This window comes from Myotis lucifugus, unplaced genomic scaffold (assembly GCF_000147115.1).
Source record: "Myotis lucifugus unplaced genomic scaffold, Myoluc2.0 scaffold_14, whole genome shotgun sequence".
NCBI lineage: Eukaryota > Metazoa > Chordata > Mammalia > Chiroptera > Vespertilionidae > Myotis > Myotis lucifugus.
This window is the reverse complement of record NW_005871062.1, coordinates 11,146,545-11,218,633: the sequence shown is the minus strand read 5'-3', so window position 1 is coordinate 11,218,633 and position 72,089 is coordinate 11,146,545. Positions and strand designations below refer to the sequence as shown.

Sequence of the window (72,089 nt, the reverse complement as noted above, 5' to 3'; positions counted from 1 at the left end):
CCTCCTTCCTGCCGGCCACAGGATCTGGGCAAGTGACCCACCTTCTCTACACCGCAGGCCATTCCTGCCTGGAAGGGTGCAGTGAGGACTGACTGCAATAACAATTACGTGCATGAAGGGCTGAGCTCGGCAATCCTCGGGCTGGGTGGACGCCATCACCCTCATGCCACCTCGGCTGCAGAAAGAGCCTCTCACTGGTGAGCTGGCAGAGGTGCCTTCATGCTGCACCCCATCATCATGGCTGCAGAAGGACCTGCTGTGTGTCACGTCTCTGTTAATACAGCATCGCCCCTTCACATAATGCACCATCTCTGGCTGCCTCTTCCTGTGCTGCCCGCCAGCCACTCCACCCACAGTCCTTGGGCTGGGCTTTCCTCCCCACACCTGCTCCCTGGTGGTCTCGTCCGCGGCCTTTATCCCTGACTTATTTTTCTATAGATTCTGAGCTCCACACGTGAATGTCTGCACTTACATGTGTCACACAAGCCCTAAGCTTGACACGTCTAAAATGCATGAACCAAACACGTGTTTGTGAAACGCTGACTGGATGGAACTTGACTGTCCCAAAGGCCAGAATCCTCTTCTCACCAGCGGGCCCCCAGCCCAGGGCATTGCGTGTCAGTAACAGTTGGCACTATGTAAATTGTCTCCGGATCTGTCCCTATTCTCTTGAGAGGCCTCAGACCTCTTGAGGGGGGAGCCCACGTCCACTCATCTCCAGTTCCCACGAAGAATCCCCACAGGCCCTGCACAGAGTGGATCCGCATGTATTGACCGTTGGTTGAGTTAAATGTGTGTGCTGAACGCTCCCCACATCCATCACATATTCAAACTTTCTTTCCAGGAAGCCCCGTCCGCAGGACAATGGCCCCAGTGTGCTCCTCCCTGATGCCAGCAGGCCCCAAAGCTGACACTGAGGCATTCGCTCCCCCACAGTCTTGCCTCTGCTCCTGTGGTTTGGCACATTCCACATCCTCCCTCCATTCCAGGGCTTGGCCGCTGGATGAAGACACACGAGGTACACCTGGAACGGGAAGATGCAGGGAGCCCAGGACACAGAGGCCCTCACCGGAGGCCATTCTCAGAACCCACTGCCTTCCTTTCTCTTCTCCTCTGCATGGGGCAGGGGCCTGCTGCACCCATCATCTCCTCCATCACACACAGGGCCTCTCTATGTGCGCATCTAACCTCAGCAGGGGCCCCGCACGCAGCCTCAGAGAGGCAGGTCCTGGAGGCTGGGACCCTCCTTGGTCCAGTAGAGCTGTGCTGTGGACGGGGCGGCCTCGCTGGGGGAGGGGTGGGAGAGAGGACTGGAGTGGAGTGAGGTGGCACAGGTCTCCCGCCAGGCTGCAAATGCCCAGACAGCCCCAGTGGCAGTGGCCTGGGCCCACTCCCTGACAGTGGTTCTGCCAGCATTTCTCTCCCCTCCCCAACTGCAGATCAGACACACACCTCACACTCCCAGGGCCATCAGGGTTCTGGGAAAGTTTCCGGGGGCTGCCTCTAACTCCATCTCCTGCCTCCTACTCAGGAGGACACGTCCAACTTGAGTGAATGATGACATCTGTGTAGGGACAATCTTGAATGTTGTCTGACTAACGCTTATATTTTCAAAGACAATTGGGCCCGGCCAGCATGGCTCAGTGGTTGAGCGTTGACCTATGAACCAGGAGGTCACGGTTCAATTCCGGTCAGGGCACGTGCCCGGGTTGTGGGCTTGATCCCCATTGGAGTGTGCAGGAGGCAGCCAACCAATTATTCTCTCTCATTATTGATGTTTCTATTCCTCATTTTCCCTTCCTCTCTGAAGTCAATAAAAATAAATAAAAGACAATTAGTACCATCCTTGCTACAGCTCTCTAAACTGCGTAAAACGATTTGGGTCCTGTGATGGGGCGGAACCAAGAAAAGAAAATTACAGGAGGTGCCCAGAAAATAGTTACTATGATAAGGAGACTGCAGGCCTGGCTCAGATGCAACCATTTGTGTTCAGAATTTTACACTTAAGTTTGGTTGTGCTGATTATAGTTTAAGGACAACTGAAATAGAAATCTCTATTTTTCTTATTAATAATTTATAAATGTTCATTGCCTGCTTCAGTTGTTCAGCTTAACAATTACTAATTTTGTAGTTAGTAATTACTAAGCTGGTTAACAATTGCTAAGTGCTTATTGCCTCCTTTACGGAGCATATGTGACTCAAATCCTACTCAAACCAATTTCAAAGGCAGTTATAAGCCTGCCTGGGATTCATAGTAAGCATTTTCCTTAAGTGGACTGTTGATTATTAGAAATATTTTTCCACATTGAGAATTTTCTTACGCTAAAACTTCCTAAAAGCCAATCACTAAAGCCCTTGTGACATGCAGGGGACGTGAAATAGTCCCCTGCATAAATCCTGGTTGGTCAAATGGTCTAAAGCAGTGGTCAGCAAACTCATTAGTCAACAGAGCCAAATATCAACAGTACAACGATTGAAATTTCTTTTGAGAGCCAAATTTTTTAAACTTAATCTATATAGGTAGGTACATTGTTATTAACTTAATTAGGGTATTCCTAAGGCTTAGGAAGAGCCACACATGTGGCTCGTGAGCCGCAGTTTGCCAACCACTGGTCTAAAGCACAATAATAACACCTTATTAACCCTGCAGATTTACAGGGAATGATTGTTAGGAAAGTTGAACAATATCCCACAGGGGTACACTCACATTGAGTTGAATACATTTCTCCTGGGAGGAGAGAGATTAGTATAATAATGGAATATCTGCGGGGCTGGTAAAGATGAAAACGAGCCTAGAGAAGGGGTGGGCTCTTCTGAACATTTTTGGCTCTTTGAATATTAAATACTCATGTTTTTCACCCTCTGGGCTTTTGTACTAGACCCGCCTGTATTTCCATGTAACCCAGGTGAAAGCACATCTGTCATTTCGGGATGTTTTCTTCATTGAGCATTATGTCGTTATTTGGATGCGCCTGCTAGAAATCTGGCCTGCACAGTTCTCCCCTCCTGTTGAAGCGGTTGTTTTCTCAGTCCTTTCCATCTGCAGTTTCCCAGGAACCTCCATGGCGCACCAGAAACCCTCACTCAGTCTTGCTGTGTTTGGGTGATGGTGTGCGCCACATCCTGGCTCTGTGGTGCAGGCCAGTTCCTTCAGTCCTACCCATAAACAGATGAGGGCTTGGGCAGCCTCTGGCCTCTAACCTGCTCACCTGTGTCCTTGCTGTGCAGGCTCAGTCACTCATGCAGCTATGAAGCAGAGTCATAAATACTCCCACCGTGGCCACTTTAAAGCTGACAAGGTGAAGTCATTTAAGGAAGTGGAGCTGGGAAGAAACGTGAGCTATTGGCTTCCTGACATGGTCCTCTGGACTCCACTGCTTCCTCTTCGGTGAAATGGGAATGATGGTGAGTACATCTTGCTCCCGGAATTGTTATTTCTGACCTACTTTGATCATTCATTCTTTCAATAAGCATTTGTGGAGAATCAGTGTGAGTCAAAGGCCAGGTACTGGGGATGAAAGAGCTCACTGTCAAGGGAGTTGTGACTCAAATAAAATAATACACATTAACCAAAAAAGCCCACCTTTTTAATTCTTAAAATGCAACATGTATGCAAATTAATTTGAATTAAGTTTAATAGGATGGGTGTACAAAGGACTTCGGGTCCTCTGTCCACAATGGCTGCACATATAAGCTTGTTGTGTCATTATTTAGTATAATGAGATATTGGAGAACATGTATCTAGCAGTGGTTCTCAACCTTTCTAATGCCACGACCCTTTAATACAGTTCCTCATGTTGTGGTGACCCCCAACCGTAAAATTATTTTTGTTGCTACTTCATAACTGTAATTTTGCTACTGTTATGAATCGTAATGTAAATATCTGATATGCAGGATATATTTTCATTATTCACGACCCACAGGTTGAGAACCACTGACTAGAGAAACTTTAATACTAATTTCTTTATATCCCATCCACTTCCAAAAAGCATTTGAAGTAGTTTATTGTTTGTTCTTTTTGTTTTGTTTTTAAATATATTTCTTTATTGATTTCAGAGAGGAAGGGAGGAGAGAGAGATAGAAACATCAATGATGAGAGAGAATCATTGATCGGCTGCCTCCTGCACGCCCCCCACTGGGGATCAAGCCCGCAACCCAGGTATGTGCCCTTGGCCAGAATCAAACCTGGGACCCTTCAGTCCGCAGGCTGATGCTCTATCCACTGAGCCAAGCCGGCCAGGGCTATTGTGTGTTTTTAAAAAAATAAATATAAGACCAAGTCCAATGATCACAAAGATAGAAACTGAGACACAAAAGGAGAGAGGAAGGAACAGATAGCAGAGGAGCTACTGAGAAGAAATCTCAACTGTTAGCCTCCTAAGAACTAAGGGAAGTGTTTATAGTTCTCAGATTTTAAGGCAATTCTTTAAAAAAAAATCACACATTGATTTCAACATGATCATTGGATGGATCTACCGTGTTTTGTGTTGTTACCGTGTACAGTTCTGGGAATTTATTATTTTTTTAAAATATATTGTATTGATTTTTTACAGAGAGGAAGGGAGAGGGATAGAGAGTTAGAAACATTGATCAGCTGCCTCCTGCACATCCCCCACTGGGGATATGCCGGCAACCGAGGTACATGCCCTTGACCGGAATCGAACCCGGGACCCTTGAGTCCGCAGGCCGACGCTCTATCCACTGAGCCAAACCGGTCAGGGCCAGTTCTGGGAATTTATTAATGTAATTACAGAACACCTACTTGAAACATAAGAAGGATGTAAATCTAAGATCATGTTTCCCTAAGTCTGAGCCCTCAGGACCTAGTCTGTGCTTAATGAAACAGGCTCTTGGAGAGACACCTGCCCTGCTGGCCAAATCAACCTCCTACACCTTCCCCTGAGCTCCTGCATCAAGTCTGCACGGTAGCCTGGCATGACAGCATCTCCTCCATCCAGGCTCCCCCTGCCTCTCATGCTCCCCCTCCAGACCCTGTCCCAGCAGCCTGGTTCCCACAAGGCCCCTGTGTAGCCAGGACTCCTTCTTCCTGTCTCTATGGCCAAGTCCTCACCTCTTACTGAGGACGGTTCAGATTCCCCTTCTCTGAGACCTCTCCAGCCAGGTTGATGGTCCTTGCTGTCCTGTTGCACGTTTCAGTTACACATTAACTATTTAGTTAATTAAGATTGTAAATGAATAGAAAGTCTTATAACCTGTTTCATTTTTTTAACCCTGTCTTTTAAAAAATATTTTTATTGATTTTTTAGAAAGAGGAAAGGAAAGGGAGAGAGAGAAACATCGATGTGAAAGCTAAACATCCATGGACTACCTCCTGCACTCCCCCTACTGGGGATTGAGCCCATAACCCAGGCATTTGCCCTGACTAGGAATTGAACAAACAACCCCTTGGTCCACTGGACAACATGCAACCAACCGAGCCATACGGCCAGGGCTGTTTCATTTCTTATGGAAATGAAAAGCAAAGTGCACCCTGGCTGGTTTGGCTCAGTGGGTAGAGCATCAGCCTGCGGACTGAAGGGTCCCAGGTTCAATTCCGGCTGGGGGCACATGCCCGGGTTGTGGGCTCGATCCCCAGTGGGGGGGGGGGGTGTGGGAGGCAGCTGATCAATGATTCTCTCTCATCATTGATGTTTCTGTCTCTCTCCCTCTCCCTTTCTCTCTGAAATCAATAAAAATATATTTTTTTAAAAAAGAAAACAAGGTGCTATTAAACCAAAGATCACCTTGTAACATTTTTTAGAAATAGAAATATATAGAGAGAATAATTACAGAGCAAGGAAGAGTAGTGAAGAGGATCTAGTCCAGCTCTTTTACACATAAAGAAACAGACCCTGAGAAAGGAAGTGACTTGCTCGAGACTTTCCAGCATTTAGTTGTAGAAGTCGACTTGGAACTGTAGTCTGTGGAATCCCAGTATTTTTATAACACCCTACTAGTTTCATTTTGGCTTTTCTTTCATAGCCAGCAAGTAAGATTTGAGATATTCACCAGTAGAACTATTCACCACCACAGAACTTACAAGTACCCGGAGAACATACATCTCTGATCCCTCCTCCACATCGTTCCCCTCCCCTGGGACTCATACACCACTCCTGTTCCGCTCGCTTGCTTTTTCCAAAACTTCAGTCACTAAGTATTTCCAGTGTCTTTCCCCACCCCGGGCTAAATTAGATGTCCCTCCAGTTTATGTCAAGTCTTGTGTAAATAGCACTATTACCTTCTCACTCTCTATTGTACTATTTTTTTGTTATCTTGTCTATTATTATGAATTCACGAAAGGCTGGGAGTGTATCTGGTTCATTTTTCTATCCAACTACCTATAATTATGCCTGGCTCATAGCAGGAATTCAATAAATATTTGGTGACTGCATTAATTATTTTGACAGGGAAACAAGACCAAAGCTGTGGTTCTGGTTTTGGCTGAATTCATGAGAGGTTTACCGAAGGGTGGGATTGGAACTGAACACCGGAGCATGATTAGAATATGATAGATATGGAAAACAGTGACATAACACTGGTCTGACTCAGAGCTTGTCAAACATTTTCTGGAAAGGGCCAGACAGCTGGTAGGTGCTGAATTCAGGGGCCCAGGGCTGACTTATTTGGGTCCTTGATCAGACTGGGAAGGAAGAAACCCCTTTGCTTCTGGTGATTGTAATCTCGGCTTCTCCGTCCCACAGCTTCTGCTTTTCATTTCTGGACCAGGCTTTGTGCTGATTCATTTATCCAGATGTTTCCTGCTTCTTTGTGCAAGAAGCGTATAGCTCTGTCACAATAGCCATCACAGCCAGGAATGAACACCTGGGCACCCCAAAGAGGTCTCTTTCTGGAGGTTAGCTTCCCTAGATTCTCTCTCAGCCAGATTCTTCCTTTGGCCCATGTGGTCACATGTGAAATTCACATATCAGAGCTCTTACCTACAAACTGTCCATGCAACAAAATGATAGCTTTTTTTTTCTAACAAAATTGGGAAAACAACCTCTAGTCTCCCTGTGCAGAATGAATAAGTTCCTAGCACAGCACCTGGCTCAGGCCGGCTTCCACTCATTACTAATTGGTACAGTCAACTGTTCCGGTAAGAGGAACACATCTGGGTTCATGCCTTCAGACAGGGAAATGGTGAGCTCCATTTATGTGCAAGAGAGGGTCCTTAAAAAGTTGTGCATAAATTGTTTACCTGTCTTTTCTGAACGAAAAATTAGATGGAACCAAAACAAAGATAGTGTCCTCAATTTAAATCTGTGTGGGAGGAGTTGCCGCTGAACTAGTGGGATCTAGAGTGGTCCCATCCCGCCGCCTAGTGGACAGCAAGGGGAAAAGCCAAATTTAGAGCAACAGTAGTGATGGTCAGGATTTGGTTTTCATAGTAATTCGTGGAAAATGTTTTCTAGTCAGCATAAATTAATTTCAAATTCCCTATTATAATTGCTAGTTAAAAGATTTCATTCTATTTGTAAAGCGAAAAGACAATACTAGTATTTAAACACCAAGCCCCGAAACTAAATTTCCTAAATCACATAGTGATGAAGAAGGTCGGCTGAGGGGAGGGGGAATGCTCCCCAGGTCATAGGAGCATGAATTTGCATGGTCCACATTCCCGGTCACATGGTCCTTCTCTATCAACACACTCTGTGTTTATTCTGGCCGTGGACAAGGACTGCTTCCGACAGTCCTTGTTGGACACTGTCTGGGACCAGAGTCATCCCGTTCATTTTCCAAGAATCCAACTCTCCTTTGTAGCCTGGTTGGATACTTGGCAAGGGCCTGTGTCCCTGGTTTTGTTGGGGGGGGGGGGTGTCGGGATGGGTGAGGGTGTGTTTTTCCTCTCCTTTTATTATTAAGGCTGCTAATGACTGTGGACAAAAAGGGGCCACATGCTAACCTGACAAGCTCAGGGAAGGCCTGCATGGTGGCCTTGCAAACTCAGGGGCCTAACATAACCACAAAGGATGGTCTGAAATGAAAACTTTAACTGAAAGCAGTTATGGTGGGTAGTCATGTCCCAGGCCGGTATCTTCCCTGACAAAGATCAACTTTGATCTTAACTGAGCCTACTGTCTTTTTGCATCTATGATAACACACCTTTGGAATGTCAGGGTAACCTCCCTTTTTCCAGGCCTCTCAGGGCACAACCAATGCACCAGACCACAAATTCCCTCACTGTTGTTGTTATCGTGTTAATTGTTGACTGTCAGTTATCCTGTACCCACCTATGTAAAAGAAGCATTTTATTTTTTATCCAATCCCAGAGGTTCCCCGCCTCCCTACTTTGCTTTCTCCTGCCTCCCTAACCTATCACCAATGGATTCCATGTAACCCACTCACATCTCCTCTTTTGATTGTAATGTTTAAAACAAGGTGAAAAACTGCCACTCTCTGGAACATTATCTCAGTGAGTTGAGATTCTGCTTCCCGGCCATTGTCGACAGTTCGGCTCAAATAAACTCAAAAATTCTTTACAGGTTTGAATGTTTCCTACATTAACATTCTTCCTCTGGGTGTTTCTGAGAATTTCCTTTTTTTGTCTAGAAAGAAAACAATCTTCCCCCGAGTTAAGTAATAGCAGCACACCTGAAGTACCCAGAGTTGCTCTTAGGTCCTCTAGTCTAGCTAATGTCATAATTACTACTATAACCACAGCATGTGCCCACTTTGAGTTTCCAGGCACTCTACATTACACACATTTTTCTAATTCTCACACCAACCCTGCAGAATAGAAACCATCATCCCCATTTTAGAGACAAGGAGCTGATGCTCAGAGAAGTGGCTTACCTGTGAGCACACAGTTGTGAGCACTTGGCAAAGTAGAACTGCTCTCAGGTCTGACTCCAAAGCCCCTGCTCCTCCCACTGGGCAGTGGGGGTCTCACCTGTTCAGTCACGTGCCTGGGACCTGGAGACCCTGGGCCCGAGATTCTGGGGTCCCCTCAGTGCTGCCACCTCCGCAGCACCGAAGGCTTAGTACCTAAGACTCTGCGTGCCACAGAGCCCATGGCCAGGGAGCCCAGGAGGAAGGGATTAAATGTGGACGTGACAGAGGTCCAGCAACGGCAGCCCTGAGCTGCACTTTCCTCCCTGTAAAACCAGGGGCTTTGACGGAGGGACTTTCTCCAAGGTTTGCCAGGTTCTGCCAAGTCTGGTTTCTCCCAGGAGGATACTGGGTGAATAGGGCTTTGTCTCTGCTGCCCGGACCCTAGGGCCCTTGGGGGAGACACCTGGGGGAACAAGCAGAGCATCTGCAGTTGGTCTCAGAAGAAACTATTGTCTGGCCGGTGTGGGTCAGTGGTTGAGCGTCAGCCTATGAACCAGGAGGTCACAGTTCGATTCCCGGTCAGGGCACATGTCCAGGTTGCGGGCTTCATCCCCAATAGGGGGTGAGCAGGAGGCAGCCGATCTCTCTCATCATTGATGTTTCCATCTCTCTCTCCCTCTTCCTTCCTCTCTCTGAAATCAATAAAAACATATTTTTAAAAAAATAAAAAATTAAACTCTCCTTCAAAAGGTCTTTCAAGGTGATTATGGGTGACCCACCCCCTAACACAGCCCCTTTCTTCCTCTATCTCCCAGAGTAGGGAAGAATAGTATAGAACAGAACAGAATAAAATAGTAGAATCGAATACATAAAGACATCACATACTGTGAGGGTAATTTGGCCTATAAACATGTTTTGTTTTAATATATCTTTATTGTTGAAAGTATTAAACTTGTGTTTTAATTTTATGAATGTATTTATGTGGGTACACTGTGTTGAGATGTAAAATTTGCATCTCTCTTTGGTTGCACTCTAAGGAGTATGGAAAATTCTGCTCTAGACCACACTGGGTGCCCTATGAGGCCCCAGGTGTTCCTCACCCTCACCTGTGACACCATGAGCCGAGGAAGCCATGGGCACTGACAGTCCCCAGCAGGGAGGTGGCATCTGAGTCTTGGCAGTGCTGGGAGGATCCTTTCTCTTTCCAGGCTCAGGAAATCCTCACCTGGAGGCAGGGAACGTCCCAGATGACCCTGAAATAATGCAGTCAGCCCCCTGTGCCAGCCCTGTGGAGGCTGCAGCCCCCTCCTCCTCCTGCAGGGCCCACAGGACAGAGGAGGAAGCAGCCTACAGCGCCAGGTCATCACTCTACCCCAGGTGCCACTTACCCTGCAGAGTAGCTAGAACTTGTCGGGTGGGTCCTTCATTTCAGAGCTGCCTGCAGTCCTGTCTACCCCAGGCCATGGGTGTTCTGTGAATGACTGAGGCCAGAGCCGGGTCATTCCCTCCTGGCAGTGGCTCTGGGGCCCCATGGCTTCAGACCCTGGAGACCCAACCCTTGCGTTCACTCAGGGAGGGGTGGATGGTCAAGGGCATGGCTGCTCCCATGCTCCCCTATGGCTTCCTGCAGAACCACTACTCATCCTCACTGTCTGCTCCTGGCATAGGGGTCCCAGGCTGAATGATCGCACTAAAAAGGCATCTCTGGGGGTCACAGCAGGTGCCCCCGAGTCACATCTGGAGGAGGGCTCAGTAAGTCTTTGTTTCACAAATACTCACCCCATTACTTTCTTCATTAGTGTCTATGACTCCGCAGAACAAAGTCAAACGCATGGTCTTTTTCTCCAGTGACCGTTTCTGGGAATGCAACAAGCTACCAGGAAGCACTTGTACCTAGACTGTTTTCATCGCTGTCCCAGGCTCTTTGACTATTTCCTGCTCTGGCCCACATTTCTGGGAAATTACTCAATACTAGTAGGACCATCTGCTCCTGTTACTATATCTTTATTATGAAAGAAGAGAATTTCATCCACACACACAAAAAATCAGTCTGTGATTTTTACCCTGGGTTTTCTGCTATGTTAGAAAACAACCTCCTCTCCCCTTCGCCCTGCTCTACCTTTGCCCAGATCTGTGGCCCCAAATTTCTGTTTTTCTGATGTGGACCGTGACTTGTGACCCAATGGCGGGTGATGAAATTAATATAATGGGTCGTGAACAGCATTTTAAGAAAAATAGAATAGAAAATATTGACAATCATTTTATTTTGAAATAGTGAGACATAATCCAAAATCTCTATAAAGGTTTTTAGTGTTATATTTCTCTTTAGCTGTCTTCAGAATATTCTAGAAGGTGGGGTGTTGGCACTCTTGATCTCACAGTGAGCTTGTGTTGGGTTGTAGAAAATTGTTGTTTCTCTATTAAGATATCCCCAGCAGCAGTGGGCACACCTGTCTCTTTAACAGCATCTGTCACATGGGGCACTGAGAGCTGCAAAAATTCTTTGTACAAACACTCCATCCAAGCCCCTGCACTAAGAAACTTGACCATGCCTAGCATGGCTGCTGGCAGCCCCAGGCCACATCCCTGGGACCCAGGCCCCCTTTGAGTTCCTGTCTGGAAAAGTTCAAGGCTGTCAAAAGAATTTACCATTTGTTCTGGGCAAGACCTGATGATAGGCCCCTGACTCCCTTTCTTCACGCATTTGCTAAGAAGGTCTGAGAATTGTAACACCCGCCTCTGCCCTTTGAGCTCTCTATGTACTTCTCTCCTACACTCCAGGAGTCTTTCTCAAGGTCCTGAAAGCCACTCCTTTGCAATGTCTTCATCAAGAAGGACAGGGCCTCTGCCGCCCAGTCTCTGTGGCAGGACAGAATCCCAACTTCATGATTGACAGCTAGCAGACACAGCTGGCCTAATCCCATTTACTGAGCAACGCTTTGTCATTTTGTCACTTCCCTGACTCTCCTTGAGCCCCAGCTCACTCCCTTCCCTTGTCCTTCATTTTCCCTTCCAAGCACCCTATCAGCGCTGCACAAATCAGAATGGGACTCAGCTTCCCCTACTGCCAGCAGTTCCCGAATAGAATCTGTTTTCACCACTTTAATGTCCAGCATTGCTTATCTGTGACAGCGCGCACACACACACACACACACACACACACACACACACACACTCCTCCTCAGGATAAATACTGCTTCTCAGAGATGGAGGAATCATGTCATCCTCATTGTCCAGAGCCTTGTTCCTTCCTGGGCTATTTCCCTGTATCATCTCTAAGTCCCCAGTAAAGTCTCACTTAGCTGATCCAGCCTGGTCTGTGACATCCGTTGGGAAATTAAGTGAAGAGTCATGTACAGGACTCCTTCCTTCCAGGGACAAGAGTTGGGACTATGAGATCCAACTCTGTCCGCATTGGGAGCTTCTCCTTCTACTGCCAAGCTTGGAAGAACTGGGCTAGTTTGACTAAAGGAGCAGGGCAATTTCCTTACACACAAACCTTCCTAAAGAATACATGACCAGGCCCAGATGGCATGGCTCAGTGGTTGAGCGTCGACCTATGAACCAGGAGATCATTGTTAGATTCCTGGTCAGGACACATTCCCGGGTTGTGGGCTCGATCCCCAGTGTGGGGTGTGTAGGAGGCAGCCAATCAATGATTCTCTCTCATCATTGATGTTTCTATCTCTTCCTCTCCCTTCCTCTCTGAAATCAAGCAATATATCTATATATATATATATATATATATATATATATATATATATATATACACATACACTAGAGGCCCAGTGCATGAATTCGTGCACCAGTGGGGTCCCTCAGCCTGGCCTGCAGGATTGGGCCAAAACCAGCTCTCCGACATCCCCCGAGGGGTCTCGGATTGCGAGAGGGCGCAGGCCAGGCCGAGAGACCCCATGGGTGCACGATTGGGCTGGGGAGGGACCTCAGGAGGACTCCAAAGCATGGCTGGCCCATCTCGCTCAGTCCTGATCAGCTGGACCCCAGCAGCAAGCTAACCTACCTGTCAGAGCATCTGCCCCCTGGTGGTCAGTGCATGTCATAGCAAGTGGTTGAGCGGCCTTAGCATATCATTAGCATATTACACTTTGATTGGTTGAGCAGATGACCACGTGTGTGTGTGTGTGTGTGTGTGTGTGTGTGTGTGTGTGTGTGTGTGTGTGTAGCCAGGAAGTCCTATATCTTTCTTTGTTCTTTCTCTAAACCTCAGAAATTAGGAGACATTAGAGACACTATGGTGCTAGAGGTCAAGACAAGGAGGGCAATGAGGTTTCTATGTTCAGAGACTCCAAGGGAGGCAGCAGGCAAGGGAACCAGGCAGATGACCAGAGATGGGGCAGGCATGGATATCAAGGTAGCCTGGCATGAGGAATCCATAAGATAGGCGACATCTGAGTGAACAGAAGAAAAGACAAATCCTTGGTGCTAGAAACAAACATGGAAGTGAAACCAGAGGGGTGGGTAAGCAGGCAGGCTGATACTGGGCCGCATGGGGGTGGGTGGGCCTGACCTGAATTAGTCTCCAGCACCAAGCGTCTTTAATTGTGGCGGCATACGGGAACAGAAAAGGAGGCATGGGCCCACAGGAAGTAGGAGAGGACTGAGATTCTACAGGAGGTCCAATCTCCAGTGAAAGGGAGGCTAGGCTGGTCTGGGACACCACACACCGGCAGAGAGCACCAGGAACAGGGAAGGAGCCAAAAAAACTGGGCAGGTGCCAGGCCCCAGCACAGCTAACCAGGCATCAGGTTACCACTTAGATCCAGCAGGGAAATTGGAGGATCTCAGCAGTGAAACTAGGTCAAAACTCCATTTGACTCACCACGGCGGGTACACTGGCTGTCTGATCTATGGCCCAGGATGAACTCCAGAATGCACCCACTGTGAGACGGGGCACTGCTTCCCAGGGGCTTCCACCCAGAAGGAGCAAGTAACCTCTATTTCTACGGAGGCCCCGGTGGAATGGTCTAAAGCTATTCCCGTGACCCCACATTTCCTTAAAGCCTCGGATTTTCTTTTTCAATTGCATAGGACCTTTTCATCATAATCCAAAACAAGGTAAATTGATGACAATTTCCAGTGGTTGAGAACCACAGTTCTGTCTCCTATGCCAAGTTCCAGGGCTCTGATCTGAGAAGCACAGGTCGGATAAGGCTGCAGAGACAACATGGTGATGCTGGTTGGCTGACACAAGGCTGAGAGGTCAGACCAGAAGTCAGAAAGCCAGAGGGGAGCCTCCTGTAACAAGAGCTAAGACCAGGCAGAGTGAGAATCACAGTTTGCATGGGTTGGTAAAGCTTGCTCAGAGAGGCAATCACGGGCTCAGGAGAGAAACGCTACTTGTTGCCATTCTATAGACCAAATCTTATGAGCTTATCCTATGAATTTATTTAAATCCTCTTGAACCAACTGAAATGTTTTAAATTTCCATCTCCTAAATTAATTTCTATTCAGATACCACTTACTCATGTCAACCAAAACAGGCCCAAAAAATCACCTAGTAATTGTGTACAACATAATCTTATTCATTCCACACACATTTTATTGAATAAATAAAAACTTTATTTGTGTATTTACCAAAAACAATATCCTTAATTTGATCATTTAAAAAAAATACAAATCTATGTAACCAAAATACTTAAAGGATTCAGTTAACTAAGTGTGGGCTATTTTTATCTATGAACATGAAAATTCATTCTTCAAAACTGGTTTTGCAGAGACATGTTTGAAATATCTGTGGGTTTCCATGAAGATTGACTGTTCATGTTATGAGATTTATTACAACATCTAGGTCAGATATTAAGGGACAAAATTATTTTGCAACCCCAAGTTAGAACTTTATACAAGAAATCCCAGTGGTGTTGAACCACTTTGAAAATTCTATTGAGTATTTTTCTTTTTCAAAATCAAGTAGGATAAGTAAATAACAACAGTACCTCGAAGACTTTTATAAATAGGAAAGCTACACTTTTCACAGCTATAAGCAAAGGGTATTTGTATTTCCCTGAGAGCATAGTTTGCTTTGGGTTCAAGGTGTGTGTGGGGGGAGGGGGGCGAGGGGAGCGGGGGTGAAGTCATTGACCGCAGAGTGTGATGAGAGCTAAGAGAACAGTTACCTGTTGATGAGCTTAGCTCCATGCCCATTTTAGACCAGCCTTGTCAACTGGGGTCCATTAACCTGCCCTTCAAGTCCCACCCGAGCCTCTGGGCCTCCTTCTCTCTAGGTCCAGTTAGGTAGGAGCCCCAGCCAAGCAGCTCAGAGGCCCCAGAGCCCATGGGTCTGATTGCTAGTCCTGCTTTAACTTGTGACTAATTTCTAAGAAGTGGATTCCTTCCTGGAACCCCCTTGGCTAGAACCCCCCTTATTCACCTCTTTCCCTTCTTGAGAATGGAGTCAGGCTCACAAACTCCAGGGATCCTGATATCATTTTTCTCAGACCTGACTCCTCCTGCCTCATCCTCTTCCTCCCCTCCAGAGGTGCTCTGTCCACACACAGGACCTGCCTCAAGAGCCAATCTGCTGTGGCTCACAGAGCACCAATCTGCCTCATTCCCCTGCTGGTGGTATGGATTATGACAGTTAACTTGCAACACACTAGATATTTGTTTACTTGAGAATGGAAATTAGATCTTAAGAGCTTCTATCCCTGGCTAGAGCCTAGACATTTATACTTATCAAGTTTCTAAAAAATAACTTGGACTTTTCCCTTTCCCTAAAAGCTACAGACTGGCAGCTCAAGTGCAGAACTCTGGGTCATCTTAATGGATATATCTGCCCACTAACCCATGCCATTATCAAGAATGCCTATTTCTTGAGAGCCAGGCACCTGAGAATTCTACCCCAAGTCACCTGCATACCTGATGATATAAACATTATATAAAATTCTTTCCTTGCCTTCATTTGTGTGTTCTGAACTCGTCCTGAAACTTGGGTCCTGCATTCAGAACCAAGTTTATAACACAGAGATCCTGAATCTTCTCTTTCCTAGCACTGGTAGGCTCAAAATTTGCTGGCTTCTCTCCTTAGAGGACTGCCATGGCAAGGACTGTTCTCTTTCTGAGGTGGCTCTTCATGTATGGCTGTGATGCTGCCATTGGATATCCTCTTTGGAAGTTCTTCCCTGAAACCATTTCTGGAATATGATTATAGCTCAGAAATAGTTTCCGAAGGCAATGTCAAAGACAGACAAACACGTAAGCAGTGGCCTCATCGTTGACCTAAGTGCACAGTTTTCCAGAGAGACCACTCGGAAAGACAATAAAGACGTGGATGCAGCCTCATAACTGTACATACATCTCTTTTTTCTTTTGCCAACTTATGAAAAGAAAAATTATAATATTTTCAAGTGGCCTATTTACCTGTTTATTCAGTGTCTTCATAGTGGGGATTTGTCTTATTCATTGGTGTCCTCAAGGCTTGACAAACATAAAGAACTCCTTGAGTGTTTGCTGAATTGGACTAGATTAAATTGAGAGCTTTGCTAAGGTTATTAGTGCTCATGAGCAAGTGATACATGTGTTCTAAATTTCCACAAATATGCTTGTATTTTCCCATCTTCCTTTCATACTAGAGAGCTGAACTATCACATGTGACCCTAAGGCACAGAGCTTTGCACACACCAACATGCACTTATATTTATCCTCAATAATCTAAGCAGAAACAAATCTTGTAATTTTCCAAGTCTTTTTTATCTGCTTTGAATTTTAGCTCTTCTAGCCATAACTTTTCTAAGAAAATTTAATCCACTATCAAATTTCAAACTGCTGATAAGTACAAGCACAATATGTATGCCACATCTGACATGAAATAAAACTCTATAAAGAGATTTGAAATCATATGATGAAAATAAAGCACATTGCGTAATGCAGTAGTTACTCTGTTGTTACCATTGTTGTTGCTTAAATACAGCATCTGAAACAGGATCTCTTAATCTGTTCCCCCAACTTGGGGATTAGAATGAATTTCCAGTGAGCTCATTTGCAAGTTCTAGTGCTTAGAGTGAAGGATTAACTCTGTTCTTTGAATCAAAATTGTGCCAAGCTGATCCAAAAAGCAAACAGAAGGGCTTAAAAGGACCCTGAAAACTAAGGTTCCAGGAGGGTGGGGTCTCAGGGACATGGACCCAAATCACTATCTAAAAAATGGAGTGTATATCATCAAGAAAAGTCGGTCAGTCCTGGCAGAGTTGCTCAGTTGGTTGGAGTGTCATCCAATATATCAAAAAGGTTGTTGATTCATATACAAAAGGTATAGGGCACATACTGAGGTTTCGGGTTCGATTCCGGATCGGGGTACATATGGGAGGCAACTGATTGATGTTTCTCTCTCCCTTCCTCTCTCTCTAAGATCAGTCAAAGCATACCCTCAGGTGAGGAAGAAGAAGGAGGAGGAGGAGGAGGAGGAGGAGGAGGAGGAGGAGGAGGAGGAGAACAAGTTGGTGATTCCTGCAGTGGCCAGCAGTCTATTAGGATATTCATGTCTTTTTAAAACAGAGCTCTGAGTCTCTGGGAACCTCTTTTCTCCATGGCAATACAACAGTTAGACATTCAGGGGCCAGGGCACTGGACTATGCTGAAGGTACAATTCTGTCTGGTGATGACAGTTCTAGTCCAAAATGGGCCTCCTGTGATCATAAAAAAAATAGAGGCTTTTGATGGGAGAACAGAACACATTTATATATATATATATATATATATATATATATATATATATATATATATATATATATATATATCTTTCAAAGCAAACAGGCCTTCCCAGACCCACCTCCCCAGACCTGTCAGATCAAACAACCTCTGTTGGAATCCCAAGGCTCCAACACCAGGGATTCCAGCTGGTTTCAGTATTGGGGGGAGGGGGGGGTATCGGGAGAAAAGGAAAGGAAAAAGAAAGGAAAAGAAAAGATAAATACCCTCATTTCCCTGCCTTGATTAGTGAATCCTTTAGCCAGTTTTGGGCACCTTGTTTTTGTTTCTGGTTTCCTGCTCTGAGAGAGCCAGTATGGCAGAAAGGGCACTGACTTTGACATTGAAAGACCTGGGTTTAGACTCCTGGTTTTGCTACTTGCAATTTGAGTGACCTGGGGCAAGTCACTTCGCCTCCCTGAAACTCGGTTTCCTCGCTTGTAAAACAGTGATTTAAAAAACAAAACAAAACAAAACAAAACAAACAAAAAAAAAAAACAAAAAAAAACAGCCGCCAGGTCTTTATGCTGGTTCAGTGACTTGTATACCAAAGCGCCGGCACGGCAGGTGTGTCCTGAATGTTACCTATGGCTCTTCTCTCCTGAGGTAGGTCACGCAAACATTGCTGGTTGCTCTCAAGTGTCCCAAAGCTGTGACTTCCAAGGAGCCCCCAGGGGGGGCCACGGGGATTCCCTGAGGTCCCACCTAAAACGCACGCCCCGCCTCCTGTCTGAGGTGGGCGGGGCCTGGGTGCGGGGTGCGGAGGGTCCCCGGGAGGCGCCGCCCAGCCCCCGCTGTGGCTCCGCCTCCCGCAGTCAGACCGACACGGCGCCGGGCACGATCCTCCGTATGTGGGTGTAGGACTTCCTGATGGTCACGCTGCCGTGGTGGGACACCCCCCGGGGCAGCACGCACTCCTCCGTCAGTTTCTGGGCCTCCGGGTCCCAGCACAGCACCGTGGCGATGACCTCGTTCTTCTCGTCGCGCCCGCCCGTGATGTAGAGCCGGTTGTTGCAGGGCGCGATGCCGCAGCTGGCCCTCTCGTGGCTGAGCTGGGTGACCAGGCTCCAGGTGTCCTCCAGGGGGCTGTAGGCGTACAGCGCTCTCATGGCCCCACCTGCAGACCAAGGGAAACACGGTGGGCCTCGCACCCTCTGCTCTGGTTTTCTTCTCCTTTCACCACAAACCATCCTTCTGATTCGGTAAGTCTACCGTCTCGCCTAGAGAAAGTAGATTTATGGCTTTCTAAAGACTTCCTAAGTGCTGGAGACAGACACTTCCCACCGTCCTTTAAAGGCTGCAGCCAGTGCTAATCGGGTTCCAAAATGCACCCCAAGACTGCTCCCTGGAAGAAATACCACGTGGTGCATCAGGCAGACTCTGCTCATAATCCCAGCTCTAATTCCAGCTCTGCCCCTTTTTGATCAGTAACCACAAGCACGTGATAATAAGACGTCAGAAGGACCAGGAGCACGAAGTAACTGGCAGAAGCCGTCAATCCGTGACAGTAACCACAGGCGGTAGCCCCTCTTTAAACCGAGCATGGCCTGGGACACCATTCAAGGTCCTTGTCTCCAGATTAGACCTTTAAGCAGAGTCATGAGCCTGACCATAAACACGCATGAAACCTCAACCAAGGAAGAGAGGGGTTTTTCCTTCATCTCTTTCCATATTTTACTTGTCTGATTGTCTCTTATTTGCTTACGTTATTTATTTTTGGCATCTCCTTTATCAGTAGTTCTCAATCCTTGCTGCACATTAAAGTCACCTGTACATTAAAAACACTTGCAACTGTTGGCCAACATCCTCTTTCCCATTCTGATTTCATTGGTCCGAAGTGAGGCCCAGCTGCCCATACTTTTGTAATAAGCTCCAAGGTGATTCTAATGAGTAGTCAAGATTGAGATCCATAGTCCTTAACATTACAGGCCAACTGTGGTCTGGCTGGCCAGGCTTTCCTTCGGGCAAACTGCAACGTTTCAGAGCCCCCAAAGCAAGTAGGGAGAGTAAAATTCCCATGAACACGAAAGAAGAAATAAGGAGAGCTACTATTTATTGGGCACTTATCATACTGTGCACGTTTCAGTATCTGCACATGTTCCTACAGCCACTTCTAACTCCTCCCTGAGTCCCAGGGATACGTCTCCTAAATGTGGGCCATTTTCTGCCTCGAGGACTGCAAGGGAAATCCCACCAAAGCCTGGTCCAATCCCATCTTCTCCTCCTTTTCAACCAGGACTTTGTGAGTTCCCAGGAGGGCTTCGTCTGATCTACCTGCATGGCTTCCTGGGTGGGGAACCTTGGGTACATACGAAGCCATTTGCTCACTTACCAACGACATAGATGCGGTCCCGGAAACTCACTGCATTGATGCATTTAGCCTCCACTGGCATGGGCGACTTTAAACTCCACTTGTTGGTGGAAGGGTCGTAACACTGAGTCTTGTCCGTGGCCAGTTTTCCATTGGGCCCTCCCCCAATCACATAGAGCTTCTTCTTGTGGCTGGTGGCTGCGAAGGAACTGACATGGACGAGGAGGGGCGCCACCTGTAGAGACGCAGGGCCCAGGAAAAGCTGTCAGTCACATTGTCCAGCTTGCTGCAGTGGCTCACAGGACACAGGCCAGGAGCCAGGGCACACGAGCCTGGGTATCCTTTGCCTGAAGTCACAAGGCCTGTAGCCTTGACTCCCCTTGAAACACAGAGAGGATCAAAGCACATATATCCCACCCTCCCTACGGACTCTAGCAGGCATTGGTGTTTCCAGCCTGTTTCTCCCAGAGTTCGGTTCTCAGGTGAAGAGGGGTAGTGACAGGAATAAGTGTTTCCACAGATGAAACCAGCCAGTATTGGAGAGAAATGCTTTTTCAAACATGCATATTCATATCAACTCATGTGTTTATTCACCTAAAATTATTCACTGTGTGCCAGGCATTGTCCTTGGTGTTTATAAAATCCAGGAAGAAAAATGGTAAAAGGATTCCAGGTGGCCACAGGTAGGCAGACTCTCCCACTCTGGGGCAACATGCAGATTTGGGGATTAAGCCAGACTGGTGCTTCCACCCTGTGAACCCCCGGGCACTAAAGGGGTCCTCCAAGAGCTTCTTGCCCATTGACATGATCCTCTTGGGCCAGGGAGCAACCCACAAGTGCCAAGTAATGGGGCTTACCGAACTGAGAAGATCTTAGTACACCCCCCCCCTCCCATTAAACATTAAGGGCTCCCTATTTGGCACTCTCCAGGTTGACAGGTCTGGATGCCAGGAGGACCTGGCTACCTGTGCTGTGCCCACAATGACCATGCTTTACACTCTCCACAACTGAAACATGCTCTGACATATGACATGACAAAGAGAAAAAAAATACGAAAGTGGGAATAACCTGGAAATACCAGGAAGTGAGATCACTTGACTTTTTAAAAAAAAATAACACTCAACACGAGGTCTACCCTCTTAACACATTTTTGAGTGTACAATAATTATTGTTATCTATAGCTATCTATAGCACAGTGTTGTCCAGAGCGTATCCATCTTTGCACCCATTGATTAGCAATGCCTTACCTTTGCCTGAGTGTGATATATACCTGAGTTTGCATTGTGAAACTTGTTAAACTCTTGCATGCAAGTATATAAAAGATGATTCACTAATAAGCAAATAAACAAGGGCTGATTTCTAAGCACTACCAAATGACTCTGCATTCAACAAACAGTGTGTTAAAGGGATCCTTGGGTGTCCCGTGTGGAGAAGACAAGGGCAGATGGCATCTGAAGACACGGAGACTATAGGCCAAGATATGCACCCAGAGTAGGATCCAGCCTCCCCCACACATCTGGGGTTCTGGCCAGGATAGGGCAGGTGTACACAGAGCGGTGACCTGATCAGCAATGCTAAAGCAATGGTTCCTCTGAGGAGGGAAGCTCACAGCCACCAAAAATGTTCTCAGTGGGAGCCGAGTGATCAGAAAGCCATATATCAACATTGACATATACCCTTTTTTAAACTTTGAAGTAATAATACAAACAGAGTTACCCATAGAAATAATCTCCAATACCTCTGACCAGCAGTTGTGGAAGGGGTCGTAGGTCTCCACGTTGTTGATCCTCTGCAAGCCATCAAAACCTCCGATCACATAGACCTTGCCACCCAACACCACCATCTTATGCCTCCAGCGGCCTATGTTCAAATACTCTATTTGGATCCATTTGTTGATCGAAGAATTATATTTCCAAACATCGTGCTGTGTTTCTTTGCCACCTAGAAGAGATGCAGAGCATTTAAGAAACCACCAGATGTATCAGAAATACAGCTTCTCCCATAATTTCCCACAGATCCAGAAGTGCTGAATCCCCAGGCCAGCCCTCCTAAGAAAGAGAAAAGAAATCCTGAAGGTGTGTGTGACCTATTTGAGGAGATAGAACCAACACAGAGGAACAAAAAGAGACAGTGTGAGGGTGGGGTGAATAATTCTCCAGACATGTCATGTGGCACCTCTGTGCCGTGAGAGCTCAGGGAAGAGGTGGGCTTCCGGGAGGCAGGACCACGTCCGCCTCCACCCACAGCAGGAACCTGGACTCCGTGTTTGTGAAGCTAAGAAACAAGCTGTAAGGCAGGACAGGTGAGGTTGGACTGTTTCAGGGCCTTCCTTGACCAGCAGGCAAATTAAAAAGCACCTTACGTTCTGTTTGCTTATTTATTTTTTTAAAATGCAAACCAATAAATATTTTAAAATCCCCGGGGTTGCCTAGATGGTTGGCTCAGTGGTTGACCGTCAACCAATGAACCAAGAAGTCACTGGTTCGATTCCTGATCAGGGCACACGCCTGGGTTGCAGTCTCGATCCCTGGTAAGGTGCATGCAGGAGGCAGCCTCCTGGACACACGGTTTAACTGCATTTCCCAGCCCACCTGCAATGTTTCTCTCTCATCCATTGCTGTTTCTATCTCTCTATCCCTCTCCTTCCCTCTCTAAACAAATCAATAAAAACATATTTTTAAAAATTATCTGGGTTTATAACTGTACAAAAAAATATAAGTGGGGTTGTCCTGTTTTTAAACAATATTTACTACAAAAGAATGAGATGCTCCTAATAGAAAATGTGAGAGTGAGCTGGTAAATAATTTTTTCAAAACAACTCTCTTATTAAGCAGAAAATATATAATTTAATTAGGAAGAGAGGACAAAACAAAGAAGAACTGTCTTTTTTGGTGACTTTAATCAAATATTTTAACAAATTTGTATTTCCAATTCCCCCTCAGCACAGAGTGCCAACTCAACTACTTGATGAAAAATATGTACTTTTCAGACTTATTAACCCGCCCTACTGCCCTGGTGCAGCAATGAATGTCACTGATGATGTTCCATGTCATGGGTAAGTGTTTCTCTAGGATGGAGCCCAAAAGTGGGTTTCCTAGGTCAAGGGTGTGCATTCCTTGAATTTTTATAGGTGCTGCCAAAGAGCCCTCTAAAGGGCTCCACCCACAGTGGGTGTAAGGAGGGGGTTTGGGGGTGTTTTCTTTGTTGTTGTTGTTTTATAGCCTAATGGAGAAGAATAATGCCAGGTTGGAAAGATTTCTAAGGAACTTGTGAAAAAGAAAAATGAAGAGGGGGCTTTCCGCAGCAAATATCAAACTATACTACACAGTTATTATACAAACAACGTGGTGCTGCATCAGACCACACACACTGATGAATAACAGCCAGAGTACAGAACAGGCTAAAGCAGCAGTTCTCAACCTGTGGGTCGCGACCCCTTTGGCGGTCGAACGACCCTTTCACAGGGGTCGCCTAAGACCATCCTGCATATCAGATATTTACATGACGATTCATAACAGTAGCAACATGACAGTTATGAAGTAGCAACGAAAATAATTTTATGGTTGGGTCACAACATGAGGAACTGTATTTAAAGGGCCAGAAGGTTGAGAACCACTGGACTAAAAGATGTAGAGATCACTCAATAAATGGTCTTAGAACACTTGGCCATTTACTTAGAGAAAAATTAAGCTAGATCCCTATTCCACATTACCCTTAAAATAAACCTCAAATGTAAATGCTTTAAAAGTAACTGAAGAAAATATAGAAGATATTAAGGATCTTCAAGTGGGAGGAACTTTCTAAGCAAGATTTGAAACCCAGAATCATGTAAGAAAGTTACTATATAAAATCTAAATCAATGTTAGAAGACAACACAGCCTGGGAGAAAGTACTTGCAATACAAATAGCAAAAGGTATATGATAAGAACTCCAAAAACTTAATTAAAAAAAAAAGATAAACCACCATTAGAAAAACAAAGAGTGTGATCAGATAATTTGTAAAATAAATACAGTTAGCTATTAAATGTACAAAAATATACTCGACCTCATTAATGACTCAAGTGTGTAAATTTAAGCATTCTAGACTATTAAAAGTGTAATTGACTGATAATAAAAAATAACATAAAATGGATGTTGAAAATGACACTGTTATTCATCATTGGTTGAACTATAAACTAGTACAAACTTTCTGGAGGACAATTTAGCAATATCTACAAGAATTCTAACTTCTCACATCTTATGACCACTTCTAGGAATCTCTCCAAATAGCAGCACACGTTCATAAACATATGTGCAGTATTTTTTTAGTAGAAAAATAAAAGCTGAAAAACAGTCATGGTTCATTTATTCAGTAAACTGTCCTGCAGCTGGTAAAAGGATAATGATAATGAAATGACGCTAATGATGGCTAACACTGTTGAGCTCTCACCGTGTGCTTGGGATTGTGCTGTGCTTTCCATGTATTATATCACTTAAAACATATGATAGACCCATTACACCAACTGCAATGAGGTGGAAAATGTATTGTGAATTGAAGTGCAAATCTCTGTTGATTTTATTGTGTTTAACAAGCATGCTTTCATGTATTGCTTGTATCATTTTTTAAAAAAGACAATGACACATTTAAGAGAAGAGAAGGACAAGTTGTAGAATAACATGCAGTGGATGTGGCCAAGACTGACTATAATTACAAACCCCGTCTTTTCCTCCTGGACACACAGTTAGACTATATTTCCCAGCCCACCTGCAGAGGGTGGGGGGAGGGCCAGGGAGGGCATGTGGCTCATTCTTGCCAATAGACTGTGAGTAGAATTGTGAATCCAGACTAAGGCTGTTCTCAACTCATTCACACTCAACTCATTCATTTTCTCTCTCCTCTCGAAATGAAGACCACATATAGAAAACAGCAGCACCACAAGATGGAAGGAGCCTAGGTCCCTGAGTGACTGAGCAGAGCAACCCCATATACTGTTATGGTAATTCACTGAGATTTAGAATGAGTTACTGAAGCTGGCATTATTTACTCTAAAGCAATATAAAACTATTTTTAATTTAAAATATAGGATTGTAATGACACAGAGAAACTGACATATTTTACTTCATACTCTATATTATTTGAATCTTCTACAACAATTAAAACATATTTCTACAAGATAAAAGAAAGCTATAGCCTCATCTATGATATTATATATCCAAAGAAGAACTGACCTGACCTTGATTTTGGAGGAAGCCAGCTCTGGGAAGCAGCTTTTCTCCAAGTAAGTACAGATTAGAGAACACCTTCTAGAGAAGAGAAGGGATACTTGTCTCCTCCCTTGGGGCCCCAAGAAGAGCTGGGTCGCTTTTGATGTCATGGGAAAAGCATGGGACTCAGAGAACCTGGGCACGAATCCTGCCTGACATCTACCAGCGTGTGGCCTTCGGTGCATTCCATAACCTTTCTGAGCTTCCGTTTTCTCCGTCTGTAACCTGGAGATTTGAGTCACCTATCTTACAGAGTTGAGGTGAGCGGCATGTGATTAAATGCTACCAAATTGTAAATTCATCTACTATGCTGCAAAGATGGCAGAAAACATGTCTTTCAATAAATATTCATTGCGCATTTACTATGGCGGGCAGGCACAGTGCTAGGTGTTGAGGATAGTACTGACTGTCAGGTAATTTAAGGATTAATGGTTGATAGGCATAAATCATTGTAAATAATTAAACTACTTAGAAGTAAGAAATGAAAAAAAAATACTGGATGCTTTGGGAGTGTCTAAAAGTAGGACCTAATAAACTTGAAGGATCAGGTCTTGGAGAAGAGCAGACATTTTTATTCATTACTGTATTCCCAGTGCCAAGCCTATAGCAGACACCGAATAAATTCTAGTATCACTTTCCTGTTTCTCTTCCTGCTCCCCAGATCCCAGCACAATATTGCTCCCAGGTTAGTGTTCATCAAGTAAAAATGTGCTTTCCAAGGTAAGACCACCTGAGCCTCTGGTTTCCATATCCTGACCCAGTCAGAGCTAGATCGTTGCCATTTACAGTAATTCTTCTAGGATGGCTGCCTGCCCTCGCTCAGGAAAATATGTAGTGCCGATGCAGACTTGCTTTGGCATCATGTGGCTCCTGCTTACCTGAAATGTAGACCTCATTTTTTAATGTCACGCATGCAAACTCCACCCACTTCTTATTCTCACTCTCCAGCTCATGCTCCGTCATCGGGAGCTTGGCCACCTCCAGGCGGCTGCGCCTCAGGGGGTCCAGGCAGGTTACCTCCGCCACAAATCGTTCATCCTTCGTGCAGCCACCGATGATCATAAACACCTCAGACTGGAACTCATGCATCCTGGGCTTGGTGCGCTCTGATATTATCTGGAAAACCAATGAGAGTACAGGATGACACAGGGTTTCAGAGCTCAGGTTATGGAGCCAGCAGAGCAGGGCCCAGTTCCCAACTCCGCCACTGTGTGACCAGGTGGCAGCACCTCCCTGAGCCTCAGTTTCATCTTCTGTATATTAGAGATTATAGAGGTTTGCTGTGAGGATTCATTGAGATCATGTACATAGTGTGTTTGGCCCAGAGCCTGGTATATAATAGGTACTCAGTAAAGGTTATCTGTTATTGCTTTTGCTGCCATTTTAAGAACTCCAGGTCTGTTTACCATCAAATGCATTTCTTGCTTCTCCCTTCCTGCCTGATATGAAGCCTTGAATCCTAGAATTCCATTTCTGGCCACCTTCCACTCCTGCCTTGTTCCAATATCTTGATGACATCCCAGACTTTTGTTCACTACCACACTTCTTCTGAAAGAGAGGTCCTGTCAGGGGGAGCAGAGGATGGCCAGGCAGGTTGGGGGACTCGGTCTTAACCTCAAGCATATGACCCTTCAGAGCCTTGAACCACACCATGGAGATTTGAAAGAGAGCCACACCATGGATATTTGAACCCAGCGGAAAGAGCAGACGTCTGCAGTCAAATACACCAGAGTTTGGTTCCACCACCTATGGCCTTGTGACCATGGAGAAGCAACACAATCTCTGTAAATGCCTGTCATCACTTCTATGCCATCAGACCTTGGTATAGATCAAGGTGGTCCCAGGAAATTTAGGAGGAAGTGAAACAGAGGGGCAACTTTTCTGTCCCCAAAGACCTCTCCCAATGAAGGTACCAGCTACCATTTCTAAGCTAAACACAGATGGACATTTGCTTTTAGGGTTTTAAAATGTCCCACTGTCATCACCTTCATGAACTTGGAGGAGGGACAAGATTAAGAGGAGAGATAATGATAGGACAAGAAGGGTTAAAGTTTGGGAAAGGAAGGTGAAGTGAGTTCCAGGAGTAGCCTTCACGCTTACACTACTGTCACCAGGAACAAAGCCAAGATCATTCAAGTAGTGAGCAGACAGGGAGTTTCAGGGAATCAACTGGCTATGAGATCTCAAGCCAGGGATCACAGTGGTGGGTTGGTTCAGTTACCCAGCCTGCAATGGAAATGAGAAAGTGCTTTGAGCTGGATTGGGGGTAATAAAGGCAGCAAAAACCTAGGACACAGTGAAAAGAGAGATTTTAGTCTAAGACAAAGAAAATGCCTGATTGTGGGAGATAGAGCACCACAAACAAACTGAGTGAGAATAAGAACTGTCTTCATTTGTGGGGCACTTACCATGTGCCAGACACTGTGCTAAGCACATCTCATTCATTATCTGATTATATCTCAAAACAGTTCTAGCAGCTGGTAGGCATTATTATCTCCATGTTACAGGTTGGGTCTGAGCTTTAGAGCAGCTAAGTAGCCAAGGTCACACTGTAGGTAAATTGTGCAAAGTTAAAGCCAAGATTCTCCTGACTGCAAGCCCAAATTTCTGCCACTGGAGACTTTTCCAGAATTTCCTCTCCTCCTAAATCCAACTCACCCCCCCACACAAACACCATTTCAAATACAAAAGGCAGAGCAGATGTTTTATAGCAGCAATTTTGCAGAAGACATAGTAGAGATATTTTATATCAAAGGAATGCCTTCATCACCTGCATTTCAGAGACTAAACAAATGGGAAGCAGGAACAGAAATAGCCAGAATTTTGGAAGTCCAGTTGATCAAGACTCTGAACTTTAATGCTTCACTGAATACAGATGCAGAAACTGACACTTGTCCAAGTGTATGAGGGTTTTGATTCCCAGTGCTGAGCCACCTGCCAGTGACCACATACCAGCACGGGATGTGACCCATGTGATTGCCTACACTCCCTCCATCAGTCTACTCACCACCTTTATTTGCTTACTGTCCTCTATTCTCTGACAGACAGACATTTAGCAAGGCAGAGATTTTTATTATAGTGCCTGCTGCCATTTCTGGCATATTGTTACTGTTGAGGATTTATTTGTAAAAAATGAAGGCATAGCATAGTAAAATATATGGAATGATGTTAAAGTAGTACTTAGGGGGAAATTTATAGTACTAATGACAGTAGGGGAAAGGTCTCAAATCAATGACCTCCAGTTCTACCTTAAAACACTAAAAAAAGAAGAGAAAATTAAACCCAAAGGAAGCAGAAGACATGAAATAATCAAGATTAGATTAGCAATAAATAGAAAACATAAAAGCAATAGAGAAAAATAAAATTAAACCAGAAGCTTGTTCTTTGAGAAAATCAATACAATTGACAAACCTCGAGCCAAAATGATCAGATAAAAAGAGGAGACACAAATCACCACTATCTGGAATGGGAGATGTGAGTGACATCACTACAGATTCTACAGATAATAAGGAAATATTGTGAACAACAGTAAACCAACATATTCAGTAACTTCTATGAAATGGAAAAGTTCTTTGAAAAATAAAAACTATTAAAGCTCATTCTAGAAGAAATAGATAACCTGAATAGCCCTATATCTATTAAAGAAATACAATTTATAATTAAAAACCACACACACACACACACACACACACACACACACCCTCCTGGTTCTAATAACATCACTGGTAAAACTACCAAACATTGAAAGATATATTTGCAGAGTGAATGAGTGACAATGAACCTGAGGACAACACAGAACTAGAAAGGACACCTGGGGAAAGAGGAGGCTCCTGGGGGCTTCACGCAGATCATTCCTAAGCCACTCTTTACTCAGGTATCTACCAATGGCCTAATGAAGAAGGCGTGGTAGCCAAACCCAGAAGTATTATATAGTGGGATATATGTGTGGGTTTCATGTATATAAACTTAACAGTTCCTATTTCATTACATCCTGGCTGCTTATCCACTTCCACTAAACCTAGTCTTGTCTTTATACAGTAATGAATAAAATATGTCTTCAATTGTTAAGGAGAACCAGGTAAATTCAAATGATATGCACATTCACCAACCTGGTCTCCATTTATTCATTCAACAAACCTTTATCAATCACTTACTCTATACCAGGGAGTCTCCTAAAGTCTGGAGATGAAAATTCCAATACAACGTACTTTCTGCCATAACAAGCTCCCAACCTAGAGATATTTACAGATGAGGAATTCAGTGGTTAACATGTAGCAGTTGGTGTTAAAATACTGCAATGCATCAGGGGCTAAGAATGAGTGAAGCCTCTGGAGAAGATGATGCTTGAACTGAATTTTGAAGTAGGAGCCGAAGTTGACTAGATGAAGAAGAGGGAAAAGGCATCTGAACAGCACCTGCATTAGCTGGAGGCGGAAAAAGCAGGTCCGCCTTGGAGAATTAGAAGCTGTGTCTTTGGGCTGTAGCAGAAGAAAGGGGCTGGAGATGGCACTAGAGAAGCGGGCAGGAGGTGAAGGGTGCAGGGCTAGGCTCTGGGAGCTCGGGCAGGAAGTGTGGGCTTTATCCGGAAAGGGGCGAGGAACCAGTGAAGAGGGTAAGCCTAAGAGAGAAATGTTTGGCTCGAGTTTCAGATCATCCGGCTGATGAATGAACTGGAGAGAGGCCAAACTGGAGCAGGAAGGTGAGTTTTGAGGAACTTTCAGAAATTCGGGAAAGAAATAATGAGAGTCTGAACTAAGGGAACATCAGGTGCCCCAGAGTGGGCAGGCAGAAAGCAGCACCCGGTGGAATGGCGACTGGGCAGGGCACATTCTGTCCATGTGTGTGTCACCCCCACTGCCCTCCCGCCTTCCACAGCTGGGAAGAGAAGGGCTGTGCCAGGCTTGGTGCTGGGTGATTTCTGTATCTCACCTTATCCTCTCAGAAGCTGCCCGTGAGGCATTATCATCCCCATTTTACAGATCAGAGTTCCAGGGCTTCCGGAACTGCCTGACTCAAACTGTCATCAGTGTAGCATCTTCTCCTTGCTCTAAGGATTAGAGCAAGGAGCTGCCAGCCAGCCTCGCCTGATCTCTATGAGGCCCGCTAACCCCTTTACTTCGCTAGTTCACAGCAGCACCTCTCATCTCACCTCATTGCCAGAAAGGTGGTACATCCTGGCTTCCTGGAGCAGCGGGAAGACCTCCGGGCACTGCCTGATGAGAGGATCTGCCTCCACCGTCTCCACAAAGTACCACGGGTCCAGAAGCGGCAGGCGCACGTACTCCAGGATGTAGGGGAGCAAGCAGAGCCGCTCCGACTGCTTGTGCCGGACCCAGCTCATCACCGTCTCAAACACCTGAGCCTCCTCCGTCACATAAAGGTCATCGCTCTTCAAGATGTGGTACAGAGTGTCCACGGGGAGCTCAAGGAACTCCTCGGCGTTCAGAATCTGCACGAAGTTTTGGATGATGTAACTTTGAACCTGCTTCTTTAGACTGTCCAGGGAGTGCGTGTCCGCCAGCCTCAGGATCCCAACGCAGTTCTCTGGGTTCAAGGCTTCGGTGAGGAAGCTGGCGCAGGCATCCACCATCCGCAGGAACTAAGAGAACAATAAGGGACTCGCTAAATAGGTAAGAATACATTCCTGTGTTTGACAGCTCTATAGTCATTAAGAAAACATGTTGTAGAAGAATATTAAATGGCATAGAACATTTTTGTAGTGCTCTAAGTTTTAAAATCTGTTCATGGAATCTGATCGAGCCTCTAGTTTTAATCAGCAACGACAGGAAATAGAGTTCAGCCCTGGCCGGTGTGGCTCAGTTGGTTGAGGATCGCCCTGTGCACCTAAAGGTGACTGGTTGGTTCCAGGTTAGGGCACATGCCCGGGTTGCAGTTTGGGTCCTGGTCCGGGTGCATGCAAGAGGCAACTGATTAATGTTTCCTTCTCTCTACCTCCCTCTCCCTGCCTCTTTCTCTAAAATCAAGTGGAAGAATATACCCTGTTCATGAATTCAACATCATTAAAATCAACATCCTTAAAATGTTCATACTACCCAAAGAGATACAATCCTTATTAAAATACCAACAGCATATTTCACAGACCTAGAACAAACTCTCCAGAAATTTACATGGAATTAAAAAAAAAAGACCCCAAATAGCTGCAGCAATTCTGAGAAAGAAAAACAAAGTTGGAGGGGTCACAATACTAGATGTGAAGCTATATTACAAAGCCACTGTTCTCAAAACTGCCTGGTACTGGCACAAGAACAGACATATAGACCAATGGGACAGAACAGAGAACCCAGAAATTGACCCAAGCCATTATGCTCAATTAATATTTGACAAAGTAGGCAAGAGAATATAATGAGTCTAGACAGTCTCTTCAATAAATGGTGTTGGGAAAATTGGACAGATATATGCAAAAAAAATGAAACTAGACCACCAACTTACACCATACACAAAAATAAACTCAAAATGGATAAAGGACTTAAACGTACAACAGGAAACCATAAAAATCTTAGAAAATCCATAGGCAGCAAAATATCAGACATCTGTCATAGCAATATCTTTACTGATACATCTCCTACGATAATGGAAACTAAGGGGAAAATAAACAAATGGGACTACATCAAAATAAAAAGCTTCTGCACAGCAAAAGAAACCATCAACAAAACAACAAGAAAGCCCACGGCATGGGAGAACATATTTGCCAATGTTACATCCAATAAGGGTTTAATCTCCAAAATTGATTGGGAACTCATACAACTTAACAAAAGGAAGATAAACAATCCAATCAAGAAATGGAAAAAGGACCTAAATAGACACTTTTTTGAAAGTGGATATACAGAAGGCCAAAAGGCATATGAAAAAATGCTCAAAGTCACTAATCATCCGAGAGATGCAAATCAAAACAATAATGAGGTACCGTCTCACACCTGTCAGAATGGCTATCATCAACAAATCAACAAATGACAAGTGCTGGCAAGGATGTGGAGAAAAAGGAACCCTCGTGCACTGCTGGTGGGAATGCAGACTGGTGCAGCCACTTTGGAAAACAGTATGGAGTTTCCTCAAAAAATTAAAAATGGAACTCCCATTTGACCCAGTGTTCCCACTTCCAGGAATATAGCCCAAGAAACTAGAAACACCAATCAGAAAGGATATATGCACCCCTGTGTTCATAGCAGCGCAATTTACAATTGCTAAGATTTGGAAACAGCCTAAGTGCCCATCAGCAGATGAGTGGATTAGAAAACAGTGGTACATCTACACAATGGAATACTGTGCTGCTGTAAAAAAGAAAGAACTCTTACCATTTGCAACAGCATGGATGGACCTGGAGAGCATTATGCTAAGCAATATAAGCCAGTCAGAGAAAGATAAATATCACATGATCTCACTCATTTGTGGAATATAATGAACATAAACTGATGAACAAAAATAGATCCGGAGTCATAGAAGCATTGAACAGACCGTCAAACCTCAGAGGGAAGGCAGGGGAGGGTGGAAGTGGGGAGGGTAAGTAATCAACCAAAGAACTTGTATGTGTCCAGATAAGCATAACCAATGGACACAGACACTAGGCGGGTGAGGGCATGTGCTGTGGGGCGGGAGCGGCCAGGGAGAGGTCAATGGGAGAAAAAGGAGCCATATGTAATACTTTCAACAATAAGACTTTAAATTCAAAAAAAAAAAAAAAGGAAATACTGCCTGGCCACTGTGGCTCAATGGTTGAGCATCGACCTATGGACCAGGAGGTTACCATTCGATTGCCAGTCAGGGCTCATGCCTGGGTTGTGGGCTTGATCCCCAGTTGGGGATGTGCAGGTAACAGCCAATCAGTGATTCTGTCTCTTCATTGATGTTTCTCTCTCTCACTCTCCCTCTCCCTTCCTCTCTGAAATCAATAAAAATATATTTTTTTAAAAGGAAATATGGTTGACTCTTGAAGAATGAAAGGAAGTGGGGTGCTGACCTTCTACATAAATGAAAATCCATGTACAACTAACATATAGGGGAAAGAGGAACATGTCAAATGACAGACACCATGGGAAGATCAGCAGAATCCAGACCGTGGGAAACTCTACAATTTCTTCATCAAATATATCACAAGGGGAACGTGGGGAGGGGAGGAAGAGCCTGAGGATGAAAAGAGATCTAAGAAACACATCAAACTTTGGCAAAGTAGGGACCTTATTTGGACCCTGATTTAAAACAAAATAATTTTAAAAGTCAGAAATGTGTGCAGTGACTAATATTTGGTGATATGAAGCAATTATTATAATTTTAAGTGTAATAATGGTATGGCTATGTTTAAAGAAGCATCTTTCCTTTTAGAGATAATTACTGAAACTCTTGCAGATAAAATAAAAAAGCACTTCACAAAATCACATGTACATTATGATCCTAACTCTGATAAAAGATGTATAGAATATAGGCCTAGAAAAAAAGACTGAAGGATAATATTAACAGTTGTCAATCTCTCTGTGTATCAGATACCATAGGACTCATTATGCTGCAGTAACAAACAACCCCCAAATATCAGGGGCTTACAACAATACATGTTATTTCTCACTCATATTGCATGTCCTTCACTGGGCTCTTCATTCCAAGACCCAAAACTTTGCAAAAGTCCTTAACTAAAGTAGGCCAGTCTTGTGACAGGAGAAAAAGGATGGCTCTTAGCACTTTTGCTCAGAGGTGGTGCATGCCATTCATTCCCACTTACACTGGGCTGACCAGGATAAGTCTTGTGGCAAAATTTGTTGTCAAGGAAACAGTAATCCTCCCACAGAAACTGGTCCCATAGCAATGAACAGTGAATGTGCTATATAAATAAGGCACCCCACTTGATAATAAGACTATGAGAATTTTTAAATTTTGTTTACTTATATACTTTTTATTGTATTTTTTTAATCCTCACCCAAACAGTGAGGATATTTTTTCCATTGATTTTTAGAGCGGAAGGCGGGGGAGAGAGGGAGAGAGAAACATCGATGTGAGAGAGACACATCAATTGGTTGCCTCCCACACTCACCCTGACTTGGGGCAGGGAGGTACGTGCCCTTGATTAGGAATTGAACCCTCAACCCTCTGGTGTGCAGGCCAGCACTCTAACCACTAAGCAATGCTGGCCAGGGCTATTTATATACTTTTTAAATCTTCCAACATGAATAAATAACACCATTGCAATAAAAATTAATTTGTAAAATTGATTGGTTTTTGTGACTTATTTTTCAATTATCGTCATCCTCATAACATGAGCCCCATGTGTATATATAGACTTTTACAGCTTACAGAGCACTGTCATGTGCGTTATGTTATTTTAATATTCATTTTACAAATGAGGTGTCTCAAATGCATCAGTTCATTCCTATTCATTGCTCTCTGGAACTTACTTTGAACAAGTCCAAGCTCCTATCTCCCCTCCTGTCCACTGGGCCCCTTATAAGGTCAAGTTCTCAATGTTCTTGAGTTGATCAAGTAGCAGAAGATTGGAAAAAGGGAGACACCCAGGGAGGGCTGGTCTGAAGATAGGTGGGAGTATAGACGGGCAGCCTGCCGAGAAGACAGCTCTAGTGGCAGGAGCTGGGGTGGCAGGGTTGTGGGCCAGAGGATGGGGGTGGGCACAGGACTTAGAGTGGACTATGTTGACTTAGGTTTTGCCCTTCACTCCAGAGCAATCTAAGGATACACACCCCTGGTTGTTTGGGTCATTTCCAATGACAAAATATTGTCTTTCCACATCACATCACATTTTCCAATTGTCGGTTTAGAAAGCACTGACTGAGGGTCAATGCAATGTTGAAGAAAGTCTGAATTCTGCTACAAACCACCCTGTCTGCTGGTCCCAACCACCTGCAGATCTGCTCCTCGCATGAGCAACTGTGGAAACGGTTGAGACTGAGAATTCTAACACCTGTTCAGTTGTTCGCAGATTTTCAGTTCAAAGAGTAAAAATACACAACTGAGACCAAGCCTCACTGAGCCCTCAGAACATGTAACCAGAGCCCTTTGTGGCCCGGCCCACAGAGACGTCGCTGGGGGCTGGAAGGGAACTCACTTATGTGGTAGCCTCCAGAGCAAAACAGCAGGTACACCAGGCCAGAGTTTGCGTGAGAAGAAGATGATGTGAAAGCCAAATCAATTTTCTAAATATGTAGACTATGTCTGAGAGGCCACCTAAGAACCTGGGAACAGCGGTTGCCTCTGGGGAGTGGACCTGGTGTCTGGGTTCAGGGTAAAGAGAAAGAATTACTTTTCACTGTTTACCTTTTTGTACCCCCTCAAATTATGTGCCATGAGGAGGAATTCTCTATTTAAAATAAAGTCACTTTCTCATGAGTAGAGAAAACACTAGAAGGGAACACATCAAAATGCTAACAGTGGTTATTTCAAATGTACCTTTGGGAAGTTATCAATTTGTTTTTTAGACTTTTCGGTATAGACCAAGTTTTCTACATTGAGCATGAGCTTGCTTTTAAAATCAGAAATAAATACTCGAAAGACTTGTATGCATGCATATAAGCATAACCAATGGATACAAGCCACTGGGGGGTAGGGGAGGCCGGGGGAATGTCAAGGGTGGAGGGGAGGAGACATATGTAATACTCTTTGTAATACTTTATAGTATTAAAACAATTAAATAAATAAATAAATAAATAAACATATTAATGTCCAACAACAACAAAAAAAGAAATACTGTCTTGCAATTCTCAAGTACACATTGAGATAATAAAATCTAAGAAAAATAATATAGAGAACCTACAACGCGCGAACCCCTTTATCATAAGTAGCTCGCTCACCCTCACAACAACACTATAAAGTAGACAGTTATTACCATTCCTGTCTCATAGATGAGAAAAGCAGATTCAGAAAAGTTAAGTCATTTCCTGAGAGATTTGTAAATAATAACAAGTAGAGCTAAAACTTGAAACTGTCTTATCTGGTTCCAGAAATGCATGTTTTTACATTATTTCAAGCTGCCTCCAGTCAACTAGTGTGTGCACAGGACGGCAGCTTTGCAGATGCCAAACATCATAAATGTGCACCCCTCTCCGGAGAGCTCAGCTGATCTAATCTGCCCAGATTCGGGAAGGGCTGGCCGACAAGATGCCGGTTCCTGCCCCTGCTTGATCACTATTGATGAGCAAAGAAGAAAACCAGGAGGGAGAATCGAATCAAGTACCGAAGTTCGCATTTGTAAGAAGCTTTGATCTAAATGTGTCTCTCCCCACTCAGAACCGTGCATTCATCGTTCATCCACATGTTCATTTCCCAAATGTGTACTGAGCACCTATATGCTAGGCTCTCAGCTAGTGCTGGGGGGACAGCGGTGAGCGGAGAGAGACACCCGTGCCTGTGCTCACCGGAGCTGACAGACCAGTGGGAGGCGTGAGCAGGAATCCAATAATCACACAGGTGTGAAGTTACTGCTGTGATAAATGTCCAGCGACTCCACTGCCTGAAACTGAAGCAAGTCCTACTTCTACCTCCAGCGTACACACTCTGGCTCTAAGCTGTCACCCAGACTCTCCCTGCTGGAACCCCTCCACACTCAGACCTGTCTACTCCCTTCTCCAAACATCCCTAAGCTTACCTATCCCCGTGGCTTTCTGTGTTCATGGCATTCCCTCGGCCTCGACCAGCTTCTCCCACATCACTAGTGGCTAAAATCCTGTTCTCCTCAAATGGGCAAGTTTGATCCAGAGTCCTACACACACACACAAAAGGACTCAGAATAACTTCCCTCTTAAAGGAGAGAACCTTTAAAATTACCTCAAAAGGAGGAAGAAATGAGTAGCATAACCATCACCTCATCTACACAGGGTGTTTTCTTCATTCGGGGTTAAATCCAGGACCAGTGGGTGGGCTCCAGCGAGTCTCTGAACCCCTCACAAACATTGGTTTGCACATGTGCCGTTTTTCTGGGAACTGAGTTTGCAGGAAACACTGTGAGTTGCTCTCTAGTATCCATCCACCTGAGCACAAAGCCGACACAAGAGGGAGAGCCAGGCTGAGAATGGACCAGAGAGTCTTACACAGACTGTGCTTGAAGCCTTCCCTGCCTCTGGACATTTTTAATGCTGGGTCAATACTTGTTTAAGAAGAAAGAAGGAGAATAGAAGGAAAGGGAAGTGCTGGGGGGGAGTGAGGAGAAAACCCACCTATTCATGAAGTTCCTTCTCAGAAGCCACTCTTCCTTCATCATTTCTCCCAACCTGGAGTCAATTCCTCCCTCCTCTGTGCTCCACGGGCACCGCACCCACCCTCTTGTGGAGCACCCATTACAGTCCTGCCTGCACTGTGGTCAAGCATCGCAAGGGCAGGCTCGGGGCTATACTTATGTTTTTCCTTCCAGCATCACCTAGAACAAACTCTGGCAAAAGAAGGGAAAGGGGGGAAGGACAGAAAGAGGAAGAAAATATTTTGCAGATGCCTACTATGTACAAAGATCTGCGGTAGAGACTTTCCCACCCATTATTTTACTGAGTGAATAAACTGTACTTATTACCTAATGTATTTTAGCAAGTAATAACGAGACAGACATTAGTGTCACCATTTGTACAGAGACTGAAATAGAGGGTTCCGAGTTAAGTGTGTTGCCCAAGGTCACACAGCTGGCAGCAGGTAGAGATGATCTGAGACCAGCTAGCTAACTTCACCCGGGGCATTACCCTGGCTGTGACTGTGACATTGTTGAGCGAACATAATTCCAGGAGAGTCTGAAGAGGCCTTATGAGGACAAGGATGAGTGGGGATCTCCAAGTTGCCTACGTTCCCCCCCAAAATATGCCTCCATAAGCACTTTTAAAGGTGAGGGGTGTAAAGCAGCTTCATGTGATCCTAAACCAGTGGCTGGGAAGCTGCTGATACACAGGGCAGTCAAGGGGACAAGAAATTGGTCTGTTTAAAAAAAAATAATATTTTTGTTGTTTTGCTTCTTCATATTCAAGATTGTTTAAGACTTTAGGGCATATTTTCTGTCTCAGCCTGTCCCAGTGGCACATGAACTTGTTTGTTAAAGCTGAGCAATGACAGCTAATGGCAACAGACAACCAACTTCCTGTTTGGGGAACATGTGAGCATAAGGTTACAGCCAGGCACCTGACCCTCAAACAAGGAGACTAAAAATACAATCAAAGAAAACCACTTGAGACATGGCTGCAGTTCCCGTGAGAAGTGTCTGCCTCAACGAGAATGCACCCCTGCCCTCTTCACCACCCCTCGTCTGCTTCCCTTCGTGCTCTCCACAATGGGGATCCTCAGGGCTCATCAGTGGAATTCCACCTCTCCCCAGAGGTTCCTTCAAATCCACTCCAGAATAACTGAAGTCCTCTTCTGGTCCAAACCGTGTGTAAAGACATTGATATTCTTACCCTTGAACCCCAACAAATCAGTGTATGTGAAGGGTTTGTAAGCTGAATTTTAATAAAATTCAAATGTACTTGAAAGTGTTTCTGAATTCATTGTAAATTTTTTTGTCACCATTTTTCTTCTCAGGCAATAGATACTAAAAGTAAAGCTATTCTCCTGTCAGTTCTGTGTTGGTGTTAAAGAGGAATCTTCATATGTAAAAATTGTAAATTACCACTTATCCTAATCTTCCATCCTTTATCCTGGCCTTTCCCTCTCTCTCAGGTGGTGCACCCACCTCAGACTCTGTCAGGATGTGCTCCCCCACACCTTACATGCCCTCTGCTCCCTTAAGACTTTCAACCCTTGGTCTAGACTTGGCTGAGAGGTCTGTGGTTCCTGGAAGCTGTATAGGGTAGGTAGGAAAGGCAGAAGCTAAGACCTGCAAATGGTCCACTCACTAAGGTGGGGCTGGTGCTGAGGGACTGAGGCAACTGCAGAGGTGAAGTGACCCAGAATAGGAATCAGAGGGAAAGAAAAGGGGGCAGTGCCGCAGGGTGTAGCAACATGGATTTTCGTTACAACTAAAACTGCCCCATCCCACTTCCCGAATTCCACAACCTCTGGGCAGCACCAGGCATCCCAGGCCTACTCACCAGGGAAGGATGGTGGGGTAGACAACAGAAGACAACTTCAACTTTGAATTTCTAAATACACTTGCAGAACTTATACTACAAAAATAGTTTGAAACATCAATTAGTGGTAATATCTGGGCCCTTTGAGTTTCAAAAGCCAGAATCCTAAGTTATAAAGTTTATGCCAAAACAGTAGAAGTAGCAGTGTGGAAGATAATGTAAGTCAGCTTTTCCCACATGGGAGGAGTTAACAATTCCCAGACCCGGATGAGAGGGGAGAAAGAGTCTAGTAATAGAGTGAGAAACAGGTGTGTGTCCCTGACATGCTGTCCTGCCTCCCAACTCGGGCCAAAATTCCAGAGTTAGGGGGATGCTAAAAGCCCCTGAAGGCTGTGGATCTCAGGATAAAAGAATGTACGTCTCCACTGCTGAGATGAATCAGAAATGCAGCAGTACCACATAGCAGCAGCAGAAGAGAAACTGGAGTGTGCTGTTTCTAGACAAAGGAGGCCTGTGGTAGTCGCTCCAGATTAGCACAGGAGAGTAAATGGAAGTTCCTTGGGTGTCCCTGAGAGGGGCTCAGAAGTAGCTGAGAGGATTGGCAGACCCGAAGAAGCCTTACAAAAGGACAAGGAGAATACCAAGTGATCAATAAGGACTGATGGCCAGAACCAGGTGGGACTAAGGACTTTCCGTTGAAGCCAATGGGGAAGGGGTCAATGACCAGAGACTGATGGGAACACAGATACTCCAGCATGAACCAATAATAGAAATGACCATTAAGCCTGGGCCAAATGCCTCTTTCTATGCTGTCCTGGCACTATGGAAATGCCCCCGGAAATACAGAAGCGACCCGAATCCTGGACTGATTGAGTTTTCTGGAAGTGAGATGTCATTAAGTTAACTACAATTTCTGCTGCTGGTACAATGGGAAGCTCAGGATAAAGATTAAATTCAATGTTAGAAAAATAATGGGTTAAATCACACTTTTTTGCATACCTGAGTTTTGTAGCCTAAGAGTTAGACCCTCTGCACTAACTAGAACTCAAGAACAATATGAAATTCGAAAACAGGCTAAGCTCGTCCATGGCGACAGAGGCTAGAGCAGTAGTTCCCCTTGGGGAGTCCTGCTTGGGGGAGGCACAAGAGAGCGATCTGGGAGGCCAGAATGTTCTAGATCGGGGTGGTGGTTACATGATTGTACACACGTGTAAAAAAATCATCAAACTGTGCACTTAGATGTCTGCATTTTATTGAATGTAAGTTATATCTAAAAATAAAAAGAAGCAAACATGGAGATCAAACACAGAAACGTAAAGTTAACAGAGACATTGTGGGCAGCAGTAGGTTCACTGTTCCCCAGAGGGAATCGGGCCTGAAGGGTAGCAGCTGTGCCAGTCGTGCCTCCTGACATGACACACTCCCACCGAGCACCACCGGTTCCCACTGGGCAGCCCTCTCTGAAGGCCCCACTGCCTTCAGGATCGTGGCTTGTCTCAGGCCTCGCCCTGAGGGGTGGTTTGCACAGTGGGGAACACACAGGCTACACGTCAGCAGACAGGAGTTTACTCAGGCTCTTATCTCACTGGCCATGAAACCTGGAGCACTTACTTAATATTGCTGAATCCTACTTCCCTCACCCAGAGATTGGAGGTAAAAATACCTACCTCGGGTTACATAAGATAGTATAGGCAAAATAGTTGTCACATAGTGAATGCTCTAAAAGGGCAACTGTCACTGCTCTGGGGACTGAGAGTAACCCTAGTTGCTCAACACTCACAGTCGCCACACAGCAACAGCGTTGGTTGACAAAGTGTGTGTGGGAGAGGGTGCATCAGATGGGCAACAGGTTAATTCTATCTTGATGATGGTTAAGAAATAGTTGGGCTGGTTTCTTGCCTAAATTAACTGGCTATTCCAATGTTCATAAATCTAGGTGTCCCTGTCAATGACAAGAGAAGTTCATCTGTATCTTACAGTAATGGGACCTACTTTTTGCTAGGTGCTTGGCACTTAGTTGGTACTTAAAAATGAAGCAATTATTAGTATTACCCTGTGGACTACTTCCTCCTCTACTCACCCATGACATTTCCAAGAGCCAGGATTGGCTTCTTAGTGTCCTCTTACCAGTAAAGGAGGTAAGGTAATTTTTGTTGGGGTCTTGATTAGTTTCTGAGGTTGTCTTCAGCTAGTAATGAATAAGAGCAGCACATGTATTCATTGACTCAACAAATATTTATGTACTGTATTCTCGGTATCGAGGAAGCCAAGAAGCCAACACAGGCCATTGGCCACTGACCACATGGCTTCCTCATCCATATAGGTTTCACCACCATTCATCCTGTCATCAGCAAAAGAAATATGAAAATAAGCAATGCCAGGACCTTCACCAAAATCTCCACAAACTGCTACCATGATGAAAATTATGTCCCCACTTCAGAGGGTGTTGTGGAGGCACCACATGGGGCTTCTCAGGCCCAGGCCAGGTAACCAGGCTCCCACTCCAGCATCCCTCTTTCTTTTCTCATGTTGGCCCTTGGGACTCAGCCTGATCTCCTTTTTTCTTCTAAGCTCCTTCTTCTAACCAGCTGCTCTGTATCTTAGGGATCCTTCTACCCCAAGACTAAATGTAAGCTGAGTGTGGTCTCCCTGACATCACATCTTCTTGCTGCCCTGCAAATAAGCTCAAGAGCCCTTATTGTTTTATGAGGGTTTTTATAATATTTTTAATTGATTTGAGAGAGAGTGAGAGAGAGAGAGAGAGAGAGAGAGGGAGAGAGAGAGAGAGAAACATCGTTGTGAGAGAGAGAAACATGGATCGGCTGCCTCCTGCATGTGTCCCAACCAGGGATCAAACCTGAAACCCTGGTAAGTGCCCTGACCTGGAATTGAACCCACAGCCCTTTGGTGTATGGGACAAACATTCCAATCAACTGAGCTACACCAGCCAGGGCTCATTTTTTTAATGAGTTTTTAATAGTAAACTTGGCAAAGTTCCCCAAGATTGAAAATGTTTTTACCAAGTTTTTATAGTCATTGTCCCAGGTCTATAGTTTCTGACTACCTTGCTTATTTGGGACTCATAAGCCTGAAGGTCCAGTTAAAGCAAGGAGGCCCTTTGCTTCCCTGAAGCCTTGTTGGGTGACGTTTATCTCACAATCCCTGCCTCAAATGTGAACAGGGCACTTTGCCCTTTCCTCTTAAGCAGTGGTTCTCAACCTTCTGGCCCTTTAAATACAGTTCCTCATGTGACCCAACCATAAAATTATTTTCGTTGCTACTTCATAACTGTAATGTTGCTACTGTTATGAATCATAATGTAAATATCTGATATGCAGGATAGTAAATAGGCGACCCCCGTGAAAGGGTCGTTCGACCGCCAAAGGGGTCGCGACCCACAAGTTGAGAACCGCTGCTCTTAGGGCTTCTCTTACTTTTACCTTTCCAAAAGCTACTTAGAGAAAATACATTTCTCCCCATAGTTGGCCAATACATTATGGTCAGATTACTGGAAAAATTCCTCTAGTGGACAGCTCATTCAGTACCTGCCACACTCTATCCTCCTAAAAGCTAGATACTGCCCCACCCCTGCCATAGCTGATTGGCCCAAGGCCCCTGACCCAAGGACCATCCGTCTGTTAACAGGCCAGCAACTCATGACGTTGTCTCGTATGAAAGCTCTTTTCAAACAGCAAAAGTGGTGATTGGCTGGGTCAACAGACTTCTCTCTCTCTCTGGATGGGAGAGAAGCAATCAATGCATAACAGAAAGAGGCCTGAAAAGAGAAGCAGAAAATGAGGGAGAGGCTGAGTCACATCAAAGATACGAAAGTTAAGAAACCTTTACTCCTGGATGGGTGGAGAACACCAAGATAATTGGGACTCCCATGGATTTCAGCTTCTGTGGATGTTCTAAAATGACAAGATAAAATGCCAACTCTAACACACTTTTCTCTACCTGTAATTCTGGGTTACTGAAACTACAGCACAGTCCAGTTCATTGTACTATTCATGTATCATGTGAATGTGATAAAATAAAACTTTAAATAATGGTTTCTTATCATCCTAATTCAGGAAAAAAACAAAGATCTAGGGGTGGCTTAGAGAAATGTCTCCATAGTTCAGTGTCAGCTTATTTTATCCCAGGCAAAAAAGCTGTCCAAAGTAAGGTAAAAATTAACTCACAAATGATGGGAAGAAACCTCTATTTAATATCTATTACATATCAGGTACTTTACAAATATCACCTCATTTAATCCAAATAATATCTCTCCCTGATAAGGTAGCTATTCTTATCATCCTAACTTTACAAATGAGAAAATGAGGCTTAAAAAATCTAAGTAACTTGTCCACAGCCACACAGCAAATAAGTGACTAAATAGGAATTTAAACCCAGGTTCTTATCACCGAAACCCATGTTCTTTCCACTCTGCCACTCTGTCTTATAAGAAACTATTACAGATAACAGCATATTTCATGTCTAAAGAGACCCCAGCAACATTATATAGCCATTGCAAGAACAGGCAGCTCTACACATACTGACCTGTAACAGTCTCCAAAATATACTGTGAAGCCAAAAAAAACCACCAAGATGCAAAACCAAGTATATAGTCTGCTAACATTTGTATTTCAAAAATGGAGGCAATGAGTAAGAGTGATCTGCACATGTATACTGGTATGTGTGTGGAATAAAAAGGACAGTAAGACTGCAAACAGTGAAGAAATGTTTCACTGTCTCCCCTTTTGTGTCTCTGAATTTGGAACGGAGATATGTTTTATCCATCCAAAAATAAATAAATTTTTAAAACCACAAAGTGATTTCAACAACCTAGGAACTTCTATCCCTTATGGTACCGTCAAGTATGAAAATATTCCCAGTTTTCTATGGCTGAGACTTCAAAGCAAAGTCTAGAAGCAAGAGAAATCAGAAAGTGGGTTAACTAGATATCCAGAAGCGCACAGCATTCTTCTTATATTTTCATAAAAATTAACACTTATAAGAAAATGAAAAAATGGCCGCAGAGAGAAATTTATCATTTTTTGCCTGGAAAGTGAACAAGATTTGGAAAGATCTGAGGTGGAGGATTACCAGAAACGGGAAATCAACAATAAACAGATCTTGCTCTGTCTCTCATCTGTCTCTGTCCTCCCCTCCCACCTTGCTCATTAAATCTAAACTCTCCACTGAAGCTCACCACTTGGGAGAAAATGAAAAGAAGAGGAAGAAGACAAAGAAGAAAAAACAACTTTATACCAAAATAATTTCCAGATATAGAAAAGATTTAAATATCAAAGCTATAGATAAAACAAAACTAAATGAAATTATAAGTGATTAAATATATAGTCAAGCAACGGGGAAGATCTTTTTAAACATGCACACCAATGGCACAAATCATCAAGTAAATGATTAATAGATTCAACTCAACACCAGTTTTAAACTTTTCTACATAAAAAGCTATAACTAAAATTATGAGTTAAATGACCAATGGAAAATATTTGCAATGTTATTATGAAAGATTACAGTGTTTACTACCTAAAGAGCTCTCATAGCCTCTTGAAAAACTATCCAAAACTGAAAGGAGAACAAGAAACAGAAGCATAAACTCCATCTTCAATGAAACCAGGAGAAACAGTAACCCCAAACCACAGACTATGAAGACTGGTGAGTGACTTTGCTGAGAGGACCAATAGAGGAACCAATTTGTCCCTCAGAACCCAAAAAAGCAGGGATATTAAAGTCCCAAGGAGCCAGAAAGGGTAGGTGGGGGCTGATAAAAGGGTGTCAGTTTAAGAAGTTAAGCCTCCTGGTCCTTCTCCTCACCTCTTGCAGTCTAACAACTCCCACTCTCCCTCCCCCTGGACAAGAAGAGTTATCCTCAGGAGAAACCACATCAGAGAGGTTCCAGACTCAGGAATACCAGAAACATCTGACTTAACATAAGGAGGTTAAGTAAAAATTTGCACATACAGCCACCCTTACACACCCAGTCAAGAGCATATGTAGCTAACGTATATCCCCTAGGCAGGAGAATGAAAATCCTTATCTGGAGAAAATGAACAATCCTAGAGCAGTTCAACAGATAGTGACATTTAGGGATCTCCAATTTAAAAAACTGGCAGGTCACCTGATAACCCTGGTAAAACTCTCTAGTCTACCAGCCTCCCATCCTGCTTCATGTGCACTGAGCTTCAAACCAGCATGTTAAGGCTTCAGTCTTAAAGATGAACAGCCAAGGATCAAATCATCAAAAGGATATTTGAAGAAACCCTCTGTAGTGGTTGAATGGTGCCCCCTCCCCCGCCTCAAAAAATATGTACATGTCATAGTCTCCAAAACCTATAAATATTGCCTTATATGGCAAAATAGTATGATTAAGTTGAGGAAGTTAGGAGGAGTTTATCTGGTGGCGTCAAAATGCAATCACATGTATCTTTATAAAATATAGACACACAAAAGAGAAGACACGCAGAAGAGGAGAAGGCAATGGGACTATGAATGCAGAGATTCGAGTGGTGTGGCCACAATGAAGGGAGGCCAGCAGCCAGAAGAAACTGGAAGAGGCAAAGAACAGATTCTCCCCTAGAGTCTCCAAAAGGAGTATAGCCCTGCTGACCCCTTGATTTTAAACGTCTGGCCTCCAGAACAGTGAGAGAATAAATTTCTATTGTTTTAAGGCACCCAGTTTGTGATAATTTGTTATGGTAGCAACATAACAGAAAATTGATACACCCTCTAAGGTGAAAGTTGGAGACCTAAGCAAGCAAGCTGCCATATTGTTTCAAAATAGGAGGGGATTGTAGGTAATTTTACATTCTTTTTGTTTGTATGCATTTCTGATTTTTCTGAAATGAGTTTTAATGTTATTGCAATTTAAAATTATTAAAAACTGCATTTGAGGGGAAAAAATCTATCTCCTTAGTCTATCATCATACAGGAACTCCTTTCAACCAGTGGGAAAACAGGAGACCTGGTTACTAGCCCCAACTTTGTCACTCAAGGCATATAGTAAGTGCTCAAAAAATTTGTATTCATTGAGCATCTATTTTGGTGTCAGATGCTATACTTGAAGCCACAAATGCTATTACTATTATTATTGTCAGTGTTACCTGTCCATCTTTGGATGTCAGCAATTCTCTCTGGGCCCTAGGAAAGGAGATTAGCATGAAGATGACAATGGCAGCTGTGGCTGGATTGAATAATGGTGAGTGGGGTGATTCTGCTCAAGGTTATTGGCCATTTGGAGGGAACCTTCTATTAAAATTACCTTTTAATAGAAGGTTCAGAAAAAGCATAAAAGCTGTACTAGCTAGAGGCCTCTCCATGACATGGGAGGAATTTCCCCCAAGTCAGATTGTTGGGGTGTTGGGTGGAGGCAATGAGGTGAGGGTACTGAGCGTCAAGTTGCTGAACTCCTCCTCCACAGAACGAGGGGTGTTTTCCTAACAATCAGAGTGTGTAAGCAGGTAAGGATAGAGAACAGGTGAGGGACTGAGGATGTGGGTAGTAAAGAACTTGGAGATACCACCAGGTAAGGTGTGACCAGCCTTGCTGGAAGTAATTTTCTCTGTATCTTTAAATAAGACAATAAAATTGGCTGCACTGCAGCAAGCCATTCCTCAGAATTCGTCAGTGCTGTTTCAAGGCTGGTTTTGCTCCCTCTTTCCCCTCTTTCTTCCTTGCTGGTCTTCATAAGCCCTGCACAGCCCCAGCCTCACCCAAGATAACCCCACTGCCCATGGTCTTGACCCTGGACTCCTCATTCCTTCCCTTCCCAGACTTTGTTTTCTGTTCCCCTCAATTGCTGACCTAGTGATGATCCAAGAGGATGTCACCACCTAAAGTCCCAAACCATGGACAAGACCTGACCTGGCCTTTCCCTGGATTTATCATAAAAATCATCTTCAGCCCTAGCCAGTTTGGCTCAGTGGATAGAGCGTCAGCCAAAGAGTCCCGGTTTGATTCCAGTCAAGAGCATGTACCACGGATACAGGCTCCTCCTCTGCCCGGGCCCTGGGTGCAGGAGGCCACCAATCAATGTGTTTCTCTCACTTCAATGTTTCTCTCTGTCTTTCCCTCTCTCTTCCACTCTCTCTAAAAATCAATGGTAAAATATCCTCGGGTGAGGATTTAAAAAATCATCTTCAGTGAGATGATCTCTGTTGTAATCCAATGGAACCAAGTTCAAAGTGTAATCTTAGACCTAGGCAAAGTTGGTTACCTGGGGATAGGAGCCCTGTGATAATTGTGGATACAATTGACATCATCTATAGGTCTAATTATTCTGTGAATTAAATATATTAATCCAATCATAAAATTGTATTGAAACAAACATAGCCAAATGCCAATAATGAAACTTAATTCTGAGGGTTCTCTATCTCATCTTCTTTTATACCCCTCATGAGAGGTGCTCTTCTTTCACACCCACCACAAAGTGCTGACCAGTCAGGGTTCTGCTTTCCCCAGAATCTACACACTCCTCCTCAAGAGGCTGCATGGTGTGGTGGCAAGCGTGTGGCCTATGGACTCAGAGAGCCCAGGGCTCAAATCCTAGCCTTGTCACTTATCCTCAATTTGTCTTACTTTCCCCACCCAACAAGTTGTGCTAAGGCTTAGAAGTTAAGTATATGAACTGGTGACTTCAGGGCCTGGCTCCAATTGGGCTTCTGTAAATTATAGGCATTGATCCTGGAGTCAGGAACCGAGTGTAGGTATTAGACACCAAGCTCCCCTGGTTTCATTGCATGAAGGAGTCACTGCCTCATCTCACCAAAGAGGCATCTTCTGACTTTCAAGTAAGCACAAGCCCAGCTAATTATGCGTGTGTGTCCCAGGTACAGGTCTGGAAGCCAGTCCAGGCAGGCCTCTGGGGAAACATGCAGAAGAGAGCACTGGGCCTGCTTGTTCACTCACCTGGAAGAGGTTAGCCGCTTCCAGGACCCGCTGGACGTTCTGCTTGGTGATCAGCGCCTTGCTGGTGTAGGTGTAGTCCAGGAGAGTGTGCATGGTCTCAGCATCGACTCCTTTGATAATGATCCTCTTCTCATACTTTTCCTTTAAGTCATTGCAGAACATGGCCCTGGAGGAGAGACATGAGAATGTGAGTCCCACTGCAACCCTTGGTTCCAGGACTTTAAAGCCCCCCCTTCAGACCTGTCTGCCCCATGGAACAGATAAACAAAGTCATGCGGGTGGGATCCTAATCTAATAGGATTGGTGTCATTATCCAAAGAGGAAGAGAGACCAAAACTCTCTCTCTGCCATGTGAGCACGCAGTGGGCATCCATCAGCCAGGATGGGAGTCTTCACAGAAACAGACCATGCTGGCTGGCACCATGACCTTGGACTCCTAGCCTCTAAAATTATGAGAACAGGTGCCACTATCTTCCAGCCACATGGCTGAAATGGGAGGGTCCCAAAGTGGAGCCCTGGTGATGGAATGTACGTCCCAAAACTGGAAATCACTCATCAGTTCAAATTACTTGACTAGCCTACTTTTGAACCTTTTATTTTAGTTAATGAGATCTTCTCCCTCGGGTTCCCTCTGTCCTTCTTCCTCCATCCTTATCAACAATAATCCCCTACCCTTCTCTTCTCCCTCCTCTTCTCTCTTTCCTTCCCTCTTTCTTTCTTTTGCTCCCTTTTATTATTATTATTTTTTTAATCCTCACCCAAGGATTTTTCCATTGATTTTTAGAGAGAGTGGAAGAGAGAGGGAAAGACAGAGAGAAACATTGATGTGAGAGAAACACATCGGTTGGTTGCCTCCTGCACGAGCCCCGACCAGGGCCCAGGCCAGGGAGGAGCCTACAACTGAGGTACACGTCCTTGATGGGACCCTTTGATCCACAGGCTGATGCTCTATCCACTGAGCCAAAGCAGCTAGGGCTTTCCTTTCTCCTCACAGACTATGATAATATGAAAAAAAAAGAGCAGATGTGAATTCTGAAATGTTAACAAACCCCAGCCTGGAACCAGAGGTGCGGTGGTGTCATTTGGACCAATGGCCACTCTCTTCAGCCATAAATCCTCTTGGCCAGAGGGGCACAGAGCTGTCTACAGAAGCACACACCTTTTAAAGTGATGTCACGAAGGACTTACCTTGCTGCCTCCTGATTCCATAAAGAACCCTGCCATCAAAGCAACCACATAATTCCTTCCCAGCCAGCTCAACCTGTCTTCCCGGGAGGCACTGGACAAGCTCACTCCCCAAGCCTCCTCTGTTTGAGTTTGTAGAGCAGCGTGGCCCAATAGAAACATAATGAGAGCCATATGTGCCATTTTAAATTTTCCAGTAATTTTATATTTTTAAGTAAAAAGAAGTAAAATTAATTTTAATAGCCTTTATTTAATATACCTCAAATATTATCATTTCAACATGCGATATTTTTAAATTATTAATGAGATAATTTACATTCTTTTTTTCATACTAAGTCTTCAAAATCCTTCATGTATATTTTATTCTTAAAATACATCTCAATTCAGACCAGCCATGACACAAATGCTTAGTGGCCACATGTGACTAGTGGCTACAGTATTACATGGTGCAGCTGTAGAGCATCAATCCTGAACTCTGGGGTTGAGACACCCGGATCTGCAATCATGTCAGAGGGCAAAGTGAATGTCACCCGCATGAATGCCATGTACATGAATATATGAGAAACAGGACATTTAGCAGGAAAGGGTGGGCAGTGATGATGAGGTCAAATGAAGGGTCTTATCACTGAGGCAACATGTCACCAGAGTCCCACCAAGGTGAAATTTAGAAATGCTAATTCACCTAGATTGTGGTTTTAAGATTAGTGAAAGTTGAATTTCATTGAATGTGTATAATCTCAAACATTCCAATGAAAACTGGAAGTCTAATAGGGAGGTGTTTTAATATTAAATGAGGTAGATATGTAAATTGTCTAATTCAGTGCCTTGCACTCTGAAGGGCTCTTAAAGGAAGCCTTTCCCATGTGACACAATTACTAAGGTCATCTGGACTCTTGCTCGGGCTGTCACCCAGACCCAGCTTCTGAATTCTCTCTTGGACTCAGTCACTGAGTAAGACCTTGCCCCAGCTCAGCCCATACCTAACTGGGTCCCCCAGGAGCCAACCTTTGTGAGCTAGTGATGTTTTAGGAGCATGAGGGAGTAGGACTGGGGAGAGGATGAGAACAAGCAAGACAAACATTGTATAGAAAGTCATCTTATTTTTTTAATATGTTTTTATTGACTTTAGAGAGAGAGAGGGATAAAGAGATACAAACATCAATGAGAGAGAGACGTTGATCAGCTGCTTCCTACAAGCCCCTCCCTCCCCCACCAATTAAGGATTGAGCCCGAAACCGGGGCATGTGCCCTCACTGGGAATCGAACTGGGGACCTCTTGGTTCATGGATCGACACTCAACCACTGAGCCACACCAACTGGGCTAGAAAGTCATTTTATTCTGCAGGGAACCACTGAAGAATACAATCCAGAGCTGTTCCGACAAGAGGCAAAGAAGCTGGACGGACTGTGCCGGCAGTCTCAGTTGAGGAGGTAAATTCTTAGCACTTCTGGTTTTCAGTGGGTGAGTGTTCATGTGCACAAGCAAAGAGCAAAGCTCCTCTGGGAGCCTCGGGAGGGTGGAGAGAAGACTGCAGTACTGGCTGGTAGCAGGTGGAGATGGGGCTGTGGTCTGGTCTAGGCCCTGATGCTAACTCACTGTGTGACTTTGTACAAGTGAGCAAACCTCAGTTTCCTCCTCTGTGACACGGTTTAATAATAGTCCCTATGCCAGAGAGTTGTTAGAAAGAATAAGTAAGATAATGTACACAAAGTACCCAACACTCACTAAGCGAAGGCAGGCTGGTGAGGGATTCTTGGGGTAGGTGGGCCAATCACATTGTAGGTGGGCCAATCACATTCTGGCTTGCAACCCTCGATGCCCAAGTCCAGGCCAGTGAGTGGGTGTCAGTCATTGTACTGCTGCCCACCACCCATCCAGAGTAGAGTTAGGTACAGGCTGCACACACACTGGTCTAGAAACATTAGCCTGGTGCCAGGCACATAGAATCTCATTAGATGTTCCTGGAAGAGAGAGGAAGGAAGTGCCCTAAAGATAGTCCCTCTCGGAGCTCCAGTGGCGCAATCGGTTAGCACGCGGTACTTATAAGATAGTCCCTCTCTTGCCTGCTTTAGCTCCCAAAGAGCATTTCTCTGCTCTCCTCTGAGACTTTTTCACTGATTTTCTGCCACTTAAATACACTCTCCTGGGCCACAAGCATCAGGCTGAACATAGATAAGGCGAAACTAAGGAGAAATGTATGTATTTCTCATGGACCAAACTCTGGCCTCTGCCGCTCTCCCAGGAGATCCATGGAAGCACTTTGGCAAAGTTGGGACCCCATGAAATGTGCATAACCTGGGCAAGGTGGGCCACCCTAAGTTCCCCTTTAACAACAGTAATCTTTTTTTAATTGTTTTATTGCTTAAAGTATTACAAAGAGTATTATATATGTCTCCTTTTTTTTTCTCTCCTCTTGACCTTCCCCTAGCCTCCCATACCCCCCAGTGTCTTATGTCCATTGGTTATGCTTATATGCATGCATACAAATCCTTCGGTTGATCTCTTACCCACCCACCCTCCAGCCCTCCCCGGCCTTCCCGCTGTAGTTTGACAGTCTGTTCGATGTTGCTCTGCCTCAATAACAGTAATCTTTTACATTTATGTATATAGCACTTCGTAGGGCAAACAACATTATTTTCTTTGAATATTACACCCATTTTGTAGGTGATAGACTGAAGTAGAAGTTACTAGTAAGTAAATTGCCCAAGACATTACAGGTTGTCAGCAATAAAATGGGGGCCAGAGCCTAGGACTCTGGGCTCTTTGTCTGGAGTTCAACAGCGCATGAAACTAAGAAAATCAGCAGGAGTTCAAGGTTATCTTTAGGGGTCAACTGAGTTTCAGCACTGAGTGAACCAGACCAAGCTTTGCTCTCTGAGAACACAGCTGAGTTAGTTGCTGACCATTTTCCCTTAGCTTATACAGGATATAAATAAAAATTTTGTGCAATAAAAATTGTAGGGAGTGGCTATAGGGTCAAGCCTCAGGCTGACCTGTGGCAGGGCCACAAACAAGTCCCAGCTTGGAGGGCAGAGCCCTCCTAGCACAATTAAGCTTGACCTTATAGTTCTTCCTTGTTCCTAGGTAGCTAATGGGCTGTGGGAGGTGCAGCAAGTGCTGCCAAAACAAGGCTTGAGTAACGAAATAGATTTGAAACTCGAAAGAACATTGTAAACATGTTGACCACTCCCCTTGCTTTGCTTTGTGTGATCTGACTATAAAATAAAGCTTCCGTTTACAATCTGGGTCACTGTTTCCTCATCCAGGCAGTGATCCACCTGGTCCCGACTGTATTCTCTTGTCTGTCTTCTTTAATCCTTCACTGCCCCTCCTCAGGTTCACCCCTGGCTGTGCTCGACGCAGTTCAAAAATACTTTCTAGCCAGACACTGACCAATTCCCATGAGACTCTTGTAAAACAGAGGTAGCTATTAAAATCCTCATTTCACAGTAGAAACAGTCTTGAAGTAGGAAGCCAGTTGCCCAATACTTGAGTCAGCTCGGACCCCAAAATAGAGCTTGGGTGAGTGAGCTTCTCTCCTACAACAGCCATGAAGGCATCTCAGGGCCCCAAACACTGCCTGGGTCACACTCCCCTCTGAGCTCTGCAGGCCTCACTTCTTATCTCATCCAGATATCACCTCCTCAGAGCAGCCCTCACTGACACTGCCCCCATCTAAATAGTCACTCCCCAACATCTTTAACTCCTTTGTTTTTCTTCATAACCTTGTCATAACTTGAAATTACATTACGTATCTGTTTGTTAACTAGTTTAATTATTGTCTCCCACTAGAATGTAAGCTGAATGAAGACATGGGTGCCATGCTCACTACTGTATCCCTAGGGTTAGAACAGTGCCTGTAACCTAGTAGGAATTCAGTAAATATTCAGGGGGGAAATGAATAACTGAATAAATAAATTAATAAGTGAATGAATAAATGAATGAACTTGTCTTTCCTAGCCCCTGGGTGTTTGATTGTGACAAGAATCTGCACCTCCAAAAATGAGCAAACACCCTTTGAAGGATGAGACTGAGCGGGCCTGCCTCCTGTGCTCTCCACCCCCACAGAGAACTTGCATCACACCTTCAGGTCCAAGACCTGAATATTGAAGAAGACACCCCCACACTGGAACATTCCACTTCCAACTTTGATGAGTTCTCTATGCTCCTGCAGTTCCTAATGTCACCAGTTCAGAATTTTTCTCCCAGCCCAAATGCCCTATGGCTCACCCTCCCCAGGCCTCCACACCTGCCTCTGAACTCTCTGCCTCCTGTACCTCTAACCCCACCACAGTCCTAAAAACCAATACCCACCTCCACCACCTCCACTATCTCATTCCTAGACTGGCTCCACCAGTGTTGCCCCTGCTCTGTGCTTCCTCCAAGCCCTTTACCATCCCAGGGGAACTAACTCCTCTGCATCAGGGACATATTCTGGGTTGGAGTGGCTGTAACATTGTTTGCAAACTGAGTTAAATTCTACTTAAGAATATGTGTCCTTAGGTATAAAAATGGTTAAAATTTTTTAATTAATGTGCTGCTTAATGAACACTATCATTAAGAAAGGATTATTGGATATAAACCTAATGTGAAAAACCGATCGAAAGGGTTTTCACTGCGAAGAAAGCAAGGAGTCAGCAGATGCAAGGGTGACCTACCATGGACTGACATAATTGTCTATGATCTCAGCACCTCTAAGCTGAAAGCTGGGACTACAAATTTTATTAAGCTCACCAAAACCCCACTTATAATTTGTTTGCAAACCAAAATTTAAGAACCATTGCCCTACAGAGAGATCACCTCACTTCCCAACACCAGGGCCCCTTGGCTCACCCTGAGAATGAGGGAATTAGACAAAGGTCCAGGTCAAGGGAACAACTGACAGGGGACTGACATGCCCTTGAAAGCCCTGCCTCCCTGTGGATTGTCCCTTTTGTCTTCTGAGATTCACTCCTCCTAAAATTTCACCAGGCCTAGGGCTGCATCACAAATTGTAGGGAGTGGGGAGTAGGGAGGTTCAGATGGAAGCAGACCTTGTCCTGGCCTCTTAAGTCTTTCTCTAGCTTGGCTGCATAGACAGAACCCCTGCAGCTTATATTCAAGTCACAGTTCATTAGAGCTAGTTCTGAAACAGGATGACATGCCAAAGCCTTATTAGTAATAGTGTGCAATTCTGTTCTTACCGGCCGTGCACATGCAAATTCCATACCCTTGGAGGGTGCCTTCAGAAAAGCATTTAGGGGTTCATGGCCATCTCTCTTTCCACTCCAGAGACATGACTAACAGCACTCTGCCATCTCTCTCCAGGGCCTGGAGCAGCACCTTGAACCCCAGCTACAGGCTGTCTTTGCTCCAAACTGAGAGAGGAGCTGGAACTCCAGAGCTGCCCCCACCTGACTCTAAACACCATCAGACCTCTAAAGAACTGCCTTCTGCCAAGCCCCTTGCCCAACTTCACCATCCTTCAAGGACACTGCTCATGCACCTTGTGGGGACCAGAACTCCAGCCATGTTCCTATAGAACCAGAGTCCCTCCCACCCACTGGCCTGTTGCTGAAGCTTCAGCATGCCATGTAACTCAGCCCATCAAGTTTATGAGAGAAAGCAGGGCTTGTTCTATCCTGCAAGCCCAGGATAGAACATCAATCACAACAAAGCTTGTGGTTAGGATTCCACAATGATTCAGCCACAAAGATATATGGGCACCTCTTGTTTTGCCTGCCTGACGTTTTTCCTCATTGTTTAGTAGGAGCACTCAGATTTTCCTTTGGGAACTATCCCTCCTCCAATATCAGTCTGGGGAGTTTAAATGGAGCTTGCCCCATTTCTTAGACCATGGATGAGCATGGTCCAAGTCACATATTATGCCTCCCAAGCCAAAGTGATTGAGTCATGTTTGAGCACAGGAAAAAGCTGGTCCAAGTGAGGCCAATTTTAGAACTTTCTCTGGAATTATTGGGAAAGAGGAGCTCTCTTCCCACTGGAATCGCTGAGCTGGGAGAAATAAAAGTCTAGAGCTGCTGAATCTCTTCCTGCCTCCCTGTGTGAGGACCCTCCCTAGGAGAGAAATCAACACAGAGGAAAGTAGAGCCAAGAGATGGAGAGAGAAACTGAGTCCTGGTGACGTTATTTGAGTACAAGGATCCCGTTAGGCCTGAAACCAATACTCCTGGACATTTAAATTAGGTGAGCAAATAATTGTTTTAATTCTTAAACCAATTTGATCTGACTATCTGCCCTTTGCAATGCAGAATCCTGACTGACACACCTGACAAGAGAAACCCTGAACAACAAAGAAGATTGTCTAAAAAGTGCCAGGAAAAGAAATATTAAAATACTCTCAATGTTGGCATATAAGGCCCTTTACAGTCTTGTCTGTCCCCTTCCCCTCCCATGAGTAGCTACACTGAACGACTAGCAGTTTCCATCATGTGCCTCTGTTTACATCAACACCATTGGGCTCCAGATAGGTTTTTCTATGTACGTTCTCTTGAGTCTATTTTTTAATATGTCTCCTCTTATATTAGATTATAAAGCTTCTGAAGGGCAAGGGTTGAATTTTATTTCTCTCTTAATTCTTATTTACTGGGCCACAGTACACACTTAATGTTTGTTGGTGGATGGATGGATGGATGGATGGATGGATGGATGGATAGGACATGCAGTGCAGTCCTGTACTTTAAGTAGGCCAAGTGGATTTGTTTATTTTACCCCACACTCTCCAATCACACATTTCTCCTCTAACTATCATGAGAATAAATAATGAGGAGCTCCAAAACTGAGTGACCTGGAGCGAAGCATATGTGTGGAGAACTGTATTATCTAGTGATTCTCAAAATTGGAACCCCAGGCCCAGGATGTTTATCCCAAGCCCTCCTGTCCGAGATTTTACATTATAAAACATGGGGTTGTTCTTCACCTTCATTTCCTTTTGTGCATCTCCCACCTCCTTGTGGAGATGAAACCTGGCTTCCCCTAACAAAACGCCACTTCCCTCACAGCCTCTTCAGTGATGTCTGGTCTGATTCTCACTTCCCACCAGGCAGGAAGCTGGGTCAGCACTGTGCTTACTGTCCACTGTCACAGCCTGGCAAGGCTGTGGCCCTGGAGGCGCCTTATCACCGTCTTTTTCACCCCAGCCACGCCCCCATGCTGGCTTCCTTATGACCTCCCGTTCATTCATTATCCAGACGTCAAAGACCAGCCTCTGCTTAAAGATTTTTATGAGCATTCCCTGATTCTGACCACTTAGGAACGCGTGAATCTGCACTGGTCCCAATCCTCTACCCCAAGTATTCAAATGTTGACACTTCCTCAGGCATAGATGTTATCCCTATTGTGATACATGTGTTCCAGACTTATCCCTCTGCCAGCTGCCACAGAGGAGTCTGGACTGGCAGGCCTGTTTTTTCATCCAGAGAAAAAGGGGAGGAAGACAGGAGATCCTCCAGCCAGAGAGGAATTTTAAAGCCAGAGGTGAAGAAGCAGCCACCAAGGTTGGCCTACATTCACAGCTGTCCAGGCCAGGGCCTGCTACACTCACTAAGCCTTGCACCATAATGTCTCTATTTCTAATTGGTCCTACCAGACAGAACTTTTAATAATTTAAGCCAAGATCTCAGATCACTTTCCTGCTTATAAATTCTTCCATGGCTTCCCACTGCCTATAAGATACATTTCAAACACTTCATCTTGACCCAACAAAATCTTTCAAGGTCTGACCCTGCCCATTCCTCAGCTTTATTGGTCCAGACATATCCTTTTCTCCAACCCTACTCTTCTGCCTCTGGTTCCCATGCTTATGTTGCATGATACCTTCCCAGATGTGTATTCTTTTGCCTGGAATGCTGCCTGCCTCCTCTGCCTCATTTGGTCTCTTCTGACCAATGCCGATTCATCCTTTAAAACTCCACTCAGCTATTACCTCTTTCAGGAAGCCTTCTCTGACTGCTTTCTCTCCAGTCTCATTTAATAAGCAAAGCTCCATCATAGCACTTATCACCTTTGACTGAAACATTGATTTATAACTCCACTAAGTATCTGTGATTTCAAGGTCAAGCAGAAACTATAACCCATTCATCTTTGTAGACTCAGTACCTGGCATAGAGTAGGCACTTAAATTAAGTCAATTGAATGAATACATGAATGGATAGATAAATGGAATTTCACTAACCCCACTCAGCACTACAGTACTGAAAGCTTAATATTTTGTGTCACTCCCTCCACCCAGACATTTGCACCTTAAGAGAGGCTATATATATGACCGATTATTCCTCAATTAAAGGCCAAATACTGAAGAAGTGTGGAAAGAGTGTAGGTTTTCATGGCAATCACTAAGAATCCTCTTCCCCGCCATCTCTAGTTAATTTGCTAATGAGATAGACATCTTCTGCCAACCCAGCCTGCTATCCTGAGCTTTGAGGATACTGCCAGTCGCCTAGATCTTTGCTAAATTTCCTAATCTCCATTCTCTTTGTCGTGTGTGTGTGTGTGTGTTGTATTCATTAACCACACCTTCCAGGAATTATTCCCTGGACATCTGTCCCTCCCTTAATTCCCTAACACCAAAATTTCCTTGATATCCAGCCCCTTATAAGCCTGAACTTACTCTACATAAAACACATCATGATCTCTTTTAAAAAAAAATACATTTTTATTGATTTCAGAGAGGAAGGGAGAGATAGAAACATCAATGATGAGAGAGAATTACCATTTGGCTGCCTCCTGCACGCCCCCTACTGGGGATCGAGCCCACAACCCAAGCATGTGCCCTTGACCAGAATCTAACCCGGGACCCTTCAGTCCACAGGCCAACGCTCTATTCACTGAGCCAAACCAGCTAGAGCTATCATGATCTCTTGAATGCCAGTCAGCTCTCACTTGTCCCTGGACCTAAATCATTATATGTAAACCTGCTGGTAGTTAATCTTTTTTTTTTTTTTCTTATTGATTTTTTACAGAGAGGAAAGGAGAGAGATAGAGAGTCAGAAACATCGATGAGAGAGAAACATCGATCAGCTGCCTCCTGCACATCTCCTACTGGGGATGTGCCCGCAACCTAGGTACATGCCCTTGACCGGAATCGAACCCGGGACCTTTCAGTCCGCAGGCCGATGCTCTATTCACTGAGCCAAACCGGTTTCGGCTGGTAGTTAATCTTATAGCCCATCAGAAAGAGTTATGATGCAATTTTTGGGTTGATTTTGGGGTTTTTTTTAATATATTTTTATTGTTGATAGTATTACAGGTATCTCCCATTTCCCCCCTTTACCCCAACTCCTCCCAATCCATGCCCACCCACCTCCCCAGATCTTCACTAGGGTTGATTGTGTTTTAAAGTCACAGAGTATCAACACTCCTTTAATTATTGTGGCTTTAAAGGTTTCCATAAAAGTTTAATGTAATAAAAGAATGCCTACCCTTAGCTGGCATAAAACATATAGGTTGCCTAAATAATATTACTTCAAAGTAAGGGAGACTTATCTGTATACAGAAATAGCTTCTCCAAAAGAACTTAAGATGGCTTATACTAAAGCAGCAGAGGTACAATAAAATACAAAACAATAAAGTAAGAAATAAGGCCCAGCCATGGTGGTTTAGTGGTCAAGCATCAACCTATGAACCAGGAGGTCACAGTTCAACTCCTGGTCAGGGCATATGCCCGGGTTGCAGACTTGATCCCCGGTCGTGCAGCCAATCAATGATTTTCTCTCATCATTGATGTTTCTATCTCTCTCTCCCTCTCCCTTCCTCTCTGAAATCAATAAAGATGTTTTTTTTAAAAAAGATAAGAAATAAGTAATTAAAGTAGGAGGAGAATATAACACTGAAACCTAGGCTAAAAAAAATCCAATGCAATGAGCTTCCTGATAGCCAAAGCAAAACAGAAGTACAATAAGTTGCCTAATAAAAGAAAATAAACCAGGATTTGCTATCCCTCTTTAATGAACATTTGTTTTCCTTTTGTCCAGTGCCTCCCCCTCTGGGTAATGTTCTAGTTCAAATGGCGTACACACACACCCTCAAGAATTTGGCCAAAGGTGGACTCTTGAATCAAGCTGGACTGATCATTGTGCCCCACCTCCCTGGCACAGTGATTGGTCTAGGATTGGGTAATTGAATGGAGCTGGGCCAATCAGAGTCTTTCCCAGGGGTTTCAAACTGAAGCTAGCCCTCCAGTTTCTCTCTGGAATCAAAGTCTCAGAGCTGCCAACAGGCAAACTCCCAAACATGTGGCAGATCCATCTGAGAAATGCCACCTGAAAGAGAAGCTGAGTGAAGGTGGAGAGAGAGCCCCTGACTGCATTCAAGGCCCTGGTTCCTCTTCCCCCTGGGCTCTGCTGCATCCTGGCCCTTCCTATGATTTGGTTATGTGGCCAGATATCTTCCTCTTTTGCCTGAGCTGATTTAAGTTGCGTTCCTATCCCTTACAACTAAAAGAATGCTGACTAATATAGAGTATTGAACAATGTGATCATGGTGAGCTCCAAGGCAGTTTTACCAAAAGCACAGATGTTCTGCATTGGGCCAGCTCTTCCCAACGACTGCTTGATGTTACTATATTAGAATCTAGTTCTGTAAAGGCATTTTCATGCAGGGGCAGTTACATATCCATGTCTTTGATGCAGGGATAAAGCCCAGAACTTGATATATTAATGACAAAAGTATTTCTCTGTTGTGTTTTAATTGAGAGCTGCATGGAACATTATTCAAAAGAGGAGAAGACTGCCCTGGCTGGTTTGGCTCAAATGGGTAGAGCATCGGCCTGCAGACTGAAGGGTCCCAGGTTTAATTCCAGTCAAGGGCACATGCCTGGGTTGTGGGCTTGATCCCCAGTGGGGAGTGTGCAGGAGGCGGCTAATCAATGATACTCTCTCATCATTGATGTTTCTATCTCTCTCTCCCTCTCCCTTCCTCTCTGAAATCAATAAAAAAAAATATTGGGGAAAAAAAAGAGAAGACTAGATTTTCTGGTCTTAATTGAAAAAAGATTCACATGCCCTAGACCCGTGGTTGGCAAACTGCGGCTCGCGAGCCACATGCGGCTCTTTGGCCCCTTGAGTGTGGCTCTTCCTAAGCCTTAGGAGTACCCTAATTAAGTTAATAACAATGTACCTACCTATATACTTTAAGTTTAAAAAATTTGGCTCTCAAAAGAAATTTCAATCGTTGTACTGTTGATATTTGGCTCTGTTGACTAATGAGTTTGCCGACCTCTGCCCTAGACACCAGGGATGGAGATAATAGAGATAACATTTTATTGAAAATTCAAAGGACCTGATTGCACTTCTACCCTGGGGCTGCAACCCCCACTGAGAAGACCTTTTTTAGGATTGGAAGGCAGATCAAGGATCATAGATCTACAGTACTTACATATAACCACCTTAGTGGTTCTGCCAAAAGGAAAATATTAAAAGTATAAAATACAGAGCCCAATGTTAGAAGTACAAACAATAGTTCACTGGAGTTTACCAGGTATACCAATTGTGGCAGTAGCAATTCTCAACACTTTTGCCATTATTGAGGTTTTTAATCCAGACCCAGATGGCCTTAACTCATTCTTGTTTTCCTTTGCATTCATTCTATCACCTACACTTGCTGGCTCCTTTTTAGACACCTTACACATTATGGAGGAAAAACCAAAGTATTACAATATCTAAACACAGCTTAAGAGTAACCTCTCACCCACATTCCTGTCATCTAGTAATTGGTTAATATATAATAATGATTAATAGATTGTGTCCACAATACCCTCCTCATTCCTGGCCTCATGTTTGATTTTTGTAGCAAGTAGTCAAAGTCCCCTCATCATATCCTCAGGGAAACAGACCCAGAGACAGATACTGAGGTACAAGGCAAAGACCAAGCCCAGGCAGGGATTTCAGCATTGGCCGCAACAAAGGAGCTTACTATTGACTCAGACTCAGCCTGGAAGCTTTCATAGTTATGTAAGAGGAGCCAGTCTTTAGTAAGACTGAGAGAAGCCTGAGGACCCCTCTCTTTATCACCAAGACTCCCCTCCCTCTGTCCACCCTGGAAATCATAACATGGTTGCTCTCACAGGTCAACATCATTTATGGAGTGTGTCATAGTCATCAGTGAGTTGCTCCCCACCAAACGGAGAGAACCACTGGTTTAAACAGAGATCCTTTGGAAGGTGGCCCCCTCCAATGACATCGATGTGGGGACCTTCAACATAGCACAAATGACAGCTTATTAGTCTTTTAAAACATTTTAAAACATTAATGAGTGATAAATCTATGCTTCCCTCCATTTTTCTGCCATGAACATATTTGGACTCCTTGGCATTTGGCTCTCTGACATTTAAGGTATGTTATGAGCTACTTTCGAAGCTTTGTTCACCCTCACCCTTTTCTCAGTCTCAACTCTACATATTTTCCCAACTTCCTCATTCCACTTGAAACTTTTAAATAGGCTCTCAAAGGGAACTACACCATTTGAGTTAGTAATACAGTCCTTGTTTACTGCCACCATGTTTTTCATATGCGGCTAGATAAGAGTTGGGCAGCAGGCCCGGAGAACATGTATAGGATGATGGAGCTGAGGAAGATTCTGGGGGAAAATGGAACTGGGGGTTTTTTCTGGTGCATTGGACCACGTGAAAGATTATTATGGAGAGGCTGTGAACAAAAGATATCCCCAAAGCAAATGGAAAAAGTGAATTGTTAATTTCAGGAAAAGCAAAAGATTTACAAGAAAGGAAATGTAATCATATCACACAATTTGGCTCAACAGGAAACAATGTTTTTAAGGACATAATGTAAACTTTAATACAAATTTATCAAAAAAGGTGATAACATTATATGAGAGATTATAGAGAAGAAAAGTATATGGTAAAAGAATTAAGTATAAGTGCTAAGTCCTTATTAGACATCCTAGGAATTCATAAACATCTAACACCAAGAAATCAAGAAGAGCAATATAAGTATATTTGGTAGAAATATAAATATAATATCAGAATAAACAGGTAAATGTTTGAAAATGCTGGGGTGTGGTGGGCAAGACTGAAGAGTAGAGGAGGTGAAGATAAATCTTTGTTTTCTATTATAAGCCTTTAAATACTATTTGACTCCGATAACTATTTGCATGTAATACTTTGATAAAAATAAATTTTAATTTTAAAAAATATATGTGAAAATTTGAAAGGCTAGGAAGAGATAGTTCACAGAAAGAGAACTTCTTTAAAATAAGAGAAATGCAAATTAAAACTAAAGTGAAGTACTGTTTCTCCTCAACCAAACTGGGAAAAAATCCAAGTTTGCGGCCATCCTCTTTTGGCAAGGCTGTGGGGAGTATAAAATGACAGAATCGGGCAATAGCCACTAAAACTGCAGATGCATTTCTCTTTGATTCAGCAAACCCTCTTCTAGAAGCTCTTGCATGCCTGTGAAATGACATGTGTATAAGGTTATTCATTACAACACTGTTTGTAAAAGCAAAGGATTGAAAACAACCCAAACGCCCGTCAGTAGGTGACTGACTAAATAAAGTATGGTTCCATCACTTCGTGGAACATATTTATGTTCTCAATGAATAAAGATTTATTTTTAAAAAAAACCTACATAATTTTACAAGCAGCGTCCAGGCCCACCTCAGCTCCGAGGGCTGTCAGTGCCTCTCAGACAAAGCAAACTCTCCGCCCTTCCAAAGGCTGAGCATAAAGGGAACTTGGCTCTCAACCCCTTTCAAAATCTTAGAAACAAAGCAAAACAGGCAGTGAGGCAATGTCAGAGTTCACGTCGGTCCAGGTTCAAATCCCTCTTGGCCACTTTGCTCACTGACACACTCGGGCCTTGGTCCCTCATCTGTAAAGGAGGATGAAATTCCCTCCCTCCCAGGCTTGATGCGGGACAGTGTATGGGACACCGGGGGCCTGGCCCACAATGCGTGCTCAACAACAAATTTGTTATTAATAGTGGTGCCAGAAAAAGGAGTCCTGTCTCCAGGATTAATGTGTTCAGGAGAAGAGGACAATCATCTTGGAAATACCAAGATAAGAATCAAGGCACAGCGCTGAAGAACAGAATAGAAGGAATTTCCCTTTGTGACCAGGCAGTTTTGGAAGAGACTCTTCAACCACAGGCAGAAACGTACACCATGTGGGCACCTCCAGCTTCTCGTTGCCTCCACCTCCTCAGGGGACTGGCGGAGTCTTTCCTTCCCTAAGCCGCCTACACAGCAGGATGAGGAGGACTGAGCACACACCCCCTCTGTTTAGGATGCGAATCCCAAGGATCAGAGAAGCCACTGATGTACTCGAGAGCACACAGCCAGCAGTCCTGTTCCACAGCCGGGAGGAACCGCTAACCGGGTATACATTTTATGATAGCGTTTTCCAGCGATTCAAAAGAGAAAGAATAATTCTAAAAGTGAGTCCTCGGGCCACAGAACTAAGTTAACTTCCATTCACTTCTCAACGGGGCTGTGATCCATGTGAAAGCACATGGTCAATGGTGGTGGTGTAAGGAATGTGCTTATCATGTCAACCCATCGTGACAGCTGTGCCTGTGCTTTACCTTGTATATACTTCCTGTGGAATGAAGCCCACAACTTAGTAGCAGTTTGTACTGCAGTAAAAACAAGTATTTCCAGAATGTGCCCAATCCCTGCTCCAGCAATGACCAGACATGTAATGTTGGGTTGCCATGTCCTCCTCGGTAAAAGGGCGTATCAGCCACCTTCATTGTGCTGTTGCAAAAATAAAATCAGGTAACTGTGTGTCTGGCACTTAGCAAGCACCACTTCCCACAAGCCCAGCCCTCCTCTTGCCTTGTCTACATATGGGGTCTAATCAGTTCCACAACAACCTCCTGACCCGGTTCTTTGAATTCCAAAGAAAAATATTCCCATAAGCATCTCAAAAAAAAATTTTTTTAAGAAAACACTTTGATGATATGCACCAAGGTAAATAGTTTTTCATTTCCTCCGCCAGAAACAAGAGTTAAGAACCATCTCATTGAGAAGAATTATAAAGGGTATTTCTTTTTCAAAATTCCCCAAATATCTGTTCATCCACATTTCCTTTGGGGACTGGTTCCCACCATGTCTATATTAATCTGGATCCAGCTGTAGTCACTGGGTTCCTGATTCTCCCACATTCCGACCCTAGGCATTTGCTCATGGTAACCACTCAATAATTGGTTCTTAGTTTTACCAAGCAGAATGAGGTGACAAATTTCCACAGAGATACAGTGAGCATCTACTATATGCTAGGCATGTGTGTCTCAGATTTAATTATCACAACAATACCATCTTACAGACAAGAAAACAGAAACTTAGAGCACTGAGTGACTTGCATAAAGTCCCATGGTCAGGAAGGGGCAGAGTGGCATGGAGCCCAGGCCTCCGAGTTTGCTGTAACGAGGAGCCTCTCTCTTCTAAAGCACCTTTGTAACAGCTTTCCCTTCTCACCCACCCCCTCAGCACAAACAGAAATCCCTAATTTTCAGCAAGTCATTTGAAAACTGCAAAAGAGGGGCCCTATCCTTTTCTCTACCTCTATTGGTGAAAAATACAACATCATGTTTCCAACATACTAGTCAGACCAAAGAGGGGAAAATCCCCATGACTTCAGTAATTTTCCATCCTTTGGAACAAGGACATATCACACAGAAGATTTACCAAAAGATATAAACATTGCTTTTAAGTAATACTAATCTCTTTTACCATGGCTTACATTCTAAAATCTAAGGTTGAATAGCTTTCTTTCTTGTATCTTGAATAGACACGCAAGCCTAAATAGATATACAAACCATAAATTCAACAGCCAACTCGTTCGATTGGGCTCTCACATGAATACAGCGATTCCTGACAACTCACACCCCAATTTGACCCTGGTCTGAGGCGTGCTGACCTGAAATAGTTGCTGGCCGCAGCAAGCACCACGCGGTGGCAGGAGAATTCCTGAATGTCCACACACAAGATGACATCTGTCAGAGCATTTTCCACTCGGAGGGTCTCCAGGCCATTCTGCAGAATTAAGGACAGTCCCGTGTCGTCAAATTTTGCCTTATCACCATTTAAGATTTCTACCAGGTCCCCCCTTTTCTGGGAGGGTTCATCTGCAGGAGGTGCCAATGGCTCTTCCAAACTTTTCTCTACCACGTCGCCCATAGTCCAGATGCCCCTTTGTCCTGCCATCGACATCCAGACTGGAGAAGCGCCCAAGTTTCAGGCAGGTCACATTGCAGAAGCTGAGCGGATTTCCTGTGTAGGGCCCTGCACTTATCACCAGCTGTCACACACGCATAACAGGAAGTCTCGCACTTTCTCATCCTGTTACTACAAAAGCCCATAATGTTTATTCTTCTTCTTTCTGTGAATATTCACAAGGTTAGATGTTACTTAGGATGGGGTGTGTAGGAAGGGGCTCCGGGAGAGAAGGGGTGGCTTCTTAGGGTCAGCTATTAGTGTTGTGCAGTTATTTTGGTCCACCTCCCCCCTCATATCCGTAAGCAGGAAGCCTCTGATTCTGGTGATTCCGTTTGTGCTCCTGGTGCTTCTGTAACTGAAGCTGTCCATGAGGAGATGGGCAGGGGGCGCTCTACAGTCCTCTCCCACCATCCTCCCAGGAGTCTAAGACCCCACGATGAGCCCCACGGAGTCTCTTGGGAGCCTTGGAAAACATGCTTATCTCTGGCATTCTCATTTCTATCAGCACTGCACATCTTCAGTCTCTGTCCTCCTCCCTGTTCAGGGGAAAACAATGTCATGGCAAATATTAACATTCCCCACCCCCTTTCCAAAATGTCTGATGTTTCAGAAATGCAGGGCGGAGGAGTGGTCTCCAGAAACTCCATCCCCAGGGTCTTCTCTCATAGAAGACCAATCAGGATAAGTCTTCAGATTGCCTTAGCAAGTCTCCAATCAGCCTGATCTCACCCAGCATCTATTGGTCATGCATCTAGTAGTGGATAATGAAGCATTTCCATGACCTCTGCAGGTCTCCATTAAATAGTAGGACTATCTTTTATAATTCAACTTCCACTGTATCCTAGGACAGTTTTAGAAGTTAGTGTATTTTTATCTTTGTAACAACCCACTGGGGGTAGATATGACTTTCCTCATTTTACAGCTAAGGAAACTGAAGCTCTGATCAAGTGAGGGGCAGGGCCCCATTTCACTGGGCTCCAAGGCCACTCTTTCCTCCACCACCATCAGGCTCTCAGAGCTGCAACGTCATGTTGACCTGAACTCCTGAGTCTCCCATGGAGAGAACTGCAAGGCCTGCCTGCCATGGCTGCACTATCCTGGTGCCTTGCCAAAGTGGCCTTACCGTCTCACTCCTGCTCTCACTCGCCTTCTAGATGTGGGGAGCACTACCAGGCCTCCTGATCCACAGGAGTTCGATCCTCTCACTGTCCTGCTCAGTGGTGATTGAGCCCGCTCCAGGAGTTCTGATTGTGCCTCAGCTCTTCTTCTCTCCCATAGATAGTTACTCTTAAAATCAGGATCTTTGTCCCTAGCTGATTTGGCTCAGTGGATAGAGCATTGGCCTGGGGACTGAAGGGTCCCAGGTTCAATTCTGGTCAAGGGCACATGCCCGGGTTGTGGGCTTAATCCCCAATTGGGGCGTGCAGGAGACAGCAAATCAATGATTCTCTCTCATCATTGATGTTTCTATCTCTCTCTCCCTCTTCCTTCTTCTCTGAAATCAATAAAAATATGTTTTAAAAGACACACATTCTCATTAATATATTTTTTAAAAATTTGGGTCTTTGATATTCCCCCAAACTTGCTCTTTATTTAGAGCTCTGTCAATCAAGACAATTTGGGCTTCAATAACAGAGTATCCCATCAAAAGTGGGTCTCATGCCTGGCCAGCGTAGCTCAATCAACCTATCAACCAGCAGGTCACGGTTTGATTCCAGGTCAGGGCATATGCCCAGGTTGCAGGCTCGATCCCCAGTTTGGGTCATGCAGAAGGCAGCCAATCAATGATTCTCTCTCATCATTGATGTTTCTCTCTTTCTTTCCCTCTCCCTTCCTCTCTGAAATTAATATATATATACATACTAGAGGCCCAGTGCACGAAATTTGTGCACGGGGGTCGGGGGGGGGGGGGATCTTCAGCCCGACCTGCACCCTCTCCAATCCGGGACCCCTCGGGAGATGTCCGACTGCTGGTTTAAGCTCGATTCCTGCAGGATTGGGCCTAAACCAGCAGTTGGACATCCCTCTCACAATCCAGGACCGCTGGCTCCTAACCACTCACCTGCCTACCTGCCTGATCGCCCCTAACCACTCTTCCTGCCTGCCTGATCACCCCTAACTGCTCTCTCCTGCTGGCCTGATCATCCCTAACTGCTCTCCCCTGCCGGCCTGATAGCCCCTAACCACCTCTGCCTCAGCCCCTGCCACCTTGGCTTTGTCTGGAAGGGCATCTGATCTAATTAGCATATTACCCTTTTATTAGTATAGATATTTTTAAAGTAGGTCTCACATTATAGGAAGCCAGAAGTTTGGAGTCCCAAGTTAATCCTGATGCCTACTAATGCATCAAGGACACGAGATTTTTCATCTTTCCATTCTATTGCCCTCAATGTGATCCACTACTAGATGCATGACCAATAGATGCTGGGTGAGATCAGTACCAAACACCATGTTTTCATACAACCAATCCAATCCATTATCAAGAAGTAAAAGAGCAGGCCTCTTCTCCTCCATCACTCTCTTTTTACCAAAGAGAAAATATTTCCTTAAATCCTCATCAGATTTCTAGGCTACTTGCCTACCTCACACCAAAGGCCTGGAAATATAAATGCAATACCATGATTGGCTTGAACCAAACTTGATTTGTCCACTGAGACTAGCCCACCTTCCCTAAGATCTAATAGCTGAATAAAATCAGGGTCTGTTAGCACAGAAGAGGGGAAAAGGCTGGTGTGTAGTTAACCTCCTGTGCCTGCCACAAAGACATGCACAACCTTAACTCTTCCTGCAGGTCTTGGCTGGGAGGAACTCAAATTGTAAACAACATTGACCATATTCAGCTCCACCCCAATCACCCAAAATAAAGCAAATTTTAAAATAACACTCAATTCTTTATTCATGATGAATCTGTTCCCTTCTTATTTTCCATATACTTTCCAAACCCAGCCATATTATCCCCTGATACAAACAGATAACTGTTACCTTTCCCACAACCTCCCATTTTCCTAGTAAGCAAGCACACACCTGTGGTATAAGATATTCACAATTATATTTTAGTGCAAAGGTAGAAAACACAATTGGATGGGCATTTATGTCAACCTAGATATGCTTTAAGATTCAGCATGAACTGGTAAATATTCTCTATAGCTACAGGCAAAATAACTGCTCTGTGAAAGCTTTCTTTTCCCTGCCAGGCAACAAAAGGTACAAGCCATTGGCAAAAGCTTTATTAATGAGAAAACAATTTAATTATATCTTACTAAGTTAGTTGGCTCTATGATGCTTATAAGCTGTAGATTCTGTCCTCATACAAGTGGATAGCTTCACTCAAGGAAAATCTTAATTCCTAAGGCCACAGATTGCCCCCTCTAACTCCAGTCAACTGTCTTCTCTAACACAAATTATAATGATAGAAACAAGTCTTAAGTAGGCTACAGAGGAAGAGGCACTGTTCCCTCATGTTAACTTATTGCTACAATGATCATCTATTGAGCACCAGCTGTGTTCCAGGAACTATGAGAGTCACTTTAGGAACACTAATGCCCTTAATCTTCCCACTAATCCAGTGCAATTGAGTGCTATGATCTCCATTTCAGAGACAGGAAAGCAGATAAAATCACATAATTGTAGCACAAAATATCTGTGTCACATCCATATCCCTGTAGCCCACCCTGGAATTCAAACCCATACGCTCCAAAAGCATCACTCTGCCTGAGAACGTTCTTTGGCTACAAGAAAATGTCAGTTCACCAGAAGTGCTGAAGAGTTAATGCCCCCAAAATGACCTTCAACTGCGGGCCAGGAGTTGGTAGATAAATAGGCTAGCTTCCTTGTCTGCAGGTGGGACAATGAAGTGTGTCCCAGTGTCTGTCAGAGGACTCCCAGGATGCTGAGCTCCAGTTGCCCACAGTAGTGACCCACTCATCCTCTCAGGGCTTCCCAACCTTTCCATCTCACTTCCCCACCCCATCCCTGTGCTTCCCAAATAAACCACTTGCATCCAATCCTTGTCTTAAGGTCTGCTTGGGGGTGGAGGGGTGGGGATGCAAATTAAGGCACATCGCTACTCAGTGGCAGAATCAAGATTTGAACTCAGATGTGGCTAATTCTAAAACCCATGCTTTTCAGACGCCAACAGAATCCCAGTCCCAAGGAGGGGCTTTCCCGGAAACACTCCAAGGCAACTGTGACTTTGATTCATCATAGTCAGGGGATTTATCTCTTTCTACCAACCTAGCAATGTCCAGTCAGCTCTGGCTACTGCTCTTTGCTGCACACCGTGATGCTCAAGGGGCTAACTCATCACTGACATAAGGACTTCACAAAGCCAGCTAGACCATTGCCTGCCTTTCTAGTCACAATTTCAATGGCACCAAAGCATCACAAGCTGCGCCTGCAGTGCCTCTGGGCCTCTGCCTGCCACATTTGCCAGGGCACTCTGCCCTAAGCACCCCATTGCCTCTCTCCCAGAGCAGCAGAGGAACCCCCTTTTCCTTTTCTGATGTTAGTAGAAAGGTCAAAGGGGCTCATCTTGACAGCCTTTATTTTTTGCTTCTCAGAATCTTTGAGTTGCTGCTCTTCCACGCCCCCATATGGGGGCTATCACTACATATGGAATTAACACACTGTATGGGAGCCATCTATTGCCCTATACAAGCCAAACAAGTCCTCTATTCCCCTACACAGAAACCTGTTTCCTGATTTACAGTCTGTGAATAAGGGGGCAGTGAGAGATACTTCTGAAGGGTTTACAAAATAATTCAGGAAAGTGGCTGGATACAAGATAAAAATATTAATAAATGTTTCCCGGTATACCAACAATAGCCAGTTAAAAGTGTAATGGAAAAATAATGCTATTCACGATGATAATAAAGCATATACAAATGCCTAGAAATAGCCTCAACAAGGAATGTAAGATAAAACTAACAAACTTTACTAAGAGATTTAAAAGAAAATTTAAATAAATATACCAAATGGGAATGTGCCAAATGGAAACAAAAGAATAAAGCCTCTACTGTGACACACTTTCTCTCCATCCCAAACTATCACCAGTCTTCCACCAAATATATTTAAAATAAAAGTATAGTATACATTACAAGCATGAGTTAAGCTGTATGGTATTTATAAGGGTGTGTGTGCCTTATAATAATTCATTAAGCTATAGATTTTTATTTGTCATTTCCTATATCTATGCTTTCACCAAAAAAGTAACATTAATAATTGTAAGAATAATCACCATTTATTGAACATCTACCAGAAGCAAGAAGCAAGGGCTTTGCCAACCATTACCACTTTTAATGCTTGCAATAATCCTTTGAAGTAGGTACCATTGTTCTTCACCTTAAGCCTATGGAAACTGAGGCTAATAGAGGGCTCGTGGCTTGTTAAGGTCACACAGCTCACGTATGGTCTTTCCTCTGCTGTCACTCAGCTCCTTCATCCAATGAGATGAAGTAGGATTCAAGTCCCATTTGCTCTCTCAAAGCCTGGTTCTTAACGGCAATGTTGTATTCTGTCACCGTGCTGTTGTAACTACATATTTTATCTCTAAATATGCTCAAAGTTTTCTTGTCTTTGAGACATGTTTATTCCCTTTGCCTATTGTCTGTCCCCTTCTCGCCTGAGGAAATACTACACATTCAGATTACAGAACAATACATAGGTGTGGTACCACTTCAGTAAATTTGATTGGCACTACTAACATTTTGGACTAAATAATTCTTTGTTGGGGAAGAGGGGGCTGTCCTGTACATTGTAGTATGTTTAGCAGCATCTTTAGCCACTATCCACCAGTTACAAGTAGCATCTTCCCTCAGTTGTGTTCATCAAAAATGTCACCAGACACTGCCAGATGTCCCCCAGGTGGCAAAATCACCCTGGTTGAGATAGATATCTATGAAAGTTGTTAAATTGTAGTTATCTCTTGGTAGTAACATTAGCAATGCTCTTAAATCCTTTTTGCTTTAATGTATATTTTGAAGTCCATTTAAATTGTTTGTGGTGGGGATAGTGGGTAATGTTCTGTTTTTCTTATTACAGGAGTAATGATGTTTACTGAAGATTCAGAAAATACAAAGCAAAAAGAAGAGTCCGGACTGCCATCTCCCAGAAACACCAGTATTGGGATTTGTAAAATCAATATTAGTCATCTTCAATGGCACTAATGCCATGAAACTTTTCCTGACATCCCAGCTGTATATTCTCTCATTTCCCTATATTTTCACCTTTCTTAAGGCATGAATAAATATTTCTTGATGATGTGGAGCTGATTTCTTTTTAGATTATAAAGTTCTTTAGAGACAGAAGGTGCCTCCCGTGTGCAGGGTGACCAACCATCCTGGTTTGCCCAAATTGGGAGGGTTTCCTGGGATGCTGAACTTTCTGGGCTGAAACTGGGATTCAGACAATTTGGCCACCCTATTGCTATGTCCTCCGTGTGCCAAACAACTCGCCTATCATTGGTATTAAATAACATTTGCCTAGTTAGAAAAGAGAAATTAGTAACGATGTCCTTTGATGAGCAAGAATAGTCCTGTCTTCCCCTCATCTCATTCCCATCCCATCTTTTCACACCTACATTTCCATTTCTTGAGTATTTACCCAGCATCCTCTGAGCTAAAGTCTGTGTATATTGGGAGCTATGAACATGTTGACATTTGTGGTTTCAACCCTCACAGTTCTGGAAGATAATTACCCATAAATGTTCTCATGTTTCTGCATGTTTTGGGCTTTCTGAGCAAAGAGCACTGGCACACTTGGCTAAGGGAGATTAAATAAAAAAAAAAAAACATGCCTCAGA

The 72,089-nt window shown here is 44.2% G+C and overlaps 1 protein-coding gene across 1 annotated transcript; it reads right to left on the bottom strand.

The window, feature by feature from the left end:
• Positions 1 to 18,290: 18,290 nt before the first annotated feature.
• Positions 18,291 to 65,289, bottom strand: KLHL6 (kelch like family member 6). Its single transcript, XM_006084868.3, has 7 exons — positions 64,992 to 65,289; positions 47,932 to 48,097; positions 30,180 to 30,629; positions 25,909 to 26,146; positions 21,525 to 21,727; positions 19,808 to 20,021; positions 18,291 to 18,592 (listed from the first exon to the last, which is right to left on the bottom strand). Exons 1-7 carry the CDS (start codon positions 65,282 to 65,284, stop codon positions 18,291 to 18,293), a joined length of 1,866 nt encoding a protein of 621 aa, XP_006084930.1. The 5' UTR covers positions 65,285 to 65,289.
• Positions 65,290 to 72,089: the final 6,800 nt, after the last annotated feature.

Bases quoted from the DNA above. Each gene is read 5' to 3' on its own strand.
- KLHL6 (XM_006084868.3), bottom strand. From the start codon at position 65,284: ATGTCGATGGCAGGACAAAGGGGCATCTGGACTATGGGCGACGTGGTA. The intron at 26,147-30,179 runs GTGAGATGAGAG...TTGGTTTTCCAG, and splicing joins ACCACCTTTCTGGCAATGAG to ATAATATCAGAGCGCACCAA. The intron at 18,593-19,807 runs GTAAGTGAGCAA...CTTGGTCTGCAG, and splicing joins GGACCGCATCTATGTCGTTG to GTGGGGCCATGAGAGCGCTG.